The sequence below is a fragment of the Hibiscus syriacus genome, unplaced genomic scaffold, assembly GCF_006381635.1.
Source record: "Hibiscus syriacus cultivar Baekdansim isolate YM2019G1 unplaced genomic scaffold, ASM638163v2 tig00116984_pilon, whole genome shotgun sequence".
Taxonomy (NCBI): domain Eukaryota; kingdom Viridiplantae; phylum Streptophyta; class Magnoliopsida; order Malvales; family Malvaceae; genus Hibiscus; species Hibiscus syriacus.
Genome location: NW_024063507.1, coordinates 860,471 through 932,559, shown reverse-complemented (window position 1 = coordinate 932,559; position 72,089 = coordinate 860,471). Strand labels below are relative to the sequence as shown.

The window sequence follows — 72,089 nt, the reverse complement described above, 5'->3', positions numbered from 1 at the left end:
CTGCATGATTGTAGTAGTAAAATACATATGCCATGACATTAGTAATTGCTTGAATAATTTTTCTGAATTAATTAAGGATGCTCGATGATGATGTATTTGATGGCTAGGATAGAATGTACATGATTGGTTGAGGATGATAGAACCAACTCTAGGACTTGCTTCTTTGAAACCCTTGATTACACGATTATATGTTTTCCATGCTTGAGAAACTTAGAAATCTTTTATAAGAGAATTCTTAACATGTCGTGGCATAAAACTTTGACTGTTGAACACCTCGTTTCTATGCTTAAAAAAAGTTTGAAGTTTTGAATAAATGCCTAGGCATATCTGTAGAGGGACACTCCACTATGCCATGGTATATGAGTGAATGAAAGATGTCACGGGATGACTCTACCTGACTAGCTCGAGGGTGGAAGGTATGCTCCCTTTCACCTAGAGTGTGGGATAATAGAGTGATGGACTGACTCCCCTCGTAGCAGAACTAATAAAAGAAAAAAAAAGCAAGGTGGGAACTGATTTAGAAAATGTCATGGTAAATTAAGAAAGCTTGCGTATAAAATTTTTTAAGTTTGTTAAGCATGGACTGGATACAAAAGCGCACACACTCACACAAAGAATCTTGCCCTAGGGGACAATACTAGATTTCTTGACCTAGTCTAGCATGTTGAAGCCATATGTGTTGAGGGCTGAAATTTTATTCCATGAAACTATGTTGTTTCTGAACTTGTCATGGTATTTTTGTTTTGCTTATTACAATCCATTGCTTGAGGACAAGCAATAGCTTAAGTTTGGGGGTGTGATAACTCCATAAAAGGCCACATTTTGGGACCTTTTAACTTAAGCTATTGAATGTCTAAAGGCTCATTTAGAACCATGTAGAGGCATTTAGAATCATTTAGTTGCATGTGGTGGATTTTGGTTTACCGAGGCATTTTATTTTTACAGCGGTGCTGCTTTATGGGAAAGGTACTTGTCTGATGATGTGCAGGTATTGAGAGCAAGGAAAAGAGGAAAGAAAATGTCGTGACATAAGGAGATTGCTGAGCAAAATGAATTTGCCAAGCTCAACCGGTATTTTGAAAGTGCTTAAAGTGCGAGAAGATATTTTTGAAGCCAGCTGTATCCAACTGTCCGAAAAATCCACCTCGAAGATACACCTGGAGGGATCGGTGCTGCAACCGTCGGTTCTGCTGATGACGCCACCTAACCTTGCAGATCATGTCTGTCCTTGGGCACCTGCAATGGGATTATGCCGATCACTCATGTCAGCTACCCAGGTTGTATCATCACCTGTCTTGCCCGACTCCCAAGAAAAGTTAACCATGGTTTGGGAAAGTCAACTCTTAGTTCAAGGGTTAATTTTCCCCTATAAATAGAGGTTGAAGCCACATTGTTAGAGACTTTAGTTCTACATAGATTTTAGCTTAAAAATTTAGAGAGAGAAAGTCTCATCTTTCTCCGTCAATCCTACTTGCCGTGGCATTTCTCCTTGACAAGCCTGAGGGAGTGGCGTTCCGAGCATCCGAGAGGAGCCAGTCTGCTGGGAGCAGTTCTTGGTGGCCGAGAGGAGCATTGGGTAGTGCACGTCGAAGGCTTTCTCTCATCCCCTTTGTTCTTTGCTTTCATATTTTGTTATTGGGTTGTAAGGAAATAATGAAACTTGTCTTGAACTTGTTTATTTCGAACCCCACCATGAACTAATCCTATTTTGTGGGAGTTCGCTTAGATGTCTATGTTTTATTTTCAATGAATGGTTGTTTTATTATGCTTTAATTTGTTTTGTTTATGAAACTTAATGCTTTGAGATTGTAGGAGCTACGAGAGTAGCATTTCCTTAGAAGGTGCTTAGGGAGGTAGTTTATCTTTAGTCTTCGAGAGATGCTAGGTAGGAATTACATAAACAACGGGTACTAGGTAGTAACTAGGCCTAATCCACCTTAGAGATAAGGATAGGATTTCATTCGACTAAAAAGAGTAGAGCATAACCGATAGGTTAGATGTTAATGCTGCCGCAAAAAGGTATTGTCGAGATATATCATGTTATCTGAACTAATATGATCATTACAGGGGTTTACGCCAATCGGATTTGCCAGGGCATTTTTAATCTATTGAGTCCCTTACTAGAGATAGCTTAGGGCACTTCAGTAGACTCTATCGGGCAGGTTAAGCATAGAGGAAATACCATTCGGAGAAATAAACTTAGATTTTCTTAGTGACTCCCATCACTTATTCACATTGTTGCTTGTCATGTGAGAAAGCTAAAGTCCTATAAATTAAATCTAGTATTTACATTTTATTTTGCCTTGACATTTTCATTTGCTTGCATGTTTCACAATTCAATTTTCCACAACATATCCATTTTCTACCATACTGCCATTATCCCATTTCCACATCAGTCATTTCATTTTTCCACAGCATTATCATTTGTACATACCATCACTAACTTTACTTAGGTGACAAAGTAAAGTGCATTGACAAACCTATTTGATTTCCCCAATTCCCTTTGGAGACGATACTCTACTTATCACTTTATTACTTGTTCGATTGTGTATACTTGCACACATATCCGCACTCATTTTATAGTACCCACAAGAACGGACAGTTCCATCGCTAACCACCAACGCAATGACTTCAGAATCGTAGGGGCATTAACCAAGTTAGGTTACAGAGCATTTGATGGGCATAATTTTCTAGGATGAAGATCTGAGATGAAGCATCGACCCATAGTTTAGTGACCTCCTTGTTAGTTTATCCTAAATGTTTTCAGCCTAAAAATGAAGGTCTAATATGTGCCTCACTTTGTTGGAGTGGTGCTGACAGTGGTTTCTTTCGATGTCGTTGTGCTGGTAGCATACACCAATTCAATATTAGTACAATTTTCCTTTGGGTAAATTATGAGTTTAGTACCTAAACTATCAGTTTTGGTTTGTTTTAGCACTTCAACTTTCAGCTTTTTTAAAATCATACCTAAGGTTTAATTTTTGTTTCATTTTAGTACCCCATTTAAAATAAAAGTTTAGGTACTAAACCGGAGCAAGACTGATAATTTAGGTGCTAAACTTGTTAAGTTTTAATGGCAGGTACTATAATGAAATAAAAACTAAATGATAGGAATAGTTTTGAAAAACTTGAAAGTTTAATTACTAAAATGAATCAAAATTGATAGTTTAAGTATTAAATGAGTAATTTACCCAAATTTTTAATGTGATATTTTAAAAATTTATATTTTTAATATAAAATTTACCGTTTGTCCCTAACTACAGCCATCAATCTTCATATCTACCATGAACCTTGAAAAGACAATTTTCCAAATGAACATGAATATTCAAATGCTGGGAAAATTTGGCTTGAATCAAACGGTTTCCAATGGTCACATTTTGTAGGTATTGGCTTGTTTTCAATATAAAAAAATTCTCGAAATGGTTCAACGCGTTTGTGATGTTCATTTTTTTGAAACTGTAAACCTAATCTTTTTTTACATTTTACCCCTTTAACCTTTGAATGATTCCATTTGATGGTAATTCATTAGCATTTTCAGTGAAATTCATAGATGGCAAAATGTTGGTTAAATTAGTTAGTTAGTTAAGATTATTTTTAGATTAAAATGTTGTTTAAATTAATGTTTAGATTAATTTACTATTGTTAAAAAGTTAATTTTTTTCTACAGATTTGTTCAAATGGCATAACAAAATCAATAGATTTATCTTGACGCTCAATATATTTCTAGTAATTTGGGATTGATGGTTTTATAATTGTTTAATTTAATAAAATGTTATATTTTATTTAAGAAAGAATTATTATTATTATTAAATGGTAAAAGTTTATTTTGTGACTAATTAATTAGTTTCATGAATTAATTAATTGTAGGAAGATGAGCAACGAGTTCTTCGTCATTGGCTCAATATTCCAAAAAAGTCACACCCTTTAATTAAATATAACTTGCAACAAGCTGAATTTTACTAGGTAACATTTGTTCGAGAGTACAAGTTGGTCCTTGGTTTGATCAGTTCGTTGATTGATGTTGGAGACCAGAGACACATACGTTTCATTTTCCGTTTAGAGAATGCACGACAACTCTATAAGATGTGGCCATGCAACTCAGGGTCCCAACAAATGGGATGCCAATGGTGCATGATAATGATTACAAGGTGGATCAACCTTGCAATATGTTACTTGGGAAGATGGTAGTAAAACTAGATTTAAAAGATTGACGTTTGAGGCTACCATAATTGGAGAATCAATTTTCGCTCGATGGAAATAGTATCAAGAAAAAAGTTTATATGCAACTCGAGCATATATATTGGAGTTGATTGAAGAAGTTTTAATGTCGGATAAATCCGGTAATTTAGTTCACACTCAGTATCTTCCGTTTTCGGGAAATCTTCATAATATTCGTTAATATAGTTGGGGATTAACAATATTAGCGTTCTTGTACCGTGAGATGTGCAAGACAACATTAATTGTAAATGATATTGTTACAGTGGAAATCGATGGATGTTTGATGTTACTATAATCATGGGCTTAGAATAGACTTCTATTTTTAACACTGATTAGTCGAACTGCGATTGATTTTTCTCTTCCCGAGAGGTAATATTTCTATTTGGTTTTGATTTAAATGTTAATTAGAATTTTATTTATTTTGATTAAAAATAATTAACAAATATTTTTAATTGATTTACAAATGAACTTATAAAATAGAAAGAATGATGTTAGTGCATAATAATATTAAAGAGTTTAGGTTGGAGATCGATATTAGAAGCCAAAAAGAGGGGTGTGTGTATATATATATATATATTGATTAATTAAATTTTATTATTATATTATTCTGCCTTAGGTTATGCTTAACTTATATTTTAAATTTTTTATGTAATTCATCGTAAATTTATTTTATAGTTTATTTAGAGGTCGTATGTAGGTGATAGAATTACTTCATGTGTGACACAAGATGTTTGAGATGGTTGTAAATATTGGTGTCTTACTACACCGTTGATCTATTTTGCTTTTGTCGAGTTCCAGTCTTCGGATAGAGTGTTGAGGTAATTTTGCTTCCACTAGCATATTCCACAACTTCCATACTATCTCGAGGAACTCCACAAATTAGATACACGAGATAAGCATGACGAGAATTGAGTTGAGAATCATACATACTTCATTAATATTTGGAACAACAGAGGCTCATTCTTGTCAGCTCTTACTCCCATTCAAGATGATGACTTTGATTTTCAGACTTCGGCTTACCTTAACTATTAGTGGGATAATAGAAAGTCGTATTTGACAACGTAGAGTGAAAATCGACAATTTAAAAAATATAAGAAAAATATGGTAAAACTAAAAAAATCTATATCGAGTGGAAGTTTATCATACCATGAAACAAAAACAACATATATGGAAGATAGCTTAGAACAAATGTTTGACGATTCTGTTGTTCCGACATACATACCATAGTTTATGCATGTAACACTCTTAGCCCATATATGGCTCATAATACAAGCTAAAGATGCCACATCAACTAAACTGACATTTGTTGAACTTAAATGCTTAAAAATTTTGTTTCATTTTAATAATTTTGTTTTTAACTTTAAAAAGTTTTTCCTTAATCATATAAATTTATAAAATAATGTTTGATCAATGAAACTAATCCAATTTCAGTTATTAATTAGCCAGTTCAATGTTGTTTCATATCCATATGCAATTGCCTAATACCGCTTGATTTTAAATAATTTAAAATATAACATTTATACTATTCACTAATAAATACGATTATACTAATATTAGACAAAACTAAAGAAAATAATTCCAGATTACTATTACAAACTCTTTTAAAAATAAATTTGATAAAGCAACCCAACAAATATAATGTACATGCCACTAATAAGTCAAAGTTAGGATGTCTTACTGATACTATAGGTAGGTTTGATTTTCCATAAGATGCTGGCAAACTCCTCACTTCACGTCCACTAATTTATTGGAACTTACGAATGAAAATCATCACACGCTAAGTAAAATTTAGTGAGGCAGAAATATAGCTAAAACATAAAATCCATAAAATATAAAAAATAAACTGAAAATTTAAATAAAAAACAATTAAAACTTTAAACTGGGCTAGTCAGGCTGTTTTCCTTTTGAAAACATGAAAATCATTATCTCATGATTTTATCAAAAATCATGTAAGTCATCATTAAATATCATAAATAACTTTTATTCTTTTCATTGAGCATATTTCATAACTTTCTTTTCAATTATATGTTCTTTTCTTTTATATATTGTCATAACTTTCACACTTGTTGTTATATCCCAATGTATATGTAATAGAATACAAGGTACGTGAGTATAAGGTGCACACTAGTCACAACACGGTACTGAATCATAACTGAAACTACGATATGATGCACTTTAGTGCAATCATAACCTAAGCACCAACAGTGTTGAACATTGGTACATGAATGTACCAAAACTGACTGATAACTGATAAGCACTCACTGAATTACAAGCCAAATGTACCTACGACTCTCAATGCAACATACAATGAACTTATATTTATTGTCATATAATCATTTATTAATCTACATCTGATAATTGTAAAACATTTGATAACTGTAAATATCTGACAACTAAAAATCATTTGATAACTGTAAATATCTTATAACTAAAAAATCATATGATAACCACAAACATTTAGAATTCATCATCATAAATATCATACTTGGGCAGTTCATACCCAAAATCATTCATAAAACTTGATGAAAAAAATATTATAGAAATATTCTATACTGAAAATTTATAAATCATATTGGAAAATAAAATGAGGTTGACTTATCGCAAGTCGTCCTTGATCAGAGTAATTAAATAAATAAACTATACTTATTTGAACAGTTTACTTACAAATCAAATATAAGTCTCACTAAGCTTTAAAAATTGCTTCCACTACACAATTTATTGAAATTTCATATTCTGGCGGTTTACACTACCATCAAAGAAATATTATTCTGTATTAATATATATATTGAAAAATTATTCCATTTGCACCAATGAAAACTAGACTCAAATACGAATCTAACCATATAAGGAACTCCATCTAGTTCCACTTGTACAATTTATAGCGAATTTTCAAAGTTGACTGGCATAAGTTGTTTTGAACAGAAATTGATGTCCTATTTTCTAACCTATCACTGGTTAAAAATTCATATCTTTTTTGTATACTTCTCGAAATCAATTGTTTTTTGTTCTAAAAGAAACTAGACTGATAGAAGAATTCAATGGTATAAGATTCATCATCTAAACATTTTTGTAGAGTTTCTGATGATTTTCTAAATTTACTATTCAAAACATAATTTCTAGACAGATTTTACCAACTAGTGTCCTTGACTTATTCACTAGTTATTAGCTTACTAAGCAAACATATAAACTTGAATCACACATCACATAATACTAGGAGTCACTTCTTAAAGTAACTCCGACATTACCTCATCGCAAACCAATATTTGGTCAAAACATATATACAAATGAAATGCACTCACATTTGCCTTGCTATGAAATCTTCTCCATGATAATCTTCTCGATCCACACTTTTTCCTTCCCTTTCAAGCTACTTGAATGACTAAATTTACCGTGGACTGGCGATGTCATATAATAACATAAAATATTCAAACTATTCGTTAGTATTGAACTAACATAATCTAAACTTAAATATAAAATTCGATAAAAATAAATTCAATACTTAAATTGATATAAAACAAAATCGTACTTCCATCGTAATTTCAAACTTCTCAAAATATTCCTTAAATTCCATGAATATTTCGTCTCTCTATCAACTCTTCAACTTTTACTAATTTCATAATCCAACCACTAATTATATATTCTTTTTAGATTTCATATCAACTTTCCTATTTAATCCATAATAATAACTTTTACTAATTTCATAATCCAACCACTAATTATAGATTCTTTTTAGATTTCATATCAACTTTCCTATTTAATCCATAATAATCCTTCACCATTATGATCATTTCACATTAATCACATAAAATTTCCAGCACCTCGATAAAATATTCAAATCAACACTTAAACATTCTAAAGCTTGCAATTTCATTCTAAACTTTCTTAGACTTTTCAATTAACCACACAACTTGATAAACTTGGAATTAAATCTCAACTTAATAATTAAACTCAAAAATTAGCATATTAAATAAATTTCTAGCATTACAATAATTTACTCAAATGATACTTCCACATTTAATAAACTTAAAATCAAGTCCCCATAATATTGAAACTTTTCGAATTCCACCCTCAAATTTTACCAAATTTGAAATTTGGTTCCAAACAACTTTCCAACTTAAATTTTCAACGTTTTCAACTATAAAAAATCAGCATTAACCTTCAAATACTACATTCTTGCAATAACATCCCACAATTCTCAACAATTGTATATTAATCCTTTTACTAACTCAAGACTCCAAATTGATCCAAATTGATCTCCAAGTCACATATAACACTTCTAATATCAATTCTAGACCATATGAAATTTTTCAATATTTTTCTCTAATTTTTTCCTAATGGTCGAATGTCACTATGATCATAAGACTAGTTTTTCATTCAATTTCAAGTATGAATTCAACTTCCTTATTTCAAATTCATTTCATTCTAATCAACACAACATCAAATTGAACCAAAACCCAATCAATCACCAAAACCCTAATTAGGCCAAATGATTTAAATCATTCTACACTTGATTTTAAACATCATACATGCTTGAAAAGTAATCTACAGCATCAAAAACATAATAATCTTTCATTAATTCTTCAAACTTCAAAAACCCTACATAAAGCCTAACCTTCAATCTCAACATATAAGCATCTTCACTATGAAATATTGGTACCAAATAATATAGAATTTCATGTAGATTAATTCTCTAATTCATAACTTAGTCCAAAAATCAATCATGTAAGCTTAAAAATAAAAAATAAAATGTTTACCTTGAAGAAATGGTGGATTCATCCAAGCTTGAAGAAGGAGTTTATTTGTGCTAATTTTCTTGATTAATCTAGTATTTATTAACCTTGACACATGACACTTTAGTAATATAATTAAATTTAAAATTCAATTAATGATAAATCCCAAAAATACCATTAATGAAACTTGATAATTACCAAATGACATTGCATTATCTTCCATTAAAATATTCCTTATTCAAAGATGAATCAACATGACTTTGACTTTTCACTTTGATCATTAAATTTTTGAAAATTGCACTTTAGTCACTAAAATTCCACTGTTTGACCAAATCTAAAAAATTACACTATTCTGAGCCAAATTTCTTTGATATAAAAATAATATTTCGAAACATTTTCTAACATTCTTCAAATTTTCATAAAATTTCGGTTCGATCCGATTATCTGATTTTAATACCAAACTTTATCGCTTTATAACTTTTAACATAAATCTCGTATTGAAAATCTAATTCCCACAAAAATCCTTGTTTTAGGCCAAACTATTCATTTACGGGCTAAAATCTATAAATTTTTAAAATTACATTTTTGGTCCTTAAACCTTTACAAAGTTTATACTTTAGCCCTCAAACTTTCAAAACTTACATTTTAGTCACTAGTTAAAATTTTGGGTATTACAATGCAGACTCAACCACCCATTTTTATATATATCCCCAAACATCCATCTACTCTCCCATGTTTGAATCAACATATGAATATGAGCAGATGAAATCTATGATGTCAACTATTAATATTTGTCATTCTACGTTTCCACTTTAGATTAGAGTGCAGAGTGGTGGATATATATTTACAACACTGAATCATATTCCCTAGATGAATGAGGAGGATGACTATCAGGCCCTTGAGTAACCACAACATCCATAACGCAATCGACGTCTGCCTCGAGATTATCATTTCACAACACCACGACACTAAAAAGAATTATAGAAGATTCATTATTTTTTATAAAAATTAATATTAAATAAAATGTTTGTTGTACTTACCTATTCAAATCATGATGATTTAATTTTTGTTTATTTATCACACCCATTCAAATAAAATGTAGAAATCAATTACACTCGCTAAAAAAATAAATAGGCAAGCATTCATTCAAATAAAATATGAAAATCCATCACACTCATTCAAAAAATAATATATAAGAAAAACCAAACATTCATTCAAATTGTAATTAAAATAAAATTTCAAATATTCGTTTTTTCAAATACAAATACATATATGATTACTGATAAGGCCTATATCATGGTAGATTTGGTCAGTTTTTTATATACCTTCACCCCTATATGATTCACATCTCTTCGATTGACCTTTCTCTTTACTATGGAAATTCATACTCGTATGAATATAAGTAGATTCAGGTCGACCCTTTGGACTTCTATGAAACATTGGATTTGACATCCATTCATCATGAGCCTTTTTCGACCAATATTATTCATTTGGGATATATCTGAACGCATAGTTGTAGACATTTAATATTCTCTATAGTTGAAAGCACTCATCAACATAAGTGTACATGCTTATACCAACATACATATATGCAATGACTACATGAGCATATGGATATCTCCAAGCCTGAAAGCGACCATAATCACACCATATGTGTTGTAAATCAACTCTAAATGATTGACTTTCTCCTCCTTTGTTGCGGCGTATGCATAACACAATAAAAGTATGACGAATTTGGTCGAAGTTATAAACAAGCATTGAGGTTGAAAATCGCTCGTTTGCTTCTACCATTGTACGAGCCCAAGTTTGACCTTTATTTATGAGACATTCAATCTCTCTCTCTTTATTGGATAAACCTTAGACAACTTAATGTACGTCTCTTTCACCACATTCGATATTGGGAGATGATGCGTACCTTTTAACACTTAACGGCTTTAGCAAGGTTTGTTGTCATGTGTCTATATCGTCAACCACCGTCGTATGCTTGCGACCATTTTTCCTGTGGAATTCTTGAAGCCCAATTCCAAACATGCTAACCATAAACCATATTCAAATTCTTTAAGCTTTTATCAAAATTTGGTTGGTGTGATTCGTATACTGTTTTATAGTATATATTGTGTTAAACATCAATTAAAAACAAATAACTGGATATACACATATTGAAAATAAAACTTACACATGCTTACTATCTCGCTTTGAATGCGGGTGTTATGAAATTGATCGATATTGTTCTTATCAATATGACATATACAAAATGTGAGGGTATCTAACGACTTCCTGGGCATTCAATGCCGCCAAAATGCCAGTTCCTCAATTAGATATCAGTCAAACTCCATCTTCTCGAACAATATATCGATGTAGATTGGTCAAAAAGAAATCTCAAGCCCTTGTTATCTCTCATTCAACAATGAAAAATACAATTGGGAAGATATTTTGTTCACCATCTTGCGCAACTGCTATCAATAATATATACTTATATTGACCATATAATCACATATTGTCTACTTGGACTATACGCTTGCAAAATAGAAATCCTTTTATGCATGACTTGAATGCCCTAAAGAGTCTATGAAATATTTTCTTCCCTGGAACAAGTTAACCTTCTTCGTCATATGCAGGCATGGTTTGAGACTTAACTATGGTTCCCAAGAGGAATCGCTTAATTGCTTGTAACAAATTTGGTAGCTCATTGTACGATGTATCTGAATCTCCACACGGTAGCTTCATTGCCTTCAACTTCGCATTCCAAACCTTGTCATATTTTGCTTGGTATCCAAAATGACTTCAAATAGATGCAACTAACACTGAACAAAGGATCTTTGGATTTTTTTTCAACCAACATCTTCACGTATTTGCATATTACATTGGAGTCTAATAGCTGGTGGTCTCGTTCGATAGAGTTTCATAGACATGTGTGAAGATCATTGTACCTTGTGATATCCCGAGGATCGTGCCTCTGAATTTTTAACACTATGATAATCCACTTACACTCTAAGTTATATTTAACACCAATGTAGCTTTATTTTTTCCTTTAAATTGCATCCTAATTGAAAATTCACCCGAATTTTTGAATGATTCAACATGTGATATAGAGTTATATGTGGCATGTCTGGGAATTCAGGTTCCCTCATCACATCATAATATATCCTGTACATGTGAGGGGTAGGTTGATAAGGTGTCGAAACTTCATTAATGACCAAATCAGGTACACCATCACTGTAGACATTATCATCGTTGACCAAAACGAGTTCCTCAGTTTCTTCATCTTCGCTGGAATCATCATGTATTTCTCCCCCATCGATTTTCAGTATCAACGTCAACATTCAATTTCGAATGATGTATGATTCTCGCCCCATGCTCTGATGCTATCAATGTCCTACCGACTTCATTTTCACTTTCTAATAGCGCCATAAAACTATTTATCAATCTATATATTGGATCCTTAAACTCACTTTTGAATATGAATTTCTAACCACATTTCTTGATGACCCAAGAATATCAGATATGTTATACACCTCAATAAATAACTCAATAAGTACAATATTTGTTTGCTCATGCAATCCAATTATGGTTCTAATATCATCATGTTCTTCAAGTGTTACTGCAACATATCAAATAGGCAGCTCAGCTTTTATGACACAAATTTTATCTTTATCCATTCCACTCCGCATGCATTTTTGGAATATTAATTAATTACACTTAACTCTTTTATAATTTTGTCTTAGACAATACTTTTTCCTATTAAATAAACCACATTTCCAGAATATTTAATCACAAAAAAATAAATAAACGATCTAGAAATATCTAGTAGATATGAATGTAGGGATTTCATGATTCGAGGATTTCCACGTTGTGATACTACCAACGTTTTGCATTTTTCTCTTCGGATGACACCCGAACTATCCTTGGAACTCTCATCTCTCCAACCAAGAAGGACGCTATTATTTGGGAACACCATAACACCAGTTGCTACACGGTAAAATATGGGTATAATTGGCTCCTTATGAAAGCAGGCACGAGTAGGGATTAGGGCTGAGCAACGAAACCGAGAAAACTGAAAAACCGACACGAACCGAGTAAAATGGTTCGGTTCGGTTTGACCTTATACGGTTCGGTTTTCGGGTTAGTTTAATTATTCAAATCTTCTAATTCGGTTCGGTTCGGGTTTTCCATAAGGAATCCATTTATTCCATTTGAACCAAATAAGAAATTGGGTCAGTCCAGCCTGCTACTCACTTGGACATTTACCCTTACGGCCTTACCCATAAGTGATATTGATGTAATAAAAAAACCTAAATAACTCGGCCCTCACTCTTCTCCACTCTTCTCCAGCCCCTCGACCCTCACTCTGCCGTTCTTGTCTTCTTGATTCTGCACTCTCCCCAGTCTCGACAGAGCTTCAAGTCTTCAACTGCAACGATTCGACAAAGCTTTATCTCTTTCCCTTCATCTTGGCATCTTGAACGTGATTTCATAAGGTAAATAACTCGAACATATTTTTGGTCTGTTAATTTTGGGGCGTGAATTTAGAGTTTTTTTTTGTGGGTTTCAAAGTTTGTAGGTCGTAATATTTGTTTTCCCCGCTTATATCCTTGTTAATTCTACTTATTCGAGTTTGTATTGCTTCGATCTTTACTATTTTTTTATCTTGCTTTTTGCATATCAATTGTGATTTTTCGTATGAAATCAAAATGTTATTTTCATTGGTTGAAGAACTGTGCTAAATCATGGTTACACCTTTACTCTCTCTCATGCTTGGATCTGTTTTCCTTTCTTTATTTTTAACTACCCTTGTTAGATCAGTGTGATTGAGCGTTCTGATGAGATTCAAGTGTGCTTACCTTTCTATTACCTTGTGATGGTCTTGGCTTGATCATGTACTCAACCTAATATTTGTTCGTTAGCTATGTGCTATAATAATGAAACTTTGACATCTCCCACAACACCATTGTGTCTTGGATAGTGACTCAACATCGGAAATAATAGTTTAAAACTATCATTGCGTGGTGTTTGTCTAAGATTTTATAGGATAAAAATGTCGCAATCTTTAGTTGGCAAGCATTCTCGACTACATATTAAAAGCCTCAGGTCTACCCGGGTTATGGTGTGCTTTTCTTTTCCCTTTTGATTCAAGTGGCTATATATCTGTCACAGATGCATTCAATTTCAAAGAGTTTCTTAAGTTTTGAATTCCGAAAGCTTATTTATTATATTTCAATTTTAAACTTTCATGCTTATTCACCATAGTTCTTCAATTATCCATCTATTCTATGCTCATTTTCTTGAGGTATTCATGTCCTTCACATATGTCCTGGATATGATATGATAGTATTATCTTCATATACATGAAAGATTTAGAAAATATGAAAATTAAAACTTAGTGTAGGAAACAAATTTCCAGGAAAGTTAACCCGGTTTAAAATAGAATTCCACATCTAGTGACCACAAAATTAACTTTACATGAAACAAAATCAGGGGGCCAAGGGTTGTTTTGGTATTTAAGTAGGTCTATCAGTTATCAATCCTTTTCATATTAATAATATTTTCTTCAAACCAAATAAAAAAGCACCAGCTGGATTGATAAAGAGATGTTGCTAGATGTGGTACTACCATTTCCCAGTCCTTATGCAACCTAGTCTCATTCCCGCTTATCTCAATTTGATCTCTAAGTCAAACTTCTTGTAGCTTAATGAACCCAGTGACACATGCCATGTTAAGTCCTTACAAAGAATGTGGATAATTTAAGAAAAAAAAATGCTAAAACTGATATTGAATTTAATTGTTTCAAACATGAAGCGAAAAGTCACGGGTTTATTCTATCAGATTGGGGGCCACAGATAGAAATGTAAAACCCACTTCTTTAAATTGCTCACTTACCAGTCCCATGATTACAAATTTATTAATAATTCACATAATTTAATTAAAAAAAATATTACTTATATTTATCCTTTTAAATAATATCATTTAACTCATTATTAATATATAATTGTATAAAATTGCTTTACATTAAATCTAAATAGAATATTAATAACTAAACTTATGCTTTTCTTTTTTTAAGATAACAAACCATAACCGAATTGTTAACATAACTCATCCCTTTGCTTATCTCATAATTCATGTTTGATTCAACTTCCCTATTTGCTTCAACTTTCTCATTCTTCAATATTTTCTTGTCATTGTAAACTGTTTTTTTCCTTCAGAAATGAAGTCTTCATCATCTAATGCTACTCCAATGTTTTGTGTTGATGCTGAGATTCCTTGTGATACTACTGTCAAAACTGATCAATCAGCTGCAGCTTCTTCAAGCATCCCATCGAATCTTCAGCAGCCTTTAAAAAAAACATGACTACAAGTTCTATAGTTTGGGAACATTTTACAAAATTACCTTGTGTAGTTGGAGATATTCCACAATGTAGCTGTAATTATTGTGGAAAACCCCTTAAATGTCCAACTAAAAGTGGAACTAGTGTCATGCATAATCATATGAAACGTTGTCCTAAGTACCCATTTAACAAGGTAGATGAAAAGCAACAGAATTTGTGTTTTAAATCAGAGGAGGATGGGCAGCAAAGTTCAGGTTCAGTTATTTGGAAATTCGACCAAACACAATGCAGAAAATATTATGCTAGGATGATTATCATGGATGAATTGCCTTTTAGAGTTGTTGAGCATGAGGGATTTCGAGATTTTTGCAATATGATGCAGCCTAGATTCCAAGTTCCCTCTAGGTTCACTATAACAAAGGATTGCATGGAAATTTACTTGGAAGAAAAAGATAAACTTTTTAAGTATTTTAAGAGTTTCAATCAAAGGGTTTCTCTCACTACTGACATATGGACTTCTAGGCAAAACCTTAGTTATTTGTGTCTCACTGTTCATTTTGTTGATGATGAATGGAAATTACATAAACGAATCTTAAATTTTACACCCATTCCTAGTCATTCGGGTGATGTGATAGGGAAATGAATTGAAAAACACTTGCTTGAGTGGGGAATAGATAAGGTGCTCACAATCACAGTAGATAATGCTAGCTCTAATGATGTTGCGATCAAGTATATAAAAAAAAGGCTAAACAATTGGAAACATAGCATTTTAGGGAGTGATTACCTTCACATGAGGTGTTGTGCACACATATTAAATCTAATTGTCAGAGAAGGTTTGAAAGATTTGGATGACTCGATTTTTAGAATTCGTTCGGCTATTAGATATGTTAGGTCATCACCAGCTAGGATGCAAAGGTTTAAGTTGTGTGTTGAGCAAGAAAAAATTGAGAGCAAGGGTTTAGTTTGCTTGGATGTTGAAACTAGATGGAATTCAACATTTTTAATGCTAGATACTGCCGTGAAATTCGAAACAGCTTTTGACAGGTTGGGAGAGCAGGATTTTAAATATAGAGATGAGCTTTCAAGTTCAAAAATGAAGGGTCTACCTACCGACTTAGATTGGGAGCATGCTCGTGCTTTATTGCCATTTTTAAGAGCCTTTTATGATGCTACATTGAAGCTGTCCGGTTCTTCATATGTCACTAGCAATTATTATTTTCATGTTGTGTTTGGCATTGGAATGAGAATTAATGATAAGCTAAATGATTCAAACTCAAGCATAAAACTTATGGCTTCAAATATGAGGGAAAAATATCACAAGTATTGGGGGAATGTGAAAAATCTTAATCCATTCTTATTCATTTCTATGATTTTAGATCCTAGACATAAGATGGATTATGTAATCTTTGTGATTGAAGAAGTTTACGATGCTGAAAAATCTGAGCAGTTGAGTGAAATTGTAAAACAAACTTAAGTGAGTTGTTTGATCTTTAGTTTGTTAAGTGGTAATCCCAAGAGGAACCAAATGTTGCTTCTCAATCTAATGTCTCTAGGGTTGAAAATGATGAGATGCTTGATTTGTTTGTTATTCCAAGACCAAGTACAAAAGGAAGAGGGCTGAAAGTGTTTAGTGAAGGTAAATCTGAACTTGAAAGGTATTTGGAGGACAAAGTAGAACCTGATGTTAAGAAATTTGATTTGCTTGATTGGTGGAAGAACAAAAGTCAGACCTATCCCATAATTTCTGTAATGGCTCGAGATATATTGGCAATTCCTGTATCTACAGTGGCTTCAGAATCTGCTTTCAGCACTGGAGTCGTGTTCTTGACTCATTTCGGAGTTCTTTAACTCCAAAATTGTTGAGTGTCTCATTTGTGCACAAAATTGGCTGAGAGCATCACCTGTACAATCCAAAAAGAGGAACAAATTGAAGAAATGGAGAACATTGAGAGTGGTAAGTAATTATATAAACACTTGTAAAAATTTTCTGACTCATTTCTGTAAATATTACTTCTAAATATTGTTTTTGACTTTTAATAGGTTTCGAAGATTTAAGGCTAAATGAACAATGATGACCATGATGATTGATCGAAGATGGAACACTTACAAAGGTAATTTCTATGATTTAATTTTATAAAGCTTATGACATGATATATTTGAAATCAAACCATTGAAAGTTCTATGATTTAATGTATAAAGCTTATGACATGATAATATTTAAATATTGTTTATGTTTGTGATATTAAAATATTGTTTTAATAATATATTAAATTAGTTTAAATTTAAATATTTCAATTGAAATGTAATTCTGATTTAAATTTTGCATGATAATCTTCCGTATAATATAGATTGAAGGTTGGGTGATGAAGAGCTGACTCTAAAGTTAAACTTGAAGGCTGAAAAGTTTTCAGCATCTGCAAATGAAAAGCTAGAGGCTGCTGGTGTTCTATCATGAATGGATGATTATAGTTTCAAGCGATTAACTTTGATAGTTGAATTACACTTTGATTTGGTTGTTTAATTTGTTGTGTGAACCGAATTGCGAACAATATGTAGATTATAGTTTTTGTATGGATTATATATGTGGAATGTGGATCATCCATAGTAATGTGGATTATAGTTTTTGTTGGATTATACGTTTTACTAAGATTATATGTGGATTATGTTTTCAGCATCTGCAAAGTAATTTTTTTTTGAATTATAGGTTCGAGTGAAATTTTCATTGAAAATCAAACAGGCAATGATATTTTTCAAGTATGTCTAATAATGTATTCGGTTTATGGAAAACCGTTTTACCGAACCGAACCGAATCAAAAAACCGGTTTCGGTTTTTTCGGTTTTTTAACCATTCGGTTTCGGTTTAAATTTTGAAAAACCGTTTATTTCGGTTCGGTTCAATTTTTGGTAAAAAACCGAACCGAATACACCCCTAGTAGGGATAGATCCAAAATCTGGAGAACGCTTGCCCAGCTTCCCATCTCTCCTAAAGTGAAGATTTTCGGGTGGAGAATGTGTTATGATGCACTGCATACGGGAAAAAAAACTCGCTGTTGCTTCCATTGGAATAGCCACCTGCCTCATGTGCCAATTGTAAGATGAAACAACAATCCATGCCCTCAAAAACTGCCCCAAATCAAGGTCTATATTCACCCTTTCTGGGATGAACCATTCGATTGTTTGCATGCAAATAGATTCATGCAAAGAATGGCTCGAACACGCAAGCAACTTGCTGGACAGAGAGGGATTTGCTCGGATGGTAATTCTTTTTGGAACCTTTGAAATAGGAGGAATATTTGGGTCCATGATGGAGAGCTCCAAGCTTTCTGGGATGAACCATTCGATTGTTTGCATGCAAATAGATTCATGCAAAGAATGGCTCGAACACGCAAGCAACTTGCTGGACAGAGAGGGATTTGCTCGGATGGTAATTCTTCTTTGGAACCTTTGAAATAGGAGGAATATTTGGGTCCATGATGGAGAGCTCCAAGCCGATCGTGAAGTTGTGTGCAAAACGTGGGAGATGGTAGCAAGCTTCACAGTAGTGACAGAGTTTTCAAACCACTATAATCTGAACCATCGACCACCTGTTAAAGCTCAGTGGTGTCTCCCAGAGATAGGCAGGATCAAAATTAACGTGAATGGAGCTTTCATTGACAACACATGAGAGGCAGCGCTAGGTTTTGTTGCTCAAGACCACCACAGAATGATGATTGGAGGACATGCTCGTAAACTGGACTCTCTCCAAACAGCTGAATCAGCTGAAGCGTTAGCCTTCGTCCATGCCGTTAGATTTGCAATCGAAAATGAATGGGATCAAGTCACCATCGAAGGAGACGCAATAGGGATAGTTAACCGATTGAATAATCGCAGTGAAGAATTTCAGTGGTTGGCATGCTTCAAAATGAGGTTCACGAAGGGCTGGCAGCACATCCAAATTTCTAGTTTTGATATACTCCTCGCAATGCTAACAGAGTGGCGCATATGCTAGCTTCTAGGGCTATATCGATGCCAAACCAATTATGGTTATTTTTCGATGAACCTGAGTGTATTAAGAATCTTGTAATTTTGGATGCAATTGGTATATGAATGAAATCATGAATCTTTCAAAAAAGAAGAAGAAGATATATTTAAGAATCTCAATATTCATGGTTAAGTTATTATTTTGGTAATTCATTCGTTATAAATGATTAATTAATTTTGACTTAAAATTCAATACTAAATTTTTTTTGTTAAAGATAGGTAGCTAATATTTTCCCCGTTACATTTTTAAGTGCCAACCGTTAAAAAAATAATTAATGACAAGTGTCAAGTTTATTTTTTTAAATATTTGTAAATAATATTTTATTTTTAAAAAAATTCAAAAAATATAAACATGATACGTGTCACTTAACAACTTTTTGAACGGTAAACACCTAAAAGTGTAACATAGAAAACGTTAGACACTTAGAGTCTGTTTGATAGACTGTAATTGGTTTTATGGAAAATAATTTATGTAAAATGAATTACCTGAAAATTGTTTTACGTAGAATGAATTACATGAAAATTGTTTTACGTAAAATAAATTGCATTTTCTGAAAAAAATTTCGAAAACTATTTTATGGTATTATGATGATATTGTGTAAATCATTTTCACTAATTGTTTGATACACTATAATTAATTTTATAGAAAATTATTTACATAAATTGAATAAAGTTCGATTCAGTTAATATTAAAAAAATTGTAAATTGAATAAAGTTTGATTTAGTTAATATTAAAAAGTGTTTGATTAACGATTAAATAAAAAAAGTTAGTCTAATTCAGTTAATGGTAATTCGGTTCTATCGGTGATCGAAATTAACCGTTTGAACACTCCTAATTTTAATTATTAGTTTAATAACATAATACTAAATTATTATATTAATATTAAATGTATAAATTAATATTATTCATTATTAATAATTAAATAATATTATATTTTAAAAAAATAATAGATAATATTAATCATATTAATAATTTGTTATACATTATTAAATTAAAATAAAATATAATATATTATTATAATATAACTTAGTACATATTAATGTAATATTATTAAAATTATACTATATATTAAATATTTAAAAATTAATATTCTCATTAAAATGATATTAAAACATTATATTAATATTAAATAAATAAAATAATATTTTCGGAGTGATTTATATTTTTAAAGTGAAAAATTTGTAAATTGTTTTACCAAAAATCAGATGTTAACACATTTTACAGAAAAATACGAAGGAACTAGGAAAATAAATTACATTAGAAAAACTAATTACAACTAGCAAACACTGAAAAATATTTTACGAAAAATATTTTATAGCTATAAAATTAAGGAAAACGTTTTTCAAAAAATATTTTTCAACTATCAAGCATAGGAAAACGAGGAAACATTTTACAAAAAAAAATATAATTAAACACTAAAAGTTAATTTTAACTATAGTTTAGGAGCTTATTTTTGCATTAAATCATTAATTTTAATTGTTTTCTTGTCATAAATTATTAATTTTTGTTTCATAAATTATAATTAAATAAATTATGTACTTTAATACTTAAATTATCAATTTTATTCCGTTTTGATACCTAAATTTTTAAAATTTTTTTTGAAACCAGAGAGTTTTTATTTTATTTTAGTCAAAATTCGAATAATTTTAAATGTAAAATAAACTGAATTTAAAAATAAAGTTTTAATAAATAAATAAATAGAATCAAAAGTTTTAATACATTAAAAAGATAAAATGGAAAATGGATAAAGGGAACAGTTGGATTCAAAGCGTGAAAGAGAGAAAGCTGAAAGTGGGGACCACTATGTGTTTGAATGGTCAAAAAAGAAGACCCTACTTACTGTTGAAAACCGCGAAAGAAGAAAACGATGACTGTTCACCACCAAAAAAAAAAAAAAAAAAAAAGAAGAAGAAAAAACCATCGAAGCTCTCAAAGCCACACCTTCTCTCTTTTTTATTTTCTCCTCTGGAAAACAAATCTTCGTTCCGACAATCATTCACCGTCAAAGGTCAGCTTTCAGATCCGGAATCCGTGCCCGTATCTTCCTTCTCATGATTCCGCCTAGCGTGCCTGTTGTTTTCGCCCCGATTTCTTGACCCGGCCGGTAATTATTTTCATCCACGCTCTCTGTTTTTGAATCTAATGTTTGCCGCGTTTGGCTGTTAGATCGTTTTTCTCCCGTTATTTTTGTTTAATTTTTGCTTCATCTTAGATCCTTGTTTCCTTCTAGGGCTGCATATATATATATATATATATATATATATATATATATATATATATATATATATATATATATATATATTATCATTTTTATTCACGAGGAATTAAGAGAAAGGAAATACCTATTAGTCGGTTCATTTCACGTGTAAAATAACCTATAATGAGCTCAACACGCTAAAGTTTATGCACTAAAGAAGAACGACGCTCTATGCTTTATATAATTTTATGCAATATTAGCAGTCAAAATATGTACGCGTGTGTAAAAATAATATTAATTTTCTTCTTCAAAGGATTAGAGATTTGATTTAAAATGTTAGTTGAATGATTTATTGCCGATTTATGTTTGGATGAGCCATTGACATTTATTTAACGTGTTTTACAGGTAACTACTCTTTGGGTTTTATTTTGAGTGATTTAAAGAGCTTAATATTCGAGAGAAGATCTTGAGATTCTCGTTTATTGCTTTTAGTTTAGTCCGATGGCTTCTATAGGTATGGTGCCTGCTTCTGGATTAAGAGAATCTAGTGGAAATGCAGTTGGTGTTGATAGATTACCCGATGAAATGAATGATGTGAAAATTAGGGATGACAAGGTATGTTGATTTGTTTTCGGACTCCGCTTCGTTTTAATTTGATAATTGGTTACTGGTCTTTCAGATCGTTTTTTTAAAAGTTATTACTATGTTGCAGGAAGCGGAGGCAACTATAGTTGATGGTAATGGAACTGAGACAGGGCATATCATTGTTACCACTATTGGGGGTAAAAATGGCCAGCCCAAGCAGGTAATTTTCTCCTCTGAACTAGAGTTTATTGGTTCGGTTTTTCAGATGTTTGATGATTTTGTAACCTAACCTTTCTTTCATTTTCAGACAATAAGCTATATGGCCGAGCGAGTAGTTGGGCATGGATCATTTGGGGTAGTGTTTCAGGTACACATGATTTCATCTTTTTCATACTTCACTTGAAGATATGTTCAAATTTCATTTTTTTAAGTTGAGTTTTAAGGTTTTGTAATGAATTGTCTGTGTTGTGTCTCAGGCTAAATGTTTAGAGACAGGCGAAACTGTCGCTATTAAGAAGGTTCTTCAAGACAAAAGATACAAGAACCGTGAATTGCAAACCATGCGTCTGCTAGACCACCCTACTGTTGTCTCTCTGAAGCATTGTTTCTTTTCAACAACTGAAAAAGATGAGCTCTATCTTAATCTGGTGCTTGAGTATGTTCCTGAGACTGTTCACCGTGTTATCAAACATTATAATAAGATGAGCCAAAGGATGCCACTGATATATGTTAAACTCTACTTTTACCAGGTATCAACTTTGTTAAGATATTTACTTTTGCTATCTTAGAAACATCTTTTATATCTATATGGAAACAAGAATCCATGATGCCATAATGTGCAACCCTTAATGAAATTGGTAATATTTTTGTTTTTCTGCAGATTTGCAGAGCACTTGCATACATTCATAATAGTATTGGTGTGTGCCACAGGGACATAAAGCCTCAAAATTTATTGGTATATTTTTAAGCAACTCAATATATGCTTTCTGTTTGGTGATTAGTAAAGCTATATCAGTTTTAAAATATTTAATGATTGTGGACAAACATCGTCTGGAATTGGTTTGGTGCTTCAATAATTTTGAAAGGATAATTGATTTTTGCAAGGGAAGAAACAATCCAACATTCTGGGAAATATATGCATGCTAATTTATCGTTGCTTGCAATCTCAAATTTTAAACAGAATGGGCTTGTAATAAATTCACTCAAAGATATTGCCACAATTCTTTCCTTTGTTGCAAAGTTGCAACATCTTGTTATTTATTTTGGGGAATAACTTAGTTTACATCTTATTTGTTATTTACTATAGAAGGTTGGGTTTATTTATCATTGTGTACATTTACACTGAAAAAATATACCAATACAATGATCCCCTTTCAGGTCAACCCACACACCCACCAGCTAAAACTCTGTGATTTTGGAAGTGCGAAAGTTTTGGTATGTACAATAGATTTTCTTATTTGCTTCTTTTGTAGATACCTAGTTGTTCATGAGCCTAATTTTGATTTAATTTGGCCAGGTAAAAGGGGAACCAAACATATCTTACATCTGTTCTCGATACTATCGAGCGCCTGAATTAATATTTGGTGCAACTGAGTACACTACAGCCATTGACATCTGGTCTGCTGGCTGTGTTTTGGCTGAGTTATTGCTTGGGCAGGTAGATGTTTCCTTGCATATATTTATACTTTATGTGCATGTATTTTTCCTTTATACTATCACTCAACAAGTATTATTTTTGTGGCTACAGCCTCTGTTTCCTGGTGAGAGTGGAGTAGACCAGCTTGTTGAAATTATTAAGGTATATTTCTGTTCAAAATTCTAATCAATAATAGTTTTATCATGATGGTATTGGAAAAATTGTTCGGGAAACATGATGGATGGAAGCTATGAACCTATCCAAGCTTGTAAATAACCGGTGGCATCATTGGCACTGGATTTCTGATTTATTCTATATCTGTGGTTTTTTTATACAGGTTCTAGGTACTCCGACAAGAGAAGAAATAAAGTGTATGAATCCGAACTACACAGAATTCAAATTTCCCCAAATTAAAGCTCACCCATGGCACAAGGTAGTGGATATTGCATGTCATTTCGGTACTTTTTGTTGGAAAAATACATATATGGTATTTGATCAATGTATCATTGGTATGCAGATATTTCATAAGCGTATGCCTCCCGAAGCTGTGGATCTTGTTTCACGTCTATTGCAGTACTCTCCAAATCTTCGTAGTACAGCTGTAAGAATCGACCTTTTACGCCTATGTTATTGGTTTTTTCTGTTCATTATGCAGACTCTTTCCTCGTTCTAATAAAACAAACTATTATTCAATTATGAGCATTTCTATTTGTCAACGTACTGTCTTAAGGGTGTTTTTACTTTCTGTACAGGTCGAGGCTTTGGTCCATGCTTTCTTCGACGAGTTACGTGATCCAAACACTCTCCTGCCTAATGGCCGATTTCTTCCTCCATTGTTCAATTTTAAGCCTCATGGTAAAAACCCAGATGATACATCACATGTTTTCTCTACCCTTTTTACCAATTTCTTATTGAACTGTGGAACCGATGATGATCTTTGCTGTATTTTTAGAACTGAAAGGAGTGCCTGCGGATATGGTAGCGAAACTGATCCCGGAGCATGCGAGAAAGCAATGTGCCTTCCTTGGATTATGATGGGATTCCTTTCTTATCTTAGTGTCTGCATCTTGCAGAAATCTTGGGCTATTGTAGAGATAAGTAGGAGTGTTAGTTATCTTCGTCACCCCTCCATGTTCATTTGTTCCCTTTATTATTTTGTTTTTTAATCAATCTCTCATGTTATTTTCTCTCTCTACCCCCATCCTTTTGTAGAAAGCAAAACTGGGGGAGTATCTAATATCTTGCAATGACTATGCGTATGACAGATTGTAACAACATATTGTTGGTTTCAATGTAATTTCCTTTCAGTGTAATTTAATTGATAGGTATTCGATTACTAATTTCACCCATGGACGACGATGTTATATGTTCAATCTTGACTAATCTATCTTGGAAAAGGATGTCATGTCAACCTAAAGCTGACTCATTACCTTTTTTTTTTTTACAAAATTCTTCTTGAAACTTTTTTTTGATTAATCTCATAAAATGGGGTGATATTAGATTGAAATCTGTCGATTCTAATTCATTTTACCATGTGTATACTTCCTTCGTAAAACACACTTTTGACCCTTTTAGATCAAAATATGATCGGTCAAAATTAAATCTATTGTTGTTCATACATAGAGATGCACATAGCCGGATTTAAATCCGATTCGGATCGGATAAAAATCGATCCGGTTTTTTCACTAAGTCAAAAAATCGGTTTATAAAAAATCCGGTTCGGATCATAACGGTTTGGAGGGCTAGATGATGTAACCGGTGTAACCGGTTTCGGTTTGAAAAAAACCGTTTTTTTTTAAAACCGGTTTTTAATCCGGTCATCCAATTTTTTAAACCTCAGACCGGATTTTTTCCGGATAAAAAATCAGTTTTTTATCCGATTTTTTCAAACCGTTTTTAATCCGGTAAAAAATTCGGTCGTCCAATTTTTTCCCAAACCGGTTATACTATCCGGTTTTAAAATATCCGATCCGATTTAATAAAAACCGGTTTTCCCAAATCTAGTTTCGGATATTTTTTACGTAAAATCGGATATTCGGATATTTTGTGCACATGTATTCATACCTATGTCTCGTAAAATTATAACAAGTTTTCATCAAATACTAGCCCTCAAGGTCCACGTATAAATCTTATGTAAGACTGAAAGTCTTGACTCTCATCTCTCTCTCATATATATAAGAATTGACTATTATTCATTATTTCTTTATCATCTTTCCCATTTTTATAGAATCACTGGTTATAATTCTTCGTTCAAACAAAAGAAAATAATCTGTTGTCATCACAACTAATATTTTCCATAAACACCATCCAGATTTTGGTATCGTTTTACGAACCAAGTGTTTAGAGGTTTTGGGTTTGAATATTAGGAATGTTAGATGTGTGAGTGTTCAATGTTAAATAATTGAAAACTATTTTTAAACATATATTGTCTTGTACTTACCCATATTAATAAAAAAATTAGTACCGTTAAAAAAATGTTTAACAGTAATACAAGTGATTGCATTCATAATTAATCATGTTACATCCGCATATAACTTGTTAACTAACTAATTGAATTAACTAATTGAACTGTAATGCATGTGGTCCATTTCAACATAAAAAAATAACAGAGCATCTTCTTCACATTTCTGATTAGCTTCGTAAATCAGCACGTAATAATAAACTAAACCAATTTGTTTCTTCTTCTTTAATCTCCTTAATCATATAGAGACGGTGTCAGTTCAATAAAATAGAAACGCACAATGCATGGATAAAGGTACTTTTGGAGAGAGTGGGTGGTTGCTCTCCTCTCAAACTAGTGGCCCACCGCCCCCGAAACACCGCTTCCACTCCTAAAGTCCGTCTTTGCTCAAAACTGTAATATTTTATATAGGATAAGATTAATTAATGAGAAAATAATCTCAGTGACCAAAAATGCCTTATAATATACGATTTTAACCAATTTTTTTTGGATTTGACAAAATGACCAACTAAATCGTAATGCGATCGATAATTCGCAACGCGATCTCCGGTATCGCAAATCCGTTTCCAGATTCGCAACGCGATTCTGACTATCGCATTGCGATTTCCCAAATTCGCGTTGCGATTTTCCTAAATCGCAATGCGATTACGTAAATCGCAATGCGAAGTAGGAAAATCGCAATGCGATTACGTATTCGCATTGCGATTTTCCTACTTCGCATTGCGATTTTCCTAATTCGCATTGCGATTTACGTAATCGCATTGTGATTTAGTAAATCGCAACGAGATTCTGACTATCGCAATACTAAATTTCAAATTCGCAACTCGATTTCTGAATTCGCAACAGGTTTTAATTTCGCAACACAAATGTTTTGGGTATATAACTAAGCAGCAGCAGCAACTAATAACCTAAATCCCTAAATCGTAACTCATTTCATCTCCATCTATCACTCTCTCTGGCGACATCCGTTCCTATATCCAACGACATCCTTCCCCATCCGGCAACAGGTTTTAGTTTCGCAGCTCGTTTGTTTAGTAAATTAATTTACAATAATGAAATCATCTAATGTTGATCATGTTTGGATAGATTTGTGTTTTGGAGGGTCATGAGAGAATGTTCATGGTGTTTTACAATATATGCCTTTACCTATGAATCTTCAACTAAAACTGTCATTAAAAAGTTAACTTATAAAACTCTAATGTTACGTGTTGCAAATAAATTGAATTTAGAGCCCCTAAGTGGATTTAGGCTATCTTATCAGAGAAATGGTAAAGTTTATTTGTTAACCGACAATGAAGATGTTGAACGATTCATTGCTTACATTAGTGTTTCAGTGATGATGTTACATTGTATGTTGTTGAACCTAGAAGTAGTGAAGTTGGGTCAGTAGCGGGTAGTAATCAACTAAGTTTTTCAATCCCAGTTTATGGTGCTCAAAATTTAATGGTTCCACCACAATTTCATCACCAAGCAAATATTGTTTCACCACATTTCCAATACCAAACACATCTCAAACCCACAACCTTTCCCTAATCCAAATCCCAATAAACTTTCAGCACCAAATTCCGATTTCGTATTGACCAGTTAGACGATGATGAGCCAACAAAAAATATTGAGTACTAGTCAGTATTCGAAATTTGATCTTGGTCAATACCCGGACTTGATCTTGGTCATACTCGGATTTTGATGATTTTTCAGAAGAAGAAACAGACCCTGCGTGTAATGATTTGATATTGGTCAATACCCGAATTTTGATGATGAAACAGATGTTGCCGAGGAAGATGTTGATGATAATGAGGAGGAAGTTACGACTGTAAATGAACATGTTGAACATCCATTCTGTAATTCATATAACTGAAGAAGAAAAAGAAGAAGAAGAAATCCCCAAAGAAAAGTCCCCGAAGAAAATGCCACGGGAGTATAACTGGAATATGCCAGAATTACTTCAGATACCAGAAGAAGAGTTGGTAAAGATAGCAGTTGATTGTTACACAAAAATTATTCGTATCAAGAAAGATGATTGTTTTGATACAAAGGAAGACTTGAAGATAGCTTTGTATACGAAATGTGGAAGATGGCTATCAACTAAAAGTTAACAAATCAAGCAAAGATCGTTTCGAAACAGGTGTATGATTGACAAAAACTGTATGTGGCGTATGATTGCAAAGAGGATAAAAGATTGCGAAATGTTTCAAGTTAGGACTTTTATTGATAAACATACATGTTCAAGAACCCAAGTTTTTCCTCACCATAGACAGGCAAACAAAAAGGTGTTGGATGGTTTTCTGGCTGAGTTAATGTTTTTGAATGGTAGGGTATATCGGGGACATGAAATTATGACTGACATGAATGCTCGGTTCAAGATTAGTATCTCATATTCTCAAGCTTGGAGAGCCAAATGTTATGCCTTGGAATTGTTGAGGGGGTCTCCAGAAGCATCGTTTGCCCAACTGCCGGCTTATTGTCACAATTTAAAGCTGAAAAATCCTGGGTCGGTAACTCATATCAAAACAGATAGAGATGGACGCTTTGAGTTGCTGTTTATCGCCATTGGTGCTGCGGTTAGTAAATCAATATAATTTTGTTGACTCATTTTTGTTAGTTACATGCATTTCACATTTAAATGATTATATTTCTTGTGTATATGATTTTGTAGATTCGTTCGTTTATTAATTGCATGCGCCCAGTTATTATAGTTGACGGAGCACATTTAAAAGGTCGATACCTTGGAGTAAACTTATGAGCAGTAGCCATGGATGCTAACAATGGGATACTGCCAATAGCTTACGGGGTTGGTAAATTTGAAACCTCTGATTCATGGACATGGTTTATGGGGCATCTTAGAGATTGCATAGGTCCTATTAGCAATCTGACAATCATATCCGATAGGGCAAACTCAATTGACAACGCTGTTAGAAGGTGTTTCCCAGATGCTTTTCATGGACTTTGTGGTGTTCATTTGTATAGAAATCTAAAATCAAGGTCTGTTGGTATAAAAAATCACAAATGGACATACTGGAAGGCTGTAAAAGCTTATCGGGAAGTGGATTTTAATAAGCATATAAACTGTTTAAGACGTGTTTTGCCTCAGTGTGCTCAAACACTAGAAGATGTCGGGTTTGAAAGATGGTCAAAAGTACATCAACTTGGAGCAAGATATGGTTTCATGATGTCTAATAGTGCAGAATCAATCAACGCTCTAAGTCGTCATTCCCGGAAATTACCCATTACTATGTTAATGGAGTTTTTTCGAGCCTCTATTCAACAGTGGTACTACAAGAAAAGAAACCATGCATGTATTATTTCTTTAAATTCGTAACTTATCATATATTTTACTAAGTATTATTATTTAAATTTACAGGAACATTGGAACATCGTGTTACACCATGGACAGAAAAAAAGATAACGAAACGTGTTGTGAAGTCAACGACATGGAGAGTTGAACCATGTTCAAACACTTTGTTTGAAGTACTGGATAATAACTTAAATGAGCTTGTCGATCTAAATGCAAAGACGTGTAGTTGTATGAAATGGCAAACATCTGGTTATCCGTGTGGCCATGTTATAAAAGTTTCTCTTCATCTAAACCAAGATGATTCAAGCGCATACGGTATGGATTGCTACACTACAGAAGTATATCGACAGACTTATGGCGAGATTGTCTACCCTATTCCACATCCTTCTGAGTGGGACATACCAGATGACTTACAAACAGTTTTGCCACCAGCCATGGACAGAAGGCTACCTGGCCGACCAAAAAGTCACGATCGTATACCGTCTAAGGGTGAAGAGAAGAAGAGATCGACATGTAGTCGGTGTAAGGAAAGTGGTCATACAAGGTTGACATGTGGATCACCAGTGCCATCACAATCATCTTTTCCTCTACAAAAATATGGATCCTCATCAAAATTCAAAGCTCATATGGTGTCAAACAAAAGGCAATCAAAATCGCAATCATCTTTAAAATCCCAATCACAACCGGCTTCACCTTTTGGGACTGTTAACTTAGGTGAATTTTAAATGCAAACGTTGTATTATGTGGATTTTATGTGTGAACTTTTAACATTTTCAGTTAGGCATGTATTAGTAACTTGAGTTTGAAAATTGTTATGATCTGTTCAATTGTTATAACTTATTAGGCATTCATTTGACTATCGCAACACGGAAATGACGTTCGCAATCATCTTAATGTCTATCGTAACGCGGAAATGACTATCGCAATGCGAAATGAAAATCACAACGAGAGAATCGCAATGTGAAATGAAAATTGCAACGAGAGAATCGCAATGCGAAATGAAAATCGCAACGAGGGAATCACAAAGCGAAATGAAAATCGCAACACGAATTTAGTTTCGCGTTGCGATTTTAGTTTCGCGTTGCGATTTTGTCGTTGCGATTTTCATTTCGCGTTGCAATTCTCTCGTTGCGATTTTCATTTCGCATTGCGATAGTCATTTTTGCCTTCAACATAATGCAGATTGAAATCAACAAAATCAACCATTACATTTCAATCAATTAAACAAGCACAAATAAGAATTATGTTCACATCAATTAAACAAATCAACTTTTACAAATCATCTTTTCAAATCAATTAAACAATCAAAAAATAAGCAATAATTCTTATTTATTTCCTCATCTACTATTGAATCAACTTTTGCAGCCATACATCATTTTCACGCAGCTCACTTCTGAGATTAACCTGCAGAAACCAAACATTTGCTCAAACAACACTTTCTACACATCTAAAACCTACAAACAACAAATTATTGAATTCTAGGTACTTAACCAAACATTTTCAAACCAAAAGCCTATAAACTTACCAATTGTTTATGGACATTTTTATAACGCGGATGCAGGTAGGCAGCGTCTCATATATATCGATCTAGTCATATAATGCCGAAACCACAAGCCTACTGCAGCTCTATCTCTATCGATGGGAGGAAGATACTTTATACTTCTTGTGATCAAACGCTCCAACGCCAAGCATACGAGAGGACCACAATCCCCTCTGGGTCCATTCGTTTGTTGTGGTGCGGTCTCGTCTCTGCTAACTGTAATATTGAGCTTCTTTGGCTTCTTGTTTCCAGACTTAGTCCAATAATTAATTACATCCAAGAATTTAGCCAAATGAGAGCTCCATCCCTTAATAATATCTCTTAAATCAGCCAATGATATGTAATTTATTATGCTGTCATATACTATTGCCTTAAGGGATGGGAGCTGAAGCTCGACGAGAAGCCAATGTTTACGTTCCAAAACAGGGATAAACACCTACAATCATAAGTAATAATTCAATCATTTGTGCACTTATTTATGAATACCTTTAAACTCAATCTAAAATAAATACTAACCTTATCGACCTCCCACCATGTAGGATAAAGTTTAGCTTGTCCATTGCCCAACGTAAATGATTCATCTCGTTGATTCTTCAAGTGAACGGCGTTATAAGACGTCGGCATAATTGTATATCGTGTATTTCTTTTATTTTCCTTAAGTTTCCTAATTATTAGAAGACGTGACACCTATGCATCGATATGCTGTTTTACAAAAAAAGACATATATTAGTAACTTACATAAATTTAAAATAAAATAATCAAATTGAAATATAAGAAAAATATAAGACTTACCCCTCCATCGAAATAGCCATTGTCTTCGACCCCTAATAATACGCCCCACCAAGACCGATCAAGCAACAAATAGATATCATCGTTGAGCTTGCATATGTCAGTGAAATACCCCTGGCTCCGCTCATGTAGATAAAAATCAACTGCAGTCTTAGCCCAAAGGGTGTTATCCAGAATTGTGTCCGGTAGTTGTCTCCTCTCCACTTCAGATACCGGAATGGTACTGGCCGGTAACTCATACGAGAGCCAACTATCATCCATCATGTTCGACACGTCAGAGGGTTTCTCAAGAATCTTACATATGACGCCATGTGAATCGGGCTCTTGAATGGTGGGAGGGACCTCTTCAACGATGACAGTGGCCTCTTGAACGGTGGGAGGGGACTCTCGAGGAATGATAGGGGCCTCTTCAACGATAGGAGTGGACTCTTGAGGGATGACAGGCGAGTCGGGCTTCTTCTTGCGGTGTCTTCGCACTATTGGGGTGTACAGAGACTTAATAGTACGTGCACGCCGTCTGATGCGTGAACTCTGTCGTGCAAGAAAAACCCGACGTAAAGCATCCACCTTATCGGGCCGCTAAATAATTAAATACAAAAATCAGTAAATAAACATACATGATATTTAAACAGTGAAAACAAAGACAAATATGTTTCAAACTTGCATTGAATTCACCCAAGTCATTATTCTATCATAGTTTACAAAATGCATCAGATAACAAAGACAAATATGTTTCAAACTTGCAACACTGTCAACTTAGTATTTGTCTATTGGTTGAAGTAATGCAATTCATTCAAGTTTCAATTTGCAGAAGAAGAATAGTTTCTGGAACTTAAAATTGCAACGTGAAAAATGATTATCGCAACGCGAAATGAAAATCGCAACGAGAGAATCGCAACACGAAATGAAAATCGTAACGAGAGAATTGCAATGCGGAATGATTGCGATTTTTGATTTCGCGTTGCGCTTTTTGGTTTCGCGTTGCGATTTTCATTTCGCGTTGCGATTTTCGTTTCGCGTTGCGATTTTCATTCTCTCGTTGCGATTTTCATTTCAACCAAAAGATTTGCTAAAATATAGTTTCAAGAATAAACTATTTTTTCTTCTTCTGCAAATTGAAACTTGAATGGATTGCATTACTTCAACCAAATGACAAAACAAAGACAAATACTAACTTCAGAGTATTAAAGAATACACAGTTTAGCAGAATTGGCAGCAAACGAACAAATTTACTTTCAACCAAAGGACAAAACAAAGACAAATACTAACTTCACAGTGTTAAATAATACACAGTTTAGCAGAATTGGCAGCAACCGAACAAATTTACTTTCAACCAAAAGACAAAACAAAGACAAATACTAACTTCACAGTGTTAAAGAATACACAGTTTAGCAGAATTGGCAGCAACCGAACAAATTTACTTTCAACCAAAAGACAAAACAAAGACAAATACTAACTTCACAGTGTTAAAGAATACGCAGTTTAGGCAGCAACCGAATAAATTTACTTCAACCAAAAGACAACAAAAGATAAATACTAACTTCACAGTGTTAATAAACAGTTTAGCAGTATTGGCAGCAACCGAATAAATTTACTAAGCAATCTAAGTGAAATGGTTAATCTAAGTGAAATTACGAGTAAATTTATCATCAAGTTAAATATGGAAAATCTTAAACTTACCTCGTTGCGTAGAGTATGAACCTCATTCTGCAACGATACTACCATCTCACGTAGAGCGGCAACCTCACCACGTAAAGTAGACACCTCCACACGCCATGCACCATCGTTATCGCGTAGAGTACCGAACTCCTCACGCAAGGCATTGACCTCATCAAGTAACTCCCTTGACTCATCCCGTGGAGGTGGAGGTGGAGAACAGGGAGATAGAAGTCGTGGCATCTTTGCCGGTCGCCTATCATGAGGTGATGGTGGAGAAGAGGCTCGATGATGTGACGGGATAGGTGATGGCTCTCGTTGTAGATGTGTATAGTCGGGTCGATCAGGTGATGGCTCTGGGTGAGGTGATGGCTCTCGAAGTGGAGGCTGCTCATCATTCGTGCCATCAAGAAAACGCTGACTAGCTTGTCACCAATCAGTGGCAAGCTCAGCCTCCGTGGGTGTCAGTCTCATTAATGGAGTGTTGGCCTCCTAAAAATATAAAAACTCAAACAAAGTTAAACGTCTACTATTAATAACTTGTTTATATATGATAGTATTTGTGTTAACTTACATTATTTATTGTCGCATATGGTATTAAGTCTTCCTAATCCAATAGACGTTTCCTCTTCCAGGAAATAGCCCTAGGAATATCATTTGAAGTTTTTAATGCATATGTCCGCATGCTGGGAAAAACCTCGAATATCCAAATCTACAAACAATATAACAAACATTAGTAATTTTAAATAATTAATTATAATTTTGAAAACATTATATATAAATTCTTACCTTAAAGGCCCAAACAAAGCCTGACAAAGTGTATTTCGACCCATCGCCACGCAAACTTTTGCGGTCATCAAAGGCAGACGACAACTTAGTCCAGGTAGCTTTCCATCTATACGAACCCCACGGAAACAGATTCCATGCATTTAGGTCCTCTACCAATAATATTAGCTCCTGAGGAATAGGTTGTCTGGCCTCTCTGCCTAAAAAGCCGGCATACAAAAGTACTAGAAGGCATACTCGGACAACATCGACGTCATTCATCCGAGTAAAACCATCTTTCTTATTAAACAATTTCTTCAGGTCGTCGACGTGTAAGTTCGGCTTCTTTATTGACTCATCGGGAAAAACCTTGGATAACCATGATGGGCGGGTGATATGACGAATGTACCGGCCTACATTATCGTGTCCGAATCGTAGACCAGTGATTAAGCAGAACTCCTTTCGCCCAAAACAAGTATACGCCGGTGGAAAATGAAACGATATCTCTTCCTCACCACGTTGTATACTGTTGGGTAGATCGCTAGTCATGGTCTGAAGCCACAAATGGGTCAAATTAGCATCTCTACCCGGATGCTGTACTCTCAGCCATGGCCCGAAGCAGGTTTCCTCAAACAATTTTCTTTGTGCATGTGAAAGCTTCGAAGCAATTGTAGTGGCTAGGCTAACTTTATTCCTTAATGTCAATGAAGCCGAAAAATTTTTCTACAAAAACAATAAACATACCAAGTTAGATATACTAAAAAACTACATTGTGAAGATATACCAAAAACAATAAACATAAATAGTAGTTTATTCTTGAAACTAAAATTTGCAACACTGTTTTGTCTTTTGGTTGAAATGAAAATCGCAACGAGAGAATGAAAATCGCAACGCGGAAATGACTATCGCAACGCGAAATGAAAATCGCAACGCGAAATTAAAATCGCAACGCGAAATTAAAATCGCAACGCGAAATGAAAATCGCAATGCGATTTTGGTTTCGCGTTGCGATTCTCTCGTTGCGATTTTCATTTCTCTCGTTGCGATAGTCATTTTTGTGTTGCGATTTTCGTTTTCATGTTGCGATTTTAAGTTTAGAAACTATTCTTCTTCTGCATTACTTCAACCAAAAGACAAAACAAAAACAAATACTAACTTCACAGGGTTAAAGACTAAACAGTTTAGCAGTATTGGCAGCAATCGAATGAATTTAATAAGAAATCTAAGTGAAATGGTTAATCTATTATTGAAATTACCAGTAAACTTATCATCAATTTCAATATGAAAAACCTAAAATAATGCAAAAAATTTCAAAATAAAAAAAAATTAAAAAAATTAACCCTCGGAGGTTGATTTTCCATTTCTGAATGATTGTGAGGGATTTCTGACCGTGAATGGTTGTGAGGGATTTCGCCGGAGACGGGGACGGAAATCTTCGGAGATGGGGACGGATTTCGCCGTAGAGAGTGAGAGATGGAGAAGTGACTGAGTTGTGATTTTAGGTTTTAGGTTATGAGTTGCGATTACGGGACATACTGTGGACGGTTCAGTTTCCGATATATTAATATATTCGTGTTTTGGAATTTGAAAAAAAAATACGCGCTAATACGAATGGCGCTATGTAAATCGCAATGCGAATTAGGAAAATCGCAATGCGAATTAGGAAAATCGCAATGCGATTACGTAAATCGCAAAGCGAATTAGGAAAATTGCAATGCGATTACGTAAATCGCATTCTACTTCGCATTGCGATTTAGGAAAATCGCAACGCGAATTTGAGAAATCGCAATGCGATAGTCAGAATCGCGTTGCGAATCTGGAAACTGATTTGCGATACCGGAGATCGCGTTGCGAATTATCGATCGCATTGCGATTTAGTTGGTCATTTTGGCAAATCCAAAACAAGTTGGTTAAAATCATATATTATAAGGTATTTTTGGTCACTGAGGTTATTTTCTCATTAATATAGTAAAATATTTATTAATTTTACATAAAAATATAATAATTGAATAATTTTTTATTAATCTGAGATAAATATAAAACAATATATGGTCAAAGATAAATTTTAACCATTTAACATTAAATGTTCAAATTCATGACCACCTTGATATTTGAACTTAAAATCCAAAGAATAATAACAATATTTTTACAGCCTACAAAATATATGAAATATTTATTTTTTTTTGCATAAAATTAATTAATGATCATATTATATAAATAAATATTACTATAAAATAATGATTTGCTTTACTAACCACATCCATGGTCCTTTCAAGCATGCCTAGTGGTCACGACAAACACCGACCATGGTTCTAGCATCACCACTAGTTACCACCCACAAAAAAGGTTGGTCTAACTATGGTTTTAGTCCCTATATTATTGTAATTTGAGGTCTGATTTACCTGCTTTAATTCGACGTAATTTAGTTATCTGGTTCCTCTACCATACTTGAATTGAGAACATCGCTAGTTAATATATATATATATTTTAAAATTTATTTAACAATGATTATCAATGGAAGGTAAAAAATTTGTATATAATCTTATTGAATATAAATCCAATCTTTATAGAATTATTTTATAATAAGTATACAAAGTTAAAAGTATAAATATATGGTATCACTTCAGTAAAAGGGCCACCATCTCATTTTAGTTTGACCTAGTCTAAAAAGTTTACGGTGTAATATGTTTGGTGAAAAATTTAACTATAGAAAAGTTAAGAATTAATGGTGAATTAGAACCTAAGATTAGAGTAAATGTGTACATACATATGTATCAAAAGTTTTATATAGCTCAAATAGGTCTCAAGTTCAAGTTTATACAGCAAATCTATACACGGGTTGGTCTGGATTAATAGGGTAAAACCCTAAAATCGGGATGACAAGAAAAAGAAGTTTTAGAGTGGGTTACGTTCTCGTATAATCTCTGTTTTTAGTACTAACAATCCAAGTTTATTAGCAGACAATCGACGTGTTTTAAGGAGCGTCATATGATCATCCATTTCTTATATATCTCACTGAAATGAACCCTAAAGAAAGGGGGCTTCCATTGATGAGAGGTGTGCAAGTGGAAATAGGGTTTATCCCATCCCATATATGGCTATGCTTCGTTCAAAAGATTAGATTTCTCTTCAGATGTCTCACAATAAGTTCTCTGAACCAACCAGCTTCTAAAAAAGCAAGCACACCTCCACTCGCTCTCACCACTACACTTAGGGTTCATGCCATTGCCCTATTGTTTGATATAGGACAATTAATCTCTGATGGTAATTAAACATTGATTGGGGACCGATAGAAGTGAAAGTTGTGGGAAGAACATGGTCTTTGTTTTTGCCTCACCTTTATCCAGAACGGTCATATGCAGACAGGCTCCACCTTGTGAAAAAATTAAAAAGAAAAATTTGAGCCGATGCCTATATGGTATTGGTCGGTTCCCTCTTTCAGAAACTCCATTAAAATAATTAATTAAAGTTGCTTGTGCTTTTGATACTCTTTTCCACTCTCTGTTTATGTGTGTGTGTATATATATATTCGTTCAGCCTTTCTGAATTCACCATGCATTTTAGACCCAAACTCAGTTAAACTTTTTTTCTGCAAGTAATTTTAACTTTGGAAATGGAGAATTCTCGTTTGTCTATATTCATAATCTGCATGTCTTTCCTTTGTTTTTTGCTTTCAACCCAAGGTAGGTGGCACCATCACCATAAGCACCATAGTCACCATCATAAAATATCTGACACTTCGGAGCAGTAGGCGATGGCATAACAGACGACACGGAAGCATTCAAGATGGCATGGGACACAGCTTGTCAAGCTAATTCATCAGTCATTCATGTACCCAGTGGATTTTCTTTCATGATTCAGTCCACAATTTTTACAGGTCCCTGTCAAGGTGGATTAGTCTTTCAGGTTTTGTATTTGTTTTTGTCTGATTTTCAGAGTTTTTTGTGTCTTTTTTTAAGGATGGGCTCGTTTTTGTTAAGGTTGATGGTACACTTATGCCTCCTGATGGACCCGATGTGTGGCCAAAGAACAACAGCAAGCGACAGTGGCTGGTATTTTACAGAATCAACGAAATGTCATTGCAAGGTGGTGGTGCCCACTATGCAAAAACAGGTTTTTAGCGTCGTTTTTTCAGTCATTTAGCGGAGTTTTTAAACACCGCTAAAAATCTTTGTGGCGCAAAAACAAACGCCGCTAAAAGTATCTCCGCTAAATATTATGTTTTTAGCGACATTTTTTACAAACGACACTAAAAATAATAATATATAGCGTCGTTTTTTTTAAATGCCGCTAAATATGATTGATTTTTAGCGCCGTTCTTTCCAAACGCCGCTATTTATCTTTTCCTTTGTGGCGTTTTACCCCAAAAACGCTACTAAATGTTCTGACATATATATAAGCCAAATTTAAGTCAAATTATAATTTTGGTACTACGTTCAAATTGAAAACGTTAATTTGACATTATTTAATTCTTCAAATATATGCCGATTAAAATATGAAGATTTTGAAAATATCATTTCCAACTTAGAAAATGACTGAAATACTACAAAAAAAACACTAATGTGAGATTAAATCCCAAATCCCAAATCTCAAATAATGATACGAATGCCATCTTCACATACGTTACAAGATTATGTGAGATTCTTATTTACAAGATCTTACATCTTTAGCATGAGGACGTGATTGTTCATCCTGGTCAACACAATTCCATACATATACATTTTCATATTCACAAGTTGAAACAATATGCTTCCCATCAGGAGTTAATGATGCGAATGCCTGGTTACCACCGTTACGTGCTCCTGCAGAGTAAGAAAGAGACAACATGAATTTGGAGCATACTAAAGTTACGGAACACAAAAATTGTGTTTCGAATTCAAAATTAATAAATGTAAGAAACTGAAATGTACAATTCCGGGTTTGATGAGTTGCAACAAACCAATATCATACGGTTAAAGGATTAGAAAACAAGATGACTATACCCGTGTATTTGCAGATCACATTGAGTCCTTGAAGAATTCTGACTTGAGAATCATCACAAGTAACCATTACCTTGCTTGAATCTTGTGGTAAAAACTGTATCGAATGACATTACATGAGCAAAAACTGCATCGAATGATATATAATGAGCAAAAACTGCACATCTCAGCTGTTAAGAGTCAAGTATTCTAAAGTGACCAAAAGCAGGGATAAGAATAACTACCTGCAAGCCAGTTATCCTTTTGCAAGGTGACCTCTTCTTCCCAGTTAAGTATATATGAACATCCAGTTGTAAACGATTGTCTGAAAAAAACAACACAATGTTGGTCTGTTTCAAATCAACCCAACTATAAATGCAGCTTCACAAGATAAACATGTTTCTAAGCCTATGTCAACCATAAAAAATATTTTGTATGACATGATTAAGAAACAGACCAAAGTACTCCTCTTAATAAAAGTAATCGTCGATAGGCCTACCAACTATGTATATCATTATGAATAAATATGAATCCCTTTCAGTGTAGGTATACCTGCCACATTGTAAAACTGGCAGCTGCCTGTCATTGAGCCAACAATTCCTACCTGGATAAAATAGAAGGAAAGGTTTTACAACAAATTTAAAACTCCTCAACCAGTAGTCCCCTAAGGGAAAAAGGTGCAAGAAAATCAACAAGCCTGTCCATCCGAACGATAACAAACTGCTGTAACTATATCTCTTACATCACACCAGTCAACAACCTAGAAGCTAGAAATTGCCCAAATGCGCACTTTTCCATCTATTGAACCACTAATGAAGTAATTGTCATCCACAGGGTTAAACTGAACACATGTTACCTCAACATAAAAAGAGAGGTAATCCTTTATCAGTGGCAAGGACAAGACCATTTCCGAAAACGAACAACCTAATTATTCAATTAGATAATTGCATGTTAAATAATGCATGCACACAGACAGAGAGAATCAACCAGAAGCGCACCATAATTTCTATGAGCAAGCACTCTTAGGCAATGGTTAGATCCGACTTGCCACATACGAACGGTTTTATCAATAGAGAAAGACAGTTGTAACACCCCAACTCGTACCCGACCTGGATAATAATCTGAGGTGTTAACCTTTCAAAACTCTCTTTAAAAGTGCATATAAAAATTCAAACTCTTAATTGTATTTGAGTGGTGAAACCCTTGTAACAAAATTTCTATTAAAAATTCATAATGAAATTAAAACATTCGTTAAATTACATAAATATAAATTTATATGATTACAAAACGGATAAGAGCATTACAATTTAAAACTTTATAATACATGCCAACAAAAATCACAAAATAAGAAACCTACATCCAAATTGTTCTAATATGATACTCTTCGATAGTATGCTGTCCTCTCCTAGCTTTACTCCTCAGATTTCTTTGAACCTACGTGTGAAACAATCACATGCTAAGTTGTTGACTTAGTGAGGCAAGTACGAGTATAATAAAACATTGTAAAATATTTTCTTATTCATCTCATAGAAAACATTTCATAAGGAATTCAATTTACATTTAATAACAAGAATGTATACTTTTTTACATTGTTCGGTTATATCACATTGTTTTTAATAGCCCAATGCATTCTACTGAGGACTATAGGTATTTGAGTACATTGAGGTTGTGCACTAATGCAGTCACCACTGCTAACATAATTTGCACTGAATTGCCACATATTTGTCCCGAAGGACCACATAGAACCCTCGACTCTTGGCATGCCAACTATACCTCTAATTCTCATACATATACTTTGAGCTTTAACCACATAATTATTTCTCGTTTCATTATTCAAAGTGTGTCTTATTCTCATAGAGTACATTCACATATAGGTCACTTTCACGTATATCTCTTTTGCTTAACACATATATTATTTTCAAATAGAACATAATCATATACATATAGAATCAAAACAATATTGTGAAAATACACTTTATCTAAAGCATAATAAAAATAATTGCATAAAATAAATAAATTGTTTTCGATTGAAAACTTTGAGGTTGGCTTATCACAAGCCGTCCTCATATTTAATATAAAACAAATGAGTTGCACTCACCTTTGCCTCACGTAAGTCATAAATGGAATCATTTCCTTTCGATCAATCTCGTACTATATCAATTGTTTCGATACTCTTTCAATCCAAATCTACACATCAATATGTCCATGATCAATAACAAAATTTTCATTAATGGTTCATCAGTTAGCAATTACATAAACGAAACAACAACTCCTAATTTCCATTTTAGACTAAATAGTATCGCTACCCCCTACAGCACCTATACTTATCTTGTATGGTACCGATACTCACTTCAGTATCGATACCATTTTAGCATTATGGAATTCCATTTTCGATTACGGTATCGATACCTTCCCCTTGGTATCGATACCTCCACATCAATATCAATACTCTTCAATAAGTATCGGTACTGATCATCCAATTCATCCCCTTTCCAACAAATTATCCTTGTAGTATCGGTATTGTTCTTCCAGTACCGATACCCTTACCCAGAATTCATATTTTTCACTTCAAATTTTTCCAAAATTTCACCTAAATCTCATATTTTTAACTCCAAATAAACCCTTAAACTCTTTAGCAGTTATACCACACAACTTACGTCCACTAATCCTCTTATAACATCTAAATTTCTCCATAGAACACTTAGAACTAAAAATCACACCAAATATTAAAACATGTTCTTAATCCTTTCTAATACTTATAACTTCTTAATTAAACCATTGACAAGTCAATTATGTTATTATAAATCCAAATATTACTCAATCTCATCAAATCCTTTAACAAACCATTTCACTAATCCATTAATAATTCACTAATATCTTAGTTTTATTCAACCTTAAGCTTTCCTTAAGCTTCTATATCACTCAAGGCTTAAAAAAAACCAAAATTTGAAGAAACAACCAGCTTAAAATCAACTTACCTTAACAATGGAGTTCACGGTAGAAGAAGTGAAGAAAACCAAGCTTCTAGATTTTTCTCCTTTTCTCTTATCCTCATGTGCTAAATATCTCTTAAAAATGAATTTTAAATTCATTTCTTGCTAAGACCTCTTTGCCCTTCTATTCTTCCATCTTTTTAATAAGTTTTAAACATAAATTTCTAAAATTAGTCCTTGAACTTTTCAACTTATTTCAATTAAACCACTAAATTTTAAATTCTTATATTTTAGTCACTAATCTATTGTTTGGGGTATTACAATTCTCCCCTTAAGAAAATTCGTCCTCAAATTTTTACGGTACAAAGAAATGAGAAAATTGTCGTATCATGTCCTCTTCACGTTCCCATGTCACATCTACTACTTTGTGATTTCTCCAGAGAACTTTAACTAATGGAATCATCTTATTCCTTAGTTGTTTGACTTCATATGCCAAAATCTGCACTGGTTCTTCCTCGTAAGTCAGGTCAGGTTGAACTTCTATTTCTTTCGGTGCTATGATGTACGAAGGATCTTATCGATATCTCCTTAGTATAGATACATGAAAGACATTATGGATCTTTTCCATTTCCGGTGGCAATGCTAACTGATATGCCATTGGTCCAACTCTTTTTAAGATCTCATTGTGTCCAATGAATCTAGGAATGAGTTTTCTTTTACGTCCAAAACGGAGAATCATATTCCAAGGTGATGCTTTGAGAAATACTTTGTCACCTTCTTAGAATTCAATTTCTTTTCTTTTCAAATCGACGTAGGACTTCTATCGATCAACAACTATCTTAAGATTATCTTGAATAATCTTCACTTTGTCTTCGACTTCTTTGATCAGCTCTGGCCCCACTAAGTCTCGATATTTTAATTCAAACTAATTTAATGGTGTTTGATATTTTCTTCCATACAAAGCTTCATAGGGCGTCATCTTGATACTTGATTGATAACTATTATTATAAGCAAACTCTGCTAGAAGCAGATATTTCTCCCACGATCCATGAAATTCAATCACACACGCCCTTAACATGTCATCCAGAACCTGAATCGTCCGCTCCGATTGACTATCGGTCTGAGGGTGAAAAGTCGTGCTAAAGTTGAATTGGGTACCTATTGCTTCATGTAAAGATTTCCAAAACCTCGAAGTCTTTAATTTCACCTTTTTTACTTGTTATATTTTTATTAAACACTTATCATATTTCCTTTAAAATTCCTTTATCCGATCCAAGAGTAAAGGTTTTAGCTTCAATTCAACCATTAAAGCACCATTGTCCTTTAACGTAAGTCGGGCATCTAACACTCGTAGAGCTACAAAAGTCTTTCAGCTAAGAACATCAGCTACCACATTAGCCTTCCCAAGGGTAATAGTATATAATTGCATCATAGTATTTAAGTAGCACGATCCATCTCCTTTGTCTCAGATTTAGCTCTTTTTGAGTCAGCAAATATTTCAAACTTTTATGATCCGTATAAATATAACAACGCTCACCATATAAATAGTAGTTCCATATCTTCATTGCAAACACCACTGTTGCTTACTCAAGATCCTGTGTTGGATAGTTCTTCTCTTGTGGATTAAGTTGTCTCGAAGCATATGATATTACTTTTCCATCTTTTATCAAGACACATCCCAAACCATTATGGAAAGCATCACTAAAAATTGTATAATCCTTGCCCGATTCTGGTTGCACTAAAACTGTATAGTTCTTCCGTTAGTACCTTTTTAAAAGATTCAAAACTTTCTTGGTATTTATCCGTCCAATTGAATGACACATATTTCTTTAACATCTTTTTCAATGAGGAGGAAATCGTCGAAAAGTCCTTAACGAACCTTCGATAATATCCAGCCAAGCCTAAGAAACTCCATACTTCTGAAACATTTCTTGGAATTTCCCAAACTAATATAGCTTGAATCTTTTAAGGATCCACACGAATCCCATCTGTAAAAACCACATGTCCAAGAAATGCCACTTCAGATAACCAAAACTCGCACTTAGACAACTTATCATAAAGCTTTTTGTCTCACAGTGTTTGAAGAATCACCTGCAGATGGGCGTCATGCTCCTCATTTGTCTTTGGATAAACCAAAATATCGTCAATGAAAATGACCAAAAACTGATCAAGATAGGGTTGAAACACTCTATTCATGAGGTCCATAAACGTAGCTGGTGCATTGGTTAAACCAAATGGCATAACTACGAATTCATAATGGTCATACCAAGTCCTAAAAGTCGTCTTTGGAATGTCCCTTTCTTGAATCTTCAATTGGTGGTAGCCAGAACGCAAATCAATCTTAGAAAACACCAAAGCTCCCTTGAGTTGATCAAGTAAATCGTCGATTCTTAGAAGATGATACTTATTCTTTATGGTCACCTTATTGAAATGTAGATAATTAATACATATACGCATCGAACCATCTTTCTTCTTTACAAATAATACTAGTGCACCCCAAGGTGATACACTGGGTTTGATAAATCTCTTATTCAATAGCTCTTGCAACTAGATCTTTAACTCACTCAGTTCCATTGGGGTCATTCTGTAAAGAGTCATCGAAATTGGGGATATTCTATTTGAAACTCTACTTCTCTGTTTAGAGGTAATCCCAGTAACTCAACTGGAAATACGTTTGGAAATTCTCTGACCGTCAGAATGTTCTCTAGTCTTCTCTCATTGACTCAAATATCAATCACATTGGCTATGAAAGTTTGACATCTTTGTAACATTAACTTCTTAATCGACATTAGTGATATCAAGTTAGCTAAAAATATTGAGTCTCTCACTGACCACTCTTATTTCTAATCATCAGGACTTTTTAAAATAACTCGTTGTAATCGACAATTGACATTGGCATGATAATGATACAACCAATCCATTCCCAAGATAACCTCAAACTCGTCAAAGGGTAATTCCATTAGATTATAAGGGAATTCAATTCCCTGAATCCTTATAGGGCACCCTCGACAAATTTGTTTCACCCGAGCACTATACCCTAATGGGTTAGTCACAATCACCTCAGTACTAATAGATTCTAACTAAATTCTCAAATATTTCACCAGTTTGCTACTAACATAAGAATAAGTTAATAATGGGACAATAAAAACCAAAACATATTTATCAAAAAAATTGGAAGGTACCTACAATGATCTCCGGATCATCACGATCCTCATTAGTCTTAAGGTTGTACACTCGAGCAGTGGAACATATTTCAGGTTGAGTGGTCGACTTAGAATGATTCCTTTCTTGGCCTTGTCCTCTACCTCTCTGAGGTACAGTAGCAAATCTCTCTGTTTGTACAGGCTCTCCGATCATCAATGGGCAATCCCAGATAAAATGTCTTGTCTCCCCACATTTAAAGCATGCTCCGGAGAATCTTCAACATATGCCACTATGTTGTTTGCCACAATGTTGAAATTGAATTGACTTTTCCGCTCCTGATTCAACTGATTTAGTTTGCTTAGCTCTAACAGGATTGAATCCTCTACCTAAGGATGTAGCTGACTACGATCTAGTCTGAGGTCGAAAACTTGAACCTTAACTTTTCTTCGATTACGATGCACTCGTCGAGGTACCCATTCTCTTGTTCCATTAGGTTCTTTGATCCCCATATCTTTCATTTTGAGCTCTCTATAAGTCTTTAGCTTGATTCACCACCTCTTGAAATGTGGAAACGTTCAGTGCTAATAATAGCTCTTTTAATCTGGGGAGTAAACCCTCTACGAACCAGTCACAAGAATATTTTTCCGTAGGAACCAAATCCACTGCAAATCTGCTCAACTTATTAAATTCACACTCATACTCATACATAGTGTGATTCCCTTGTTTCAAACTCATAAATTCTTGTTTCATTTGACGGATGAATTGATCACATATATACTTGTTCTTGAATTCTTCCAAAAAGAACGACCACGTCACTTGATCTTTAGATGAAAAGAACGGCCACCTCACTTGATCTTTAGATGCTCTCATTGTCACATTGGTCCACCCTATTCGTGCTTGTCCTTGTAGCAATGAGATTTCTCCATCCAGCTTCTCCATCTCAGAACAATGGAGACCGTCTAGCATTATCTTCACATCATTTAACCAAAGGTCCGTAAAAACAAGACCTTCCTCAGCTTCTCCTTTAAATTCAGGTGCTCCTAAACTTCTTAGCTCCTTAAGCATATTCATCTTAGGAGTTGAGGCAGAAGACGGTTTGAAATGCACCAGAATCGCTTCCAATGTCCAAAAAGGTCCCTTGATCTTGTACAGGCACTCCTTGAGGCTCATGTTCTTCACCTTGTCTACTTGGGGCATGTGAATTACTGTTACCCTCATTTCTATCTCCCACTTCACTTCGGAAGCCCTCGTAGTCTGGCATCTATTAAGATAAGATCACTATTCTATCAGTAAGGACATCATATTAATTACCTTATTAGATCAGAGATGTTTAACTTTTAGTTGACATGTACACTTTTTTAAAAAAACTGCTTCATTTCGAACTTAAAATCAGTTAAACCATAGCTTCGATACCAATAAATGTAACGCCCCCAACCCGTACCCGACCCGGATACAAATATGAGGTGTCACATTAACTTTTCAAAACTTTTACTCTTTAAAAGTGCATAAAAAAATTCAAACTCTTAATTGTATTTGAGTGGTGAAACCCTTATAACAAAATTTCTATTAAAAATTCATAATGAAATTAAAACATTTGATAAATTACATAAATATAAATTTGTATGATTACAAAACGGATAAGAGAATTACAATTTAAAACTTTATAATACATGCCAACGAAAATCACAAAATAAGAAACCTACATTCAAATTGTTATGATATGATCCTCTTCGGTAATATGATGTCATCTCCTAGCTTTAGTCCTCAGATTTCTTTGAACCTACGTGTGAAACAATCACACGCTAAGTAGTTGATTTAGTAAGGAAAGTACGAGTATAATAAAACATTGTAAAATATTTTCTTATTCATTTCATAGAAAACATTTTATAAGGAATTCAATTTACATTTCATAACAAAAATGTATACTTTTTCACATTGTTCGGTTTATATCACTTTGTTTTTAATGCATACTACTGAGAACTCTAGGTATTTGAGTACATTAAGGTTGTGCAATAATGTAGTCACCATTGCTCACATAATTTGCACCGAAGTGCCACATATTTATCCCGAAGGACCACATAGGTTTGTCCCGAAAGACCACATAGAACCCTTGACTCTTGGCTTGCCAACTATACCTCTAATTCTCATACATATACTTTGGGCTTTAACCAAATAATTGTTTCTCATTTCATTATTCAAAGTGTATTATTCTTAAGAATACATTCACATATAGGCCACTTTCACGTATATCTCTTTTGCTTAGCACATAGATTATTTTCAAATAGAACATAATCATATACATATAGAATCAAAGCAATACTGTGAAAAATAAACTTTATCTAAAGCATAATAAAAATAATTGCATAAAATAAATAAATTGTTTTCGATCAAAAACTTCAAGATTGTTTTATCGCAAGCTGTCATCATCTCTAATATAAAACAAATGAGTTGCACTCATCTTTGCCTCACGTAAGTCCTAAACGGAATCATTTTCCTTTCGATCAATCACGTACTTTATCAATTCTTTCTATACTCTTTCGATCCAAATCTACATATCAATATGTCCAAGATCAATAACAAATTTTCATTAATGGTTTATCAGTTAGCAATTACATAAACGGAACAACAACTCTTAATTTTAATTTCAAACTAAATAGTATCGGTACCCCCTACAATACCAATACTTCTCTTCTATGGTATTGATACCCACTTCAGTATCAATACCATTTTAGTATTCTGGAATTCCATTTTCGATTACGGTATCGATACTCTTCAATCAGTATCGATATTGATCATCTAATTCATCCCATGTCCAACAAATTTCCCTTATATTATCGGTACTGTTCTTCTCGTACCAATACCCTTACCCAAAATTCATATTTTCTCTTCGAATTTTTCCAAAATTTCTCCTAAATCTCATACTTTTAACTCCAAATAAACCCTTAAACTCTTTAGCTCTTATACCACACAACTTATGTCCATTAATCCTCTTATAATATCTAAATTTCTCTATAGAACACTTTGAACTAAAAATCACACCAAATATTCAAACATGTTTTTAATCCTTTCTAATACTTCTAACTTCTTAATTAAACCCTTTACAAGTCAATTACATCATTAGAAATCAAATACTACTCAATCTCATCAAATCCTTTAACAACCCATTTTATTAATCCATTAAAATTCACTAATGTCTTAGGTTTATTCAAACTTAAGCTTTCCTTAAACTTCTATATCACTCAAGGCTTCAAAACCAAACCAAAATTTGAAGAAACAACCAACTTGAAATCAACTTACCTTAACAATAGAGTTCACGGTGGAAGAAGTGAAGAAAACCAAGCTTCCAGATTTTTCTCCGTTTCTCTTATCCTCATATGCTAAATATCTCTTAAAAATGAATTTTAAATTCATTTCCTTCTAAAAAACCTCTTTGCCCTTCCATTCTTCCATCTTTAATAAAAAGTCCTAAACACAAATTTTTAAAATTAGTCCTTAAACTTTTCAACTTATTTCAATTAAACCACTAAATTTTAAATTCTTATATTTTAGTCACTAACTCGCTGTTTGGGGTATTACAACAGTAGACACTACAACATGAACACACAAGTGAGACACATTAAAGGAGAATCATAGATGAAAGTTTCTCTTCTTCATTCTCTTATTTGGTGGTAATTATGAAAAACATAGACATAAATTAGTTGACTTACATAATTCTTTGACCTCGAGAGATCCAGGATATCACCATCATGCCCATGGAACTCATGTAATGGTTTCTCCAATGTCCGGAGAACTTTGGGAGGGAAGATAACACATGCTGAATCAGAAGTTTTTCTCATGCTCCTTAAATTTCCTATTATTTTCCTTATCTACAAAGAGGGGTTTCAACTCGGAAAGATGATTCACTATGAAGTACATGAAGGAATGATCTATTTCTGGAATGTCAAGGTACTTGCATCTCTTAATCTTGTAACATTTTATTGGTGTAGCAGCAGTAAAAGCTTTAATTCAAAAGTTGTAAACTTCAATAACCGAAAGCCCAATTTCACTTCACTAAGCTTAATAAACATCCCAATAGGCAAAAACGAACAAATTTGAAACAAATTTAATGCCTTAGCATGTCATCAATTCCAGAAAAAAATAACTTAGTTCTTTGCTAAACCAATATTTATCACCCCTTTCTTTACCTTAACAGCGCATTACCATTTTCTCGAGAACAAAACAACTCTCTGTTTCTCTTACCTGAGAAGTTCCAAGGTCGAAACTGAAGCCATCGATAAATTTTGAATCTTGACAAAATCGGAGCTCTGCGACTCCACGATCAGAATTGAACCAAGCAGTCACTGGCATGGACGATGACGAAGAATGTGAAGAAAACAGTTTGAAAACTGCTGCCAGAGTGAATTCTGAGCGTTTGGGTTTTAGCCCAGCTGAAGCTTCCATTATATTGATACTTTAAATATACAAGAACAAAGAGAAACAAGGAAACATAGAGAAATCAAATAAAATAAGAACAAAATTAGGGTCGCGAAATTATTTAAAAAGAGTGCAAGAAAAGGAAAGGCATAAACCTAAGTTTTCTAGAGTAAAAAAAGAAAAATAAGGAAAGTTCGAGCAAGGGAATAGAACAACATTGCCTAGACCTTGTAGGCCCCACTATAAACCCATCAATGGCGCCATTAATGGTAGAGGAAAAAAAATGGTGGGATCTTCCTTGTAGGCCCCACAAGGGAATAGAACAACATTGCCTAGACCTTGTGATAGCCCCATTGTAAGTTTTGTCACACTCTTTTAGTTATTTAAACTCGAATTCTTGTGCTTAACGATAGTGTTTGTGAGTATTCGATTAATTAGTGGTGCAGGCTATAAGGTTTTTATGAGTTCAAACTTGACTGTCAAAGGACTTAGAGTTAAAGATAGTCCCCAGTCCAATTTCATATTCGATGGTTGCCAAAATGTTCATGTTGAATCCCTCCATATAACGACTCCAATTCTTAGTCCCAGTACTGATGGCATCCATATTGAGAACACAAATGGTTTTGAAATACATAATTCGGTCATCTCTAATGGATGGTTCAATATCTGATATAAATCAGTCCCCCTCGTTTACCTTTTCTGGTACTTAGAAACTCGATCTTTGCTTTCGCAGGTGACGATTGCATATCCATTGGATCGGGATGTTACGACGTCGATATTCGGAACCTAACTTGCGGACCTGGTAGCCATGGAACCAGTATCGCAAGTCTAGGCAATCATAACTCTCGAGCCTGCGTCCACAACATCACGGTTCGAGACTCGGTGATCAGAGCAGCGAACAACAGTGCCAGGATCAAGACATGGCAAGGCGGATCCGGAGCAATAACGAATATTAAGAATATTCATTTCTTTTTTTAATATATAAAATCTTTGATTCAAGTTTTATGGATAAAAAATAAGGCTCTAAAACCTAAAACTTATTCTTGAAATAATATCAAACTTGATTTATTCTAAAGGAATGCGATTACGAAAGATCAAGAAGTTAAAATAAAAAGTGCATATTACTATTAGGTAAGTATATTATCCAAACTAGAAATTCAAGATTCCCAACTTTCCACATATTAATGTGGCTTAAAACCACGACAAAAGCACTACTAGTCAAACAAACGAAGTGCAAACAGTAGGAATAGACGAGAATCCAAATGGAATAAAAAGCACATAACTAAAGAATAATTAGTGCAAGTGGGGGTGATTTCATTTCCACAAGACAATACTTGTCATACATTCAAAGGGATGCTCCATTTTTTTTTCTAGGGTTTATAATATATATATATATATATATATATATAGAGAGAGAGAGAGAGAGAGGGGAAGGTAGCAATGGTGGGCAGTAAAGTGGGAGAGACAAGGCATGGAATGGCATGCAGCACGCGCAGCAGCTAATATAATGATATACATAAGCTAATATAATGATATACATAAGCATCACGACATAAAAGATCCCTATAGATTCTTGACTCCCTTAAGTGCTCTGCAAAGTGCCGGTTGGTGCATATAGGAATGGATTGAAGCGCGTAGGGCTGTAAATGAGATGAGACAGATCGCGAGTTACTCGAGATCGACTCGATCAAGGCTCGATAAATACTCAGATCGAATGGACTCGACTCGAGCTCGACTCGATTTCTTAACGAGCTGAAACGAGCTACTCGATATTCGACTCGAAAAGCTCGTGAGCAGCTCAAAATAAAGTTATATTATAATTTTAGATTTTTTAAAATTACATTATTGATAATTATAAAATTTTAAAAATATATTAAAAATTCTATAATACAACTAAGACATCTCATCCCTTATAATCGTGTGATAGGGTTTAGGGTTTATGGTTTAGTATTTAGAGTTTAGGGTTTAGAGTTTAGTATTTAGGGTTTAGGATTTTATGGTTTAGCATTTAGGGCCTAAAGTTTAGAGTTTATGGTTTATAGTTTAGGTTTTAGGGTCTAAGTTATGCACATGAGGCTAACATAAAAATTATGCAAAATGATGTTATGTGACTCCTAAATAAATCATTCACATACTTATACATAAACATATCAACATGCAAAATAAATATACACAACTACTTAAAGAAGACAATTCTAAAGAGAGACTAAATTATTACCTAAACTAAAGTGTGCTTACACGATACATGCATGCATACGAATGAAATGCAAATGCACATACGTTAAGATGAAACAATATAAGATTAAACCTACTATTAATGACTTAAACTCATATTTAACAGAGAGTCAAATCACAAAACATAGCTCAAACAATTACAAAATCATATTTTATCATATCTCAATCAACATATTAACGTTCAACTCAATCGATCATAAGTTTTTAATGAATAATGATAAGTTTAGAACAAATGAATAGTTGAGTGACAATTTTTTAACTTTTAATAGTCGATGACTCAACAAAACGTCGCCCTATAATAAGAGGATTATTTTATAATTTTTAATAGTCGAGAGACTCAACAAAAAACATCCTCCTATAATTGAGTGAATATTTATGTACTTTACCTAATAAAAGAGATGAAAATTGCATCACGTGCCGAGCACTAATAAGAAATAAAATATTGTATGAAACTTACTAAATAACATAAAATAATATGCTCTTTCAGTCTTTTTTCTTCACGACATCCCATCTGGCCATCCATTGCCTTTCAGATCGACATTGAAGGCTTTCGAAAAGTTTCAATATTCTCCACATCCGATACCCTAATTCAATTCTAACCTCAAATTAATCTAAATCCGAGTTATTATTTTATACTGAATTCTTTGTTTTACTTATACTATATTTGTAACTTTTTTGAAGAAAAAATTGACTATGAAAGAAGCGAAATCAGGTAAATTGAATGCACAGCAGCATCAACAACACGAAGACGGTCATTTCTCTCCGTTCAAATTCGCCAAGTTATTAGATCCAGAAGCTTCTTGGGACAAGGTTAAGAATCTGCTTTTCTTGTTATTCGTTAATTTTGTTTATTTGAAAGCTTGCGCAGACCGCAACCGTTTCTTTGACGGTATATTTGACTGTGTTCTCGGACGTTTCAAATGTAGAACTGAGGGAAAATTGATAACCAAAGAAGATTATCACCTAAGGAATTAATAAAAAATGAATCTCCTCAAATTAAACTTAAATCAATTTCAAGGATGATGAGACCAATGTCCTCGAGTCATTATTCCCACATTTTTACTAACAGGGGAGCAAACAAAAAGATGGCAGAAAACACAAAGAACAAATATAATACACGTTCCAGAAAAATTTACTCATATGAATAAGAGAAAATAACCTCAGTGACCAAAAATCCCATATAATATACGATTTTAACCAACTTTTTCCGGATTTGCCAAAATGACCAACAAAATCGCAATGCGATCGCTAATTCGCAACGCGATCGCTAATTCGCAACGCGATCTCCATTATCGCAAATACGCGTTGCATTTTCGCAATGCGATAGTTGAAAATCGCGTTGCGATGGTCTACAGTATCGTTGCGATTTTCCCAATTCGCAATGCGAATAAGTAAATCGCAACGCGAATTGGGAAATTCGCAATGCGAATAAGTAAATCGCAACGCGAATTGGGAAAATCGCAATGCGATACTGACTATCGCAATGCGATACTGACTATCGCAATGCGATAATAAAAAATCGCAACGAGATACTTACTTTCGCAACGCGATACTGACTTTCGCAACGCGATTTACTTAGCGCCATTCGTATTAACGCGTATTTTTTTTTTCAAATTCCAAACACGTATTTTTTCTTAATAAATCGGAAAATAAACCGTCCACAGTAATCGCACGCAACTCATAACCTCAAACCCAAACACACAACACTCAGTCCCATCTCCATCTTTCACTCTCTACGGCGAAATTCGTCCCCATCTCCGAAGATTTCCGTCCCCATCGCCGGCGAAATCCCTCACAACCATTCACAGTCAAAAATCCCTCACAATCATTCAGAAATGGAAAATCAACCTCCGAGGGTTAGTTTTTTTTATTTTTATTTTGAAATTTTTGCATTATTTTAGGTTTTTCATATTGAGATTGATGATAAGTTTACTGGTAATTTCAATAATAGATTAACCATTTCACTTAGATTTCTTATTAAATTCATTCGATTGCTGCCAATACTGCTAAACTGTTTAGCCTGTGAAGTTAGTATTTGTCTTTGTTTTGTCTTTTGGTTGAAGTAATGCAGAAGAAGAATAGTTTCGAGAATGAAAATCGCAAAGCGGAAATAACTATCGCAACGCGAAATAAAAATCGCAACGCGAAACCAAATCGCATTGCGATTTTCATTTCGCGTTGCGATTTTCATTTCGCGTTGCGATTTTCATTTCGCGTTGCGATTCTCTCGTCGCGATAGTCATTTCGCGTTGCGATTCTCTCATTGCGATAGTCATTTCCGCGTTGCAATTCTCATTATCTCGTTGCGATTTTCATTTCAACCAAAAGACAAAACAGTGTTGCAAATTTTAGTTTCAAGAATAAACTACTATGTTTATTGTTTTGTTTTTGGTATATCTTGACAGTGTAATTTTTGGTATATCTAACTTGGTATGTTTATTGTTTTTTTGTAGAAATTTTTTTCGGCTTCATTGACATTAAGGAATAAAGTTAGCCTAGCCACTACAATTGCTTCGAAGCTTTCACCTGCACAAAGAAAATTGTTTGAAGAAACCTTCTTCGGGCCATGGCTGAGAGTACATCATCCGGGTGGAGATGCTAGTTTGACCCATTTGTGGCTTCAGACCATGACTAGCGATCTACCTGACAGTATACAACGTGGTGAGGAAGAGATATGGTTTCATTTTCCACCGGCGTATACTTGTTTTGGGCGGAAGGAGTTCTGCTTAATCACTGGTCTACGATTCGGACACGATGATGTAGGCCGGTACACTCGTCATATCACCCGCCCATCATGGTTATCCAGGGTTTTTCCTGATGAGTCAATAGAGAAGCCGAACTTACACGTCGACGACATGAAGAAATTGTTTAATAAGAAAGATGGTTTTACTCGGATGAATGACGTCGATGTTGTCCAAGTATGCCTTCTACTACTTTTGTATGTCGGCTTTCTAGGCAGAGAGGCCAGACAACCTATTCCTCAGGAGCTAATATTATTGGTAGAGGACCTAAATGCATGGAATCTGTTTTCGTGGGGTTCGTATATATGGAAAGCTACCTGGACTAAGTTGTCGTCTGCCTTTGATGACCGCAAAAGTTTGCGGGGCGATGAGTCGAAATACACTTTGTCAGGCTTTGTTTGGGCCTTTAAGGTAAGAATTTCTATATAATGTTTTCAAAATTATAATTAATTATTTAACAATTACTAATGTTTGTTATTATATTGTTTGTAGATTTGGATATTCGAGGCTTTCCCCAGCATGCGAACATATGCATTAAAATCCTCAGATGATATTCCTAGGCTATTTCCTGGAAGAGGAAACGTATGTTGGATTGGGAAGACTTAATACCATATGCGACAATAAATAATGTAAGTTAACACAAATACTATCATATATAAACAAGTTATTAATAGTAGACGTTTAACTTTGTTTTAGTTTTTATATTATTAGGAGGCCAACACTCCATTAATGAGACTGACACCCACGGAGGCTGAGCTTGCCACTGATTGGTGGCAAGCTAGTCAGCATTTTTTTGATGGCACGAATGATGAGCAGCCTCCACTTCCTCCACTTCGAGAGCCATCACCTCACCCAGAGCCATCACCTGATCGACCCGACTATACACCTCTACAACGAGAGCCATCACCTATCCCGTCACATCATCGAGTCTCTTCTCCACCATCACCTCATGATAGGCGACCGACAAAGATGCCACGACTTCTATCTCCCTGTTCTCCACCTCCACGGGATGAGTCAAGGGAGTTACGTGATGAGGTCAATGCCTTGCGTGAGGAGATCGGTACTCTACGCGATAACGATGGTGCATGGCGTGTGGAGGTGTCTACTTTACGTGGTGAGGTTGCCGCTCTACGTGAGATGGTAGTATCGTTGCAGAATGAGGTTCATACTCTACGCAACGAGGTAAGTTTAAGATTTTCCATATTTAACTTGATGATAAATTTACTCGTAATTTCACTTAAATTAACCATTTCACTTAGATTGCTTGGTAAATTTATTCGGTTGCTGCCAAAACTGCTAAACATTTTACTTTAACACTGTGAAGTTAGTATTTTTCTTTGTTTTGTCTTGTGGTTGAAAGTTTGAAATATATTTATCTTTGTTTTCACTGTTTAAATATCATGTCTGTTTATTTACTAATATTTGTATTTTTATTTAGCGGACCGATAAGGTGGATGCTTTACGTCGGGTTTTTCTTGCACGACAGAGTTCACGCATCAGACGGCGTGCACGTGCTATTAAGTCTCCGTATACCCCAATAGTGCGAAGACACCGCAAGAAGAAGCCCGACTCGCCTATCATCCATCAAGAGTCCACTCCTATCGTTGAAGAGGCCCCTATCATTCCTCGAGAGTCCCCTCCCACCGTTCAAGAGGCCACTGTCATCGTTGAAGAGGTCCCTCCCACCATTCAAGAGCCCGATTCACATGGCGTCATATGTAGGATTCTTGAGAAACCCTCTGACGTGCCGGACATGATGGATTCAAGTTGGCTCTCGTATGAGTTACCGGCCAGTACCATACCGGTATCTGAAGAGGAGAGGAAACAACTACCGGACACAATTCTGGATAACACCCTTTGGGCTAAGACCACAGTTGATTTTTATCTACACGAGCGAAGCCAGGGGTGTTTCACTGACATATGCAAGCTCAATGATGATATCTATTTGTTGCTTGATCGGTCTTGGTGGGGCGTATTATTAGGGGTCGAAGACAATGGCTATTTCGATGGGGGGTAAGTCTTATATTTTTCTTATATTTTCATTTGATTAATTTGTTTAAAAATTAATGTAATTCACTAATATATGTATTTTTTGTAAAACAGCATATCGATGCGTGGGTGTCACGTCTACTAATAATTAGGAAACTTAAGGAAAATAAAAGAAATACACGGTATACAATAATGCCGACGGCTTTTAACGCAGTTCACTTGAAGAATCAACGAGATGAATCATTTGCGTTGGGCAATGGACAAGCTAAACTTTATCCTGCATGGTGGGAGGTCGATAAGGTTAGTGTTTATTTTAGATTGAGTTTAAAGGTATTCATAAATAAGTGCGCAAATGAATGAATTATTACTTATGATTGCAGGTGTTTATCCCTGTTTTGGAACGTAACCATTGGCTTCTCGTCGAGCTTCAGATCACATCCCTTAAGGCAATAGTATATGACAGCATGATAAATTACATATCATTGGCTGATTTAAGAGATATTATTAAGGGATGGAGCTCTTATTTGGCTAAATACTTGGATGCGATAAATTATTGGACTCGTTCTGGAAACAAGAAGCCAAAGAAGCTCAATATTACAGTTAGCAGAGACGAGACCGCACCACAACAAACGAAAGGACCCAGAGGGGATTGTGGTCCTCTCGTATGCTTGGCGTTGGACCGTTTGATCACAGGAAGTATAAAGTATCTACCTCCCACCGATATAGATAGAGCTGCAGTAGGCTTGTGGTTTCGACATTATATGGCTAGATCGATATATACGAGACGCTGCCTACCTGCATCCGCGTTATAAAAATGTCCATAAACAATTGGTATGTTTATAGGCTTGTGGTTTGAAAATGTTTGGTTAAGTACCTAGAATTCAATAATTTGCTGTTTGTAGGTTTTAGATGTGTAGAAAGTGTTGTTTGAGCAAATGTTTTGTTTATGCAGGTTAATCTCAGAAGTGAGCTGCGTGAAAATGATGTATGGCTGCAAAAGTTGATTCAATAGTAGAAGTGTTATTTTCTCTAATAATTATTGCTTATTTTTTTATTGTTTAATTGATTTGTAAAAGGTGATTTGTAAAATTTGATTTGTTTAATTGATGTTAACATAATTCTTATTTGTGCTTGTTTAATTGATTGAAATGTAATGGTTGATTTTGTTGATTTCAATATGCATTATGTTGAAGGCAAAAAGTACTATCGCAATGCGAAATGAAAATCGCAACGAGAGAATCGCAACGCGAAAATGAAAATCGCAACGCGAAATTAAATTCGCGTTGCGATTTTCATTTCACATTGCGATTCCCTCGTTGCAATTTTCATTTCGCATTGCGATTCTCTCGTTGCGATTTTCATTTCGCATTGCGATAGTAATTTCCGCGTTGCGATGGACATTAAGATGATTGCCTATTAAGTGATAACAACTGGAACAGATCATAGCAATTTTCAAACTCAAGTTACTAATACATGCCTAACTGAAAATGTTAACAGTTCACACAAAATCTACATAATACAACGTTTGCATTTAAAAATCACCTAAGTTAACAGACCCAAAAGGTGAAGCCAGTTGTGATTGGGATTTTAAAGATGATTGCGATTTTGATTGCCTTTTTCTTGACACCATATGAGCTTTGGATTTTGATGATGATCCATATTTTGGTAGAGGAAAAGATGATTGTGATGGCACTGGTGATCCACATGTCAACCTTGTATGACCACTTTCCTTGCACCTACTACATGTCGATCTCTTCTTCTCTTCACCCTTAGACGGTATACGATCGTGACTTTTTGGTCGGCCAGGTAGCCTTCTGTCCATGGTTGGTGGCAAAACTGTTTGTAAGTCATCTGGTATGTCCCACTCAGAATGATGTGAAATAGGGTAGACAATCTCGGCATAAGTCTGTCGATATACTTCTGTAGTGTAGCAATCCATAGCGTATGTGCTTGAATCATCTTGGTTTAGATGAAGAGCAACTTTTATAACATGGCCGCATGGATAACCAGATGTTTGCCATTTCATACAACTACACGTCCTTGCATTTAGATCGACAAGCCCATTTAAGTTATTATCCAATACTTCAAACAAAGTGTTTGAACATGGTTCAACTCTCCATGACGTTGACTTCACAACACGTTTCGTTATCTTTTTTTCAGTCCATGGTGTAACACGATGTTCCAATGTTCCTGTAAATTTAAATAAATAATACTTAGTAAAATATATCCCAATGTTCCTGTAAATTCAAAGAAATAATACCTGCATGGTTTCTTTTCTTGTAGTACCACTGTTGAATAGAGGCTCGAAAAACTCCATTAACATAGTAATGGGTAATTTCCGGGAATGACGACTTAGAGCGTTAATTGATTCTGCACTATTAGACGTCATGAAACCATATCTTGCTCCAAGTTGATGTACTCTTGACCATCTTTCAAACCCGACATCTTCTAGTGTTTGAGCACACTGAGGCAAAACACGTCTTAAACATTTATATGCTTATTGAAATCCACTTCCCGATAAGCCTTTACAGCCTTCCAGTATGTCCATTTGTGCTTTTTTATACCAGCAGACCTTGATTTTAGATTTCTATACAAATGAACACCACAAAGTCCATGAAAAGCATCTGGGAAACACCTTCTAACAGCGTTGTCAATTGAGTTTGCCCTATCGGATATGATTGTCAGATTGCTAATAGGACCTATGCAATCCCTAAGATGCCCCATAAACCATGTCCATGAATCGGAGGTTTCAGATTTGCCAACCCCGTAAGCTATTGGCAATATCCCATTGTTAGCATCCATGGCTACTGCTAATAAGTTTACTCCAAGGTATCGACCTTTCAAATGTGCTCCGTCAACTATAATAACTGGGCGCATGCAAGTAATAAACGAACGAATCTACAAAATAATATACACAAGAAATATAATCATTTAAATTTTAAATGCATGTAACTAACATAAATGAGTCAACAGAATTATATTGATTTACTAACCGCAGCACCAATGGCGATAAACAGCAACTCAAAGCGTCCATCTCTATCTGTTTTGATATGAGTTACCGACCCAGGATTTTTCAGCTTTAAATTATGACAATAAGCCGGCAGTTGGGCAAACGATGCTTCTGGCGACCCCCTCAACAATTCCAAGGCATAACATTTGGCTCTCCAAGCTTGAGAATATGATATACTAATCTTGAACCGAGCATTCATGTCAGTCATAATTTCATGTCCCCGATATACCCTGCCATTCAAAAACATTAACTCAGCCAGAAAACCACCCAACACTTTTTTGTTTGCCTGTCTATGGTGAGGAAAAACTTGGGTTCTTGAACATGTATGTTTATCAATAAAGGTCCTAACTTGAAACATTGCGCAATATTTTATCCTCTTTGCAATCATACGCCACGTACAGTTTTTGTCAACCGTACACCTTGTTTCGAAACGATCTTTGCTTGATTTGTTAACTTTTAGTTGATAGCCATCTTCCACACATTTCGTATACAAAGCTATCTTCAAGTCTTCCTTTGTATCAAAACAATCATCTTTCTTGATACGAATAACTTTTGTGTAACAATCAACTGCTTTCTTTGCCAACTCTTCTTCCGGTAACTGAAGTAATTCTGGCATATTCCAGTTATACTCCCGTGGCATTTTCTTTTCTTCGGGGACTTTTTCTTCTTCTTTTTCTTCTTCAGGATTATATGAATTACAGAATGGATGTTCAACATGTTCATTCACAGTCGTAACTTCCTCCTCATTATCATCAACAACATCTTCCTCGACAACGGGTGTTTCATCATCAAAATTCGGGTATTGACCAATATCAAAATCATTACACGCAGGGTCTGTTTCTTCTTCTGAAACATCATCAAAATTCGTGTATTGACCAATATCAAAGTCCGAGTATTGACCAAGATCAAATTTCGAATACTGACTAGTACTCACAATTTTTTCTCTTGGCTCATCATCGTCTAATTGGTCAATACGAAAACCGGAATTTGGTGCTGAAAGTTGATTTGGATTTGGATTAGAGAAAGGATGTGGGTTTTGAGACCCACTTAGTTGATTACTACCCGCTACTGACCCAACAATACTACTTCTAGGTTCAACAACATACAATGTAACATCATCACTTGAAACATTAATGTAAGCAATGAATCGTTCAACATCTTCATTGTCGGTTAACAAATAAACTTTACCATTTCTCTGATAAGATAGCCTAAATACACTTAGGGGCTCTAAATTCAATTTTTTTTGAAACACGTAACATTAGGGTTTCATAAGTTAACTTCTTTAATGACAGTTTTAGTTGAAGATTCATGGGTAAAGGCATATATTGTAAACACCATGAACATTCTCCCATGACCTCCAAAACACAAATCTATCCAAACATGATCAACATTAGATGATTTCATGGTTGTAACTAAACAAACGAGATGCGAAACTAAGACCTGTTGCCGGATGGGGAAGGATGTCGTTGGATATTGGAACGGATGTCGCCGGAGAGAGTGATAGATGGAGATGGAATGAGTTGCGATTTAGGGATTTAGGTTATGAGTTGTTGCTGCTGCGTATATATACATACACAAAAAATTTGGCTTGCGAAAATAAAACCTGTTGCGAACTTTGAAACTCGCATTGCGATTCTGTATTATCTCGTTGCGAAAGTCAGAATCGCGTTGCGAAAGGCCATCATTTGACCATCGCAATGCGAACTGCAAATCGCAACGATAGAATCGCAATGCAAAATGAAAAAGGCAACGAGGATTAACATGCATAAACTTTTAACAATTTTTATTGAATTCTAGGTACTTAACCAAATATTTTCAAACCAAAAGGAGTATATATGTTAACAAAACTTGCATTATGTGTATTTTATGTGTGCACTTTTAACATTTTCAGTTAGGCATGTATTAGTAACTTGAGTTTGAACATTGCTATGATCTGTTCAGTTGTCATCACTTATTAGACATTCATTTGACTATCGCAATGCGAAAATGGTTATCGCAACGAGAAAATCGCAATGCGAAACGAAAATCGCATTGCGATTTTCTCGTTGCGATAGCCATTTCGCGTTGCGATAGTCTGTTTTGCCTTCAACATAAAGCAGATTGAAAATCAACAAATCAACTATTACATTTCAACAAAATTATGTACACATCAATTAAACAAATCAACATTTACAAATCATCTTTTACAAATCAATTAAACAATCAAAAAATAATAATAATTCTTATTTCTTCATCAATTATTGAATCAATGAATCAACAACTTTGTGACCCCGTACATCTATTTCACACAGCTCACTTAAGGATTAACCTGCAGAAACCAAACATTTGCTCAAACAAGACTTCCTACACATCTAAAACCTACAAACAGCAAATTATTGAATTCTAGGTACTTAACCAAACATTTTAAAACCAAAAGGAGTATATATGTTAACAAAACTTGCATTTGACTTACCAATTAACAATGGACACTTTCATAACGCGGATGCAGGTAGGCAGCGTCTCGAATATATTGCTCTAGCCATATAATGCCGAAACCACAAGCCTACTGCAGCTCTATCTCTATCGGTGGGAGGTAAAAACTCTGTGTTTCCCGTCGTCAAACGCGCCAAGCAAAGGCATACGAGAGGACCACAATCCCCTCTGGCTCCCGGCGATTGCTGTGGCGCGGTCTCGTCTCTGACAACTGTGACATTGAACTTCTTTGGCTTCTTGTGTCCAGAATGACTCCAATACTTAATCCCATCCAAGAATTTAGCCAAATGAGAGCTCCATCCCTTGAAAATATCTCTCAAATCAGACAGTGATATGTAATTGATCATGCTGTCATACACTATTATCTTCAGGGATGGGAGCTGAAGTTGGACGAGAAGCCAGTGACGACGTTCCAAAACAGGGATAAACACCTGCGATCATAAGTAATAATTCATTTATTTGCGCACTTATATTTATTAACACCTTTAAAAAATTTAAAAAATAAACACTAACCGTATCGACCTCCCACCATGCAGGATAAAGTTTAGCTTGTCCATTGCCCAACAAAAATGATTCATCTCGTTGATTCTTCAAGTGAACTGCGTGAAAAGCCGTCGGCATTATTGTATATAGCGAATTATTTTTATTTTTCCTAAGCTTCCTTATTATTAGTAGACGTAACACCCATGCATCGATATGCTGTTTTACAAAAAAATACATATATTAGTGAATTACATTAATTTTTAAACAAATTAATCAAAATCATATATAAGAAAAATATAGTCTTACCTCCCCATCCAAATAGCCACTGTCTTCAACCCCTAATAGCACACCCCACCAAGACCGATCAAGCAACAAAAACATTTCATCGTTGAGTTTGTTGATGTCAGTGTAACACCCTTGGCTCCGCTCATGTAGATAAAAATCAACTGCGTCTTAGCCCAAAGGGTATTATCCACAATTGTTTCCGGTAGTTGTCTCCTCTCCACTTCAGATACCAGAAGGGTACTAGCCGGTAACTCATACGAGAGCCAACTCTCATCCATCATGTCCGGAACCGGTGGGGGTTTCTCAATACTTCGATATATTACCCCATGTGAATCGGGCTCTGGAATGGTGGGAGGGACCTCTTCAACGATGACAGTGGCCTCTTGAATGGTGGGGGGGAATCTTGAGGGAGAATAGGGCCTCTTGAACGATTGGAGGGGACTCTTGAGGGATGACCGGTGAGTCGGGCTTCTTCTTGCGGAGTCTTCGCACCATTGGGGTGAACGGAGACGTAATAGCACGTCCACGCCGTCTGATGCGTGAACTCCGTCGTGCAAGGAAAACCCGACGTAAAGCATCCACCTTATCGGGCCGCTAAAAAAAATTAATACATAAATCAGTAAATAAACAGACATGATATTAAACAAAGACAAATATGTTTCAAACTAGCATTGTATTCACCTAAATCATTATTCTATCATAGTTCACAAATGCTCAGATAACATTCCAGAGTAAGCACTTATATAAACATTTAAAAGGACAACATATATAAACATTCCAGAAGAAGAATAGTTTACTTTCGCAACACGAAACTTAAAATCGCAACGCGAAATGACTATCGCAACGCGGAAATGGCTATCGCAATGCGAAATGAAAATCGCAACGACAAAATCGCAACGCGAAATGAAATCGCAACGACAAAATCGCAACGCGAAATGAAATCGCAACGACAAAATCGCAACGCGAAACACAAATCGCATTGCGATTTTCATTTCACGTTGCGATTTTGTCGTTGCGATTTCATTTCGCGTTGCGATTTTGTCGTTGCGATTTTCATTTCGCATTGCGATAGCCATTTCCGCGTTGCGATAGTCATTTTCGTGTTGCGAAAGTAAACTATTATTCTTCTGCAAATTGAAACTTGAATGGATTGCATTACTTCAACCAAAAGACAAAAACAAAACCAAAAACAATACTAACAAAAACAGATTGGCAGCAACCGAATGAATTACGAGTATGAAAAATCTTAAACTTACCTCGTTGCGTAGAGTATGAACCTCATTCTGCAACGATGCTACCATCTCACGTAGAGCGGCTACCTCACCGCGTAATGTAGACACCTCAACACGCCATGCACCATCGTCTTTGCGTAAAGTACCGACCTCCTCACGCAAGGCATTGACCTCATCACGTAACTCCCCTAACTCATCCCGTTGAGGTGGAGGTGGAGAACAGGGAGATAAACGTCGTGACATCTTTGCCGGTCGCCTATCTTGCGGTGATGGTGGAGAAGAGGCTCGATGATGTGAAAGAATAGGTGATGGCTGTCGTTGTGGAGGTGTATAGCCGGGTCGATCAGATGATGGCTCTAGGTGAGGTGATAGCTCTGGGCGAGGTGATGGCTCCCGAAGTGGAGGCTGCTCATCAACCGTTCCATCAAAAAAACGCTTACTAGCTTGCCACCAATCAGTGGCAAGCTCAGCTTCCGTGGGTGTCAGCCTCTGTAGAGGAGTGTTGGCCTCCTAACAATAAAAAAGCTTAAACAAAGTTAAATGTGTACTAGTAATAACTTGTTTATAAACATATGGTAGTATTTATGTTAACTTACATTATTTATTGTCGTATACCGTAGTAAATCTTCCCATTACAAGGTTCGTTTCCTCTTCCAGGAAATAGCCCTGGGAATATTATTTGAAGTTTTTATTGCATATGTCTTCATGGCGGGAAAGGCCTCAAATATCCAAATCTACAAACAATATAATAACAAACATTAGTAATTGTTAAATAATTACTTATAATTTTGGAAACATTATATAAAAATTCTTACCTTAAAGGCCCAAATAAAGCCTGTCAAAGTGTATTTGGAACCATCGCCATGCAAACTTTTTCGATCATCCAAGGCAGACGATAACTTATTCCATGTAGCTTTCCATAAATACGAGCCCCACGGAAACAGGTTCCACGCATTTAGGTCTTCTACCAATTTGATTAGATCATTTGGAATAGGTTGTCTGGCCTCTCTGCCTAAAAAGCCGGCATGCAAAGAATTAGAAGGCATACTCGGACAACGTCGACGTCATCCATCCGAGTAAAACCATCTTTATTATTCAAAATCTTGTCAGGTCTTCTACGTGTAGACTCGGCCTCTCCAGCTCAGGAAAAACCCGGGATAGCCATGATGGGCGGGTAATGTGTCTAGTGTACCGACCTACATCATCGTGTCCGAAGCGTAGACCGGTGATTAAGCAAAACTCCTCTCGCCCAAAACACGTATACGCCGGTGGAAAATCAAACCATATCTCTTCATCACGACGTTGTATAGTCTCTGGTAGATCTCTAGTCATGGTTTGAAGAAACAGGTGTGTCAACATCGCATCTCCACCGGGATGTTGTACTTTCAGCCATGGCCCGAAGCATGTATCCTCAAACATTTTTCTTTGTGCAGGTGAAAGCTTCGACGCAATTGTTTTGGCCAGGCTGACTTTATTTCTCAAGGTCAATTGAGCCGAATAAAAGTTCTACAAAAACAATAAACATACTAAATTAGATATACCAAAAACTACACTGTGAAGATATACCAAAAACAATAATAAACATAAATAGTAGTAGTTTATTCTTCAAACTTAAATATGCAACACTGTGAATTTCGTATTTGTCTTTGTTTTTTGGTTGAAGTAATGCAATTCATTCAAGTTTCAATTTGCAGAAGAAGAATAGTTTCTGAAAATGAAAATCGCAACACGAAAATGACTATCGCAACGAGAGAATCGCAACGCGAAACTAAAATCGCGTTGCGATTTGCATTTCGCGTTGCGATTTGCATTTCGCGTTGCGATTCTTGGTTGATTTAATAAGCAATCTAAGTGAAATGGTTAATCTATTATTGAAATTACCAGTAAACCTATCATCAATTTCAATATGAAAAAACTAATAATAATGCAAAAATTTCAAAAAGAAAATAATTAAAAAAACTAACCCTCGTTGGTTGATTTGGTTGATTTTCCATTTCTGATTGTTAGGGTGGCTCTGAGAGATTTAGATAGACGGATTTCGCCGGAGATGGGGACGGATTTCGTCGGAGATGGGTGAGAGAGTGAGAGATGGAGATGGGACTGAGTTGTGATTTTAGGTTTTAGGTTATGAGTTGCGATTACGGGATATACTGTGGACAGTTCAGTGTTCCAATATATTTATATTCATGTTTGGAATTTAAAAATAAAATACTTGGCCAGGATACTAATGGCGCTTTGAAAATCGCATTGCGATTATGTATTATCGCGTTGCGAAAGTCAGTATCGCGTTGCGAAAGTAAGTATCTCGTTGCGATTTTTTATTATCGCATTGCGATAGTCAGTATCGCATTGCGATTTTCTCAATTCGCGTTGCGATTTACTTATTCGCATTGCGAATTTCCCAATTCGCGTTGCGATTTACTTATTCGCATTGCGAATTGGGAAAATCGCAACGATACTGTAGACCATCGCAACGCGATTTTCAACTATCGCATTGCGAAAATGCAACGCGTATTTGCGATAATGGAGATCGCGTTGCGAATTAGCGATCGCATTGCGATTTTGTTGGTCATTTTGGCAAATCCGGAAAAAGTTGGTTAAAATCGTATATTATATGGGATTTTTGGTCACTGAGGTTATTTTCTCTATGAATAATATATGAAGGAACAAGACCAGGCGGTTACATGGAACCAGATTACTATCAAAACTACCAAACTTACTAGAAAATTGGAAACCAAAAAAGCTTATTAAAACCAGCGAAACTGGATTTTGGTTTATTATCAAGTTTGGAAACCAAAAAGTTTCAGCCTTTTAAACCAAACTTTAGAGCAATTCATTTTCAACCGGTTGAAATAGGAACGGAAAGAACAATCAATTCAACCACCAGTTTGGTTTTTTATTCCTTAGGAAGCTTTGTTTTTGAAACAGAGATCAAAGATGAGAGTGAAAAGAAGCTTGGAATATATGGATTATGCATTTGTGAGTTGATATCCCACATCGGTGGTCTTTGGTGAATAAGGGGTAAAGTGAGTTTATAAAAGGGTATGGGTTTTCAGCAAAAGAATATTAATCCGTCGAGTTTGAATTGAGTTCGAGTCTTAAGCTTCAATTGAGCTTGAGATTTTTTTTTGATTTTGAACTTTTTCGAGTTCGAGTCGAGTTTCAATAATATATTTTGAGTTCAAGTCGAGCTTAATAATTTTTAGCTCACGAGTTTTCGAGTCGAGTTGGACTTACCATTTTAGTTTTTGAGTTCGAGTCGAGCTCAACAATACTCGAGCTCGACTCGGCTCATTTACACCCCTAGAAGCGTTGGCGATTACTGTCTCTCCTAAAAATTTAAAACTATAATATATTTTATTTTTTATGTATTTTTTATTAAAAATATGTTCTCGCTCCCATTAAAATTTTATAAATTCAAAATTTTACCTCTAAAATTTTAGAAGTTCAAATTCGCCACAACCATAAAATCATGCGTTCATCATGTGTACATGATCTCTAATTCAATGTCCTCACTCGCCTTTCTTCCCTCCCATCTTACACACATTTGAACTATAACTTGTTTAAAGGAATCATCTCTGATCTCTCCACATGTTTCATTTTATTTCTTAAATATACGATATACACGAATAAATATTAAGTCATATCAATTTTATCTACAAGTCTTTAAATAAGATAGTATTTTTTTTTTTCATCAAACGAATCGTATCATAAATTTTTTGAATGGAGAATTATGGAATGAGCATGGAAGGAAAGCTAGTTAAAGCACACCCAAGAAAGGATACTCGTACAAAGGAATCTGTCGAGTCCACTATGAGGCACTAATTATGTCTCTCGTCTGCTCACTGCTGACATGTTTAAGTTCATGATATTCAATCATATATACGGAGCGCTATACCGGCAAGTTGGGATTAAGTTAATTAATCAAATATTATGCGTAAATATAAAATTATCGTACCGCTATTGGCTTCTTCGGCGCACAAACATCGAAAGCAGAGCCTACCCCAAGTGCGTGGATTAATATTTAGGGTAAAGTACATAAATGGTCTCTCCGACTATAACATACTACTTTATTAAATTATTCGATTATTAAAAGTTATAAAATGATCATCTGACTATAGACTGTTGTTTTGTTAAGTCATTCGACTATTAAAGTTGCAAAACTGTCACCCGACTATTCATTATATTCCAAATTCATCATTTTCTGTTAAAAATTGACGGTTGTCTAAGCTGAACGTTAACATGATGATTAGGATATGATAAACATTTGAGATTATGGGATCATATTTTATCATATCACAGTTAGCATATTAACGTTCAACTCATAATATCGTCATTTTTTTTAATGAAAAGGAAGAGTTTGAACATAATAAATAGTTGGGTGACTATTTTATAACTTTTAATAGTCGATGACTTAATAAAATAGTATATTATAGTTGGGCGACCATTTGTGTACTTTACCCCTAATATTGATTAGAAAAAGGTCATGAAGCATCAAGAAAACGTTGGGTTTATTCTGAGTCAATTTGGTTGGGTTGGGTCTGTTTGCATTTTGGGCCATCGAAACGTGCTTTAGCAACTCAAAGCACAAAGTTAATCATGTAAGTTGTATGTATGTGCGATTGTGCATGCGTATGTATTGTGTAGTTTAATATTAAAGCTTTTCTTCATTCTAAGCATTCTTATAGTTTCAAACAATAATTGTTGGAAAGTGTCTGAACCAAATGACGTCTTCGGAAATCCATTAGATTATTCAACGTTTTCAAACTACACGATTTCTGAAATCTTTATTATCAAACTGCATGTAACACAAGAAAGACGTATGTTTTGTTCATGTTTCCAAAGTCACAAGTGATATGACAACAATCACATTATCGTAACTATTCTTTTCAACACCTCACATGAACATTTTTTTCCTCCAATAATTTTGAGAACGTAAATTTCCAACTTTGGTAAGAAGTCGGTGTCATAGCTCTACCTCATCAACTTCTTTTTTCTTCTCTAAAGAAAAAAGCCATGTGAAACCGACGACCAAGCATTGCTAAAATCCTAACCAATATCGCATAAATATCTTATTAAAACAGTATAAGTATATTAAATTAAATTCATTTAAGTGAACATTATGAAAAATGAGGAAAAGAACATTTGGACATTAGAATTATTTAGAAAGTTATTATACAATAATTGAGGAATGTAGCTACTCAATTGTCAAAGTTGTCCAAAATCCGGTGCAAATTTAGAAATATGGTGGAAAACGTTTCCGTTGGGTTAAGCATTAAGCCAGAAGAGTTAGACATTACGTCATTGCAGTTACGTCAACATTACGTCATTGCAGTTACGTCACCCTCTTTCATCAGTCCACGCGTCACTCCAAGCTTCTACCAAGTCATAATATGCTGTATAAATAGACCACCCAAATTTGAACGAATTGGTAAGCACTTGCACAAACACACGTACGAACAACCCGTTTTCATTCACCCGTTCTTGTGTCAGATGCAGAGCGAGAAGAGTGAAGTTCGCTGCAATGGCGAAAACGATGAGCAGGAAGACGAGAAGATGGAGCAGTTCTTTGCGCTGATAAGGAATTTCCGGGAGGCGCGTGACAGAAGGAAAGATGAGCGGAGACAGAGGGAGGAGGCGACGGAGAAGCAGCAGCAAAACAAGGCACGGAGGATAAACCTGTTTTGAATGGGCCGATTTCACGAAGGAGATCGAGTTTCGAGGGTCGCCGATTACTTTTCCGTCACCGCGCAACAACAAAGATGGCAACAAAAAACAACCGCACCAGCCAGAAGACGATGGTTTAGATCTTAAGCTAAAACTTTAGGCTATCTTTTAGCTTTTTCCTTGTTTAATACGGTATTATATTATTATTATAAATAGATTAAAAGGAATTTATAATTCCCCTTTTTAGTTTTTGCACGAATGAAACTACCTAATTAAATTAATGATTTTTATTTTTAAAGATTTTAAATTTGAGTATCATAAAATATAAGATAAAAAAAGTCATTATTTTTGGATAATCGAGAGTAATTTAAATATATAATAAATTACAAATTCGATAACTGGACTTTTATATGATTTTTATTTTATTCACCATACTTTTAAAATTTTCAATTTGCTCACTCAACTTTATAGATTGATTTTTTTGTTCACTTTATCGTTAAATTTCTCATATTGTTATAACATGGTTTATAAAAGTCATTATTTTTAAATTTCTCATATTGTTGAGTCAATTTCAACTTCAAAATGAAGGGTATTGAACTCGAAGCGACACGACTGGCTCGAGAGTATATTTCAACTTCACGACGAATGATATCTAACTCGAAGCCAAACTTCACAATAAATGGGGGCATCCACGGTTTCAACTTCACGACGAAGGGAATCGTGTACACTCGCAACATACAATACTTGGATTTTAACTTCACGACGAATGATATTCAAGTCAAGGCTCAACTTCACGACGAAGGGGCCATCCACGATTTCAATTCCACAACAGAAGATATCGTGCCACTCGAGACAACACAAGTTCAACTTCACAACGAAGGGACGACTGGTTGTCAAAAAACAATTTCCAAATTTCAGAGCCAATTTCAACTTCACAGCGAAGGATATTGGACTCAAGACAGCACAAGCTCAACTTCATAGAGAAGGGGAGGCTGACTATCAACAAACAACTTCCCAGTTTCAGAGCCAATTTCAACTTCACAGCGAGGGATATTGGACTCAAGACAACACAAGCTCAACTTCACAACGAAGGGGGTGACTGATTGTCAACAAATAACTTTTCAGTTTCATTCAGATTCAATTTCAACTTCATAGCGAATGATATTGAACTCGAGACAACACAAGCTCAACTTCACAGCGAAGGGGCGGCTGACTGTCAACAAACAATTTCCAGAGCCAATTTCAACTTCACGATGGAGGATATTGGACTTGGAACAATACTACCTACTTGGATTTCAACTTCACGATGAAGGATATCCAATTACCAGGCTCAACTTCACGACGAACGTGCCACCCGCGGTTTCAACTTCACGACGAAGAGAATCATGAACACAAGCAGCATCCATCTCTAGATTAGATTTTCAACTTCATGACGAAGGATAGCCAACTCAAAGAAGGGTTATCTATCAACAAAGACCTTCGAGTTCGACTACGCTCAGCACCAATGCACATCATTTACAGCATAGCTGAAGGCAAGAAGGGCTATCTATCAATAAAATTATCGAGTTTGATTCCATTCAGCTCGATAACACCTCAATCACACTATTATCCGACTGCAATTGAGGTTTTCAAGCCGAGAAGAAGATCTGGGTTAGCCGTGCCTTAGTAGCAATAAGCCTTTTTTCCGTCAGCATAGCTTAAGTCGAGAAAAGCTATCTGTCAGCGAAGACTTTTCGAGTTCGGTTTCATTCAGCTCAAGGGCATATCAACCATATTATGGAGTCAAGAGATTACTTTCCAGTCGAATTTTTAGCCAAGGTCGTTAAACCGAGAAGAAGACCAAAGTGAACTACAACGAGAAGCCATATTCTGATTCAAATTATTTCAAGATTGACTCGACTTCGCGACGGAGGAGCCATCCGCAACTCAATTCGACAGGGAATTATTCTTCAACTCCATTGAACGAAAATTTGTGTCTTTTTATCTTTGTCCTATTTTTCGTTCCACGAAAAAGGAAAAAGAGGGGCAGCTGTAGACACCAATTTTCTTAAAAGATAGAGCTAGCAAGAGTTCCTCTCTAAGAGGACTCTTCCACCACCATATCTTTTAAAGCAACAACCACACCAACAAACGTGCAACAACCGAGCAAGGAGTCTAGTTGCATTAGGATTCTATTGTTAGTTAGTTTTTTTCACTATAAATACATGTAATCCTCCCCATTTGTAAGATGATATACGAAATAAACAACAGAAATTACTAGCAAATCGGAGCAAAAAAATGTGATTCTCGAAGAGGAAAATAAGTAGAAAAG

General features: G+C 34.8%; 1 protein-coding gene and 2 pseudogenes across 1 annotated transcript; 2 read left to right on the top strand and 1 right to left on the bottom strand.

Moving 5' to 3' along the window:
• The first annotated feature begins 21,211 nt into the window (after positions 1-21,211).
• LOC120193032 (shaggy-related protein kinase alpha-like) lies at positions 21,212-25,050 on the top strand. The gene is made up of 13 exons (XM_039195662.1): positions 21,212-21,396; positions 21,895-22,104; positions 22,202-22,294; positions 22,382-22,441; positions 22,551-22,823; positions 22,955-23,029; positions 23,452-23,508; positions 23,591-23,731; positions 23,822-23,872; positions 24,048-24,143; positions 24,228-24,311; positions 24,463-24,565; positions 24,663-25,050. Exons 2-13 carry the CDS (start codon positions 21,991-21,993, stop codon positions 24,743-24,745), a joined length of 1,230 nt encoding a protein of 409 aa, XP_039051593.1. The 5' UTR covers positions 21,212-21,396; positions 21,895-21,990; the 3' UTR covers positions 24,746-25,050.
• Positions 25,051-38,860: 13,810 nt separating this feature from the next.
• On the bottom strand, positions 38,861-49,691 carry LOC120192963 (annotated as a pseudogene).
• Positions 49,692-69,561: 19,870 nt separating this feature from the next.
• LOC120193041 lies at positions 69,562-69,953 on the top strand (annotated as a pseudogene).
• Positions 69,954-72,089: the final 2,136 nt, after the last annotated feature.

Excerpts from the sequence above, each read along its gene's own strand:
- LOC120193032 (XM_039195662.1), top strand. The coding sequence starts at position 21,991 with ATGGCTTCTATAGGTATGGTGCCTGCTTCTGGATTAAGAGAATCTAGT. Across the intron at positions 22,105-22,201 it reads TGAAAATTAGGGATGACAAG|GAAGCGGAGGCAACTATAGT; the intron begins GTATGTTGATTT and ends ACTATGTTGCAG. Across the intron at positions 22,442-22,550 it reads CATTTGGGGTAGTGTTTCAG|GCTAAATGTTTAGAGACAGG; the intron begins GTACACATGATT and ends GTTGTGTCTCAG.